Here is a 72,089-nt window from a genome sequence, read left to right as displayed (position 1 = left end):
GTACTAGGTCGGCATCCACCGAAAATCTAGATCAACTAGCCGGGAGCAGCGTGGCTCTGGCAGCAATTGCAGAGAAGACTGCACAACAGCCATCCATGGAGGTACCCATAGCAGAAAATCCATCGGAGCCTTAGCCCACCAGTAGTCAGACAACAGTCCCTGAGCAGGAGGTCGAGGGAAGAGCCGAGCCAAACACAAATGCTCCGAGCACCAACCCTGCGGGGGGCGATACCTCAGCACCAAGGGTAATGGGTCAGACCGAGGAGCAGCAGAATGAGGCGAGAGCATAGAGCACGTTTGTCAATGCTATAGCCCGTGGGAAGGCCATAGTGATCGCAGAAGTTGCTAACTCCGGACCAGCACCGATACCCGAAGAAGAGGCCAAAGAGGATGAAGTAGAAGAGGTCCTGGGCCGTCCACAGGATAGACGACAACATGTATATGTGTCGCGCTGGCAGAACGACCAATGGGTTGTTCATGAGGAAATCCCAGAGGTCGAAGAGACCATGAAAGTTGAACAGGCGACGAAATGACTGGTGACGGAAGTCCAGGTATGCTTTGCTTGACCACCTGATCTTGCCATCTAGTCATACTGTCTTACTTAGCTTTTTGCATGCAGGACTTAATGAAGACCGCAAGGTACCACAAGAAATGCTTCGACTAGATTGAGGGGATCACAGCAAGCAATAAAGAACTAGTGACCGAAGTGGAACGCTTGCGCCACCAACTTGAAGCTGCCAACCATGAGAGGATGGAGTAAGAGGCGCAGAACCAGAACCTAGTCATCCAACTCAGTAACAAAGAGTAGGAAAGAACAAGTAGTTACTTAATCATGACGATTGCATGACAAGTGTTGTTGCGTTGTTGGTAGTAACAGCCGTAGTGTAGGCTTAGAAGCCAAAGTAGTCCGTCTCCGAGAGGAGAATAGTCGTGCGGTCGTATAGTGTGATCGTCTGAAGGAGAACAATAGGAAACTGGCACATGACCAGTCGTAGCTCCGGGACCACACGACCAAGATGAAAGAGGAACTAAAAAGTAAGTGTTCCAGACCCCTTTGCTCACTTTTGTTGCCCACCTTATCTTGTCGTGGTATGACGTTTTAATGTCTTGTGGGGTTTGCAGTTTTAAATGTCAATGCCAAGAAGCATCTGGAGGCCATGATAAAAGATCATGACGGCTGGAAGGCGCAGTGCCAAGAGATCACCGAGGATCGGGACACATGGAAAAACCAGTGCCATGAAGTGGCAATGGGCATTTTGCCGGTCCTCAACCTTATCGATCCGGCGCTTACAGAGGACGTGCCAAGGACGCCACAACTCGGACTGGTCGATAGATGCCGAAAGGCATGGGGATGGTTCTAAGAGTTCGTGAAGGAGGCGGGTGAGTACATAGGCGCACATGTGCTAAGCATGGTGCGTGCTCACTACCCCTTGATCGATATCAAATGCCTAGAGGCTAGATACCCGAAGGAGGTAGATCCAGACAAGGCTGAGGAGCTTCGGATGACCCAGCTGGACTTGTCGGCAAAAATAATTGGTGACATTAACCTATGTGGAGGCGGGACAGCACCTGTACAGGGTACGCCATCAACAAGTCAGCTGGAAACGCCTTAGTTTTAAGCCAACCGACGAAGCCTGCGGTCTCGACCAGCCAGGCATCGGCAGGGCCATCTTCTTCAGCTCGACCAGTACAAGAGTCCCCTGAGACTCGAGCACGATGTCAGGACTAGCGAGCAGCAGGTGCCGCATGCCCCGACCAGCCAATAGGATAGGCTATAGCTGTAGAAGAAGATGTAGTTGTGTTATTGTAAACTTAGACCTTTTCAAGCAAGATTGTAATAACGTAACTGTATATCATCATAAGCTTGTTTGTTTTGTAGAAAATGTATTTAAGCTTGGATCTCTTGTTGGTGTAACTAAGTGAGAACATGTTAGCGTTCTGTTTAGTTGTACCAGTTTAGTCGACACATCATCCTGACAGGTTTGTATGGCCCTGGTTTGTCCTGTGGTCAGAGTGTGAGGAGCGTAGCCTGTGCACACAGTAGACGCAGACAAGTCAAACCAGAGGGGACCTGCCGATCACCCATAGCGTAGAGAGCAGATCCCATGCACGCGTTGGGAGGAACCGGAGACAGGGCCTGCTCCGAAAACTCGAGAAGGAATGGTGGTCGGTTTTGACTGGTTGAGTTAGAATAACCATAGACTTCGAAGTGACACATTAGAGTGGTCGGAGAAATCATAATAGCTTTATTCAATTAAATCGAAAGTACAAGAGGAGTACATATCTTAGTAGTTAAGCATAGAAACGCCTAAGCTTGTCGATGTGCCATGAATTGGGTACGTCCGTACCAGTCCAGGTGAGCTAACCTGTAAGACGTTGGTCGTGTGACTTCCTTGATCATGAAGGGCCCTTCCCATGGAGTTCCGAGTTTGTGGACACTAGCCTGATTCATCTTCCACTTCAGGACCAGGTCCCCAACCACGAAGAACCGCTCCTTGACGTTCTTGTTGTAGTACCTGCACAAAATAGCAAGGTATTTGGCTGTATGCACGCAGGAATCGAGCCGCTTCTCTTCTGCACTATTTACTTCCAGCTCCCATACTTCATTGGCCTTGTCTTTGTCGAAGTTCTCTACCCATGCTGATCTGAAGGCTATATCTGCTGGGAGCACTACCTCAGCACCGTAAACCATAAAGTATGGTGATACGCCGGTATTGCGACTTGGCTGGGTTCTGAGGCCCTAGACCATGGCTGGTAACTCTTTGAGCCATCTTCCAGGAGCCTTGTCATTTTCTCTATACATCCTCTTCTTAAGTGCGTCCAAGATCATACCATTTGCCCGCTCGACCTGTCCATTAGCTCTAGGGTGTGCCACCGAGACGTATTTTACTACTATGCTCCTTTCATCGCAGAAGTCCCAAAAAGCGTTCCCGGTGAACTGAGTACCCAGCTCAGTGATGATGCTGTTGGGTATGCCGAAGCGGTGGATGACCTGGTCGATGAACGTGATAGCCTTTTCTAAAGATGCCTGTACCAGAGGCATGTACTCTATCCACTTAGAAAATTTGTCGATCAGCACAAAGACACATGTAAATTTCCCAGGAGCCAGTTTGAAGGGCCCGATCATATCTAGTCCCTAGCATGCGAAGGGCCAAGAGGCCGGTATTGTCTAAATCTCGTGTGCTGGTACGTGGATTCTCTTGGCGAAGAACTGACAACCCTCACAATGGCGGACTAGCTTCTCTGCATCGGCTACGACGGACGGCCAATAGAACCCTGCTCGGAAAGCCTTGCCAACCAGCGTTCTCGAGGCCGTGTGGTTGCCACAGGAACCAGAGTGGATTTGGTCCAGGAGATGTTCGCCATCCTCCTTGGTTATACACTTCATCAAGATTTCCTCCTTTGCGTTCTTGCGCCATAATTTGCCATCGACGAGCAGATACTGCTTACTGCGATGCATCAGGCGTTCATTTTCTGTCCGATTAGTGTAACCGCTGCCATCTATCAGGTACTTGATGAAAGGTACTCTCCAGTCGGGCTCATTGGTGGTCGGAGGTGGCTCGGTGGTGCTTGACGCCGGAACCATAGCCACCAATAGCTGGTCTGGAGGCTTGTCGACCGTGTGATCTTCCTCTTCGATGGAAGGCGTGAGCAGGTCTTGAATGAATACGCCATGTGGGACTTTGGCTTGGGATGATCCTAACTTTGACAGCGCATCTGTTGCTTGGTTTTTGTCCCAGACCATGTGTGCGTACTCGATGCCGTAGAACTTGCCTTCTAGCTTTCTGATCGATTTGCAGTATGCATCCATCTTTTCGCTGGTCGTGTCCCAGTCCTTAGTTGAGTTGGTTGATGACCAGAGCCGAGTCTCCATAGACATAGAGACGTTTGACACTGAGCTCGACCGCAATGAGCTAAACCATGTAGGCATGCTTCGTACTCGGCGGCGTTATTCGATGCTGGGAAATAAATCCTGAGGACATACCGGAGCTGCTCCTTGGATGGTGACACAAAAAGGACTCCTGCTCCTACACTATCGATGTTGAGAGAGCCATCGAAGTACATCTTCCAATACTCATCGGGCCCCTGAGAGGCAGGCGTGCTTAAGTCTGTCCACTCGATGATGAAATCGACGAGTGCCTGAGACTTGATTGTAGTACGGCTTGCAAATTCCAAAGAGAAAGGGCATAGCTCCATTGCCCATTTGACGATGCGCCCATTCGCATCCTTGTTACGAATGATGTGTCCTAGAGGGTACTCGGTCATGACCACCACACGATATCCGTCGAAGTAATGTTTCAACTTTCGGGATGTTATTAGTATGGCGTAGATCAGTTTCTGAATCTATGGGTACCTGGTCTTGGATTCATTGAGTACCTCACTGATGAAATAGATTGGTCGCTGTATCTTGTAGGCGTGGCCAGGCTCATCGCGCTCGACCACCATGGCAGTGGAGACCACCCTGATTAGTTGCTGCAATGTAAAGTAGGAGAGTTTCATCTTCTCTGGGAGCAGTGAGGACCAGGAGGTGATGTAAGGTATTGTTTCAGCTGTGTGAAGGCAGCGTCTGCTTCCTCCGACCACTCAAACTTCTTGGATGCTTTAAGCAGCTTGAAAAATGGTAGTCCTTTTTCTCCTAATCTTGATATGAAACGACTGAGAGCAGCCATGCATCCGGTAAGCTTCTGAACATCCTTCACCTTTTTGGGCGGCTTCATGTCCAAGACAACTTTGACTTTCTCTGGGTTAGGGCGTATGCCGTCGTGACTGACGACGTTGCCGAGCAGTATACCAGAAGGAACACCAAAGATGCACTTCTTTGGGTTTAATTTCCATCGGAATGTATTAAGGGCTGCAAAGGTGCGTTCCAGGTTGTCAACAAGGGTATGTGCTTCCTTGGTTTTGACAACTACATCATCAACATAAGCCTCGACAAGGTCGTCTTTTATCTCATCTTTGAGGCAAGCCTATATGGCGTGTTGGTAGGTAGCCTCGGCGTTCTTGAGCCCTGAACGACATGGTCATGTAGCAGTAGGCGATGAAAGGCGTGATAAAAGATGTCTTGATCTGGTCGTCCTTTTTGAGAGCGATCTGGTGATAACCAGAGTAGCAATCGAGAAAGGAAAGCAGCTCGAAACCGGCGGTTGAATCTACTGACCTCGTCTATGCGAGGTAAGCCGAAGGGGTCCTTAGGGCAGTGTTTGTTGAGATCAGTGTAATCAACGCACATTCTCCATTCATTATTCTTTTTGCGTATAAGAACCGGGTTGGCTAACCACTCCAGATGATACACTTCTTTGATAAATCTGGCTACCAAAAGCCATGTAACTTCTACCCTAATCGCCTCCTTCTTGTCGTGAGCAAACCGTCATAGCTTCTGCTTGATAGGTTTGGCCTTGCCGTTGACATTCAAGGAGTGCTCGATCAAGTTCTAAGGTACACCGGGCATATCAGCAGGTTTCCATGCGAACACATCCACGTTGCTCCTCAAGAACCCGACGAGCGCAGTCTTCCTATTTGGGATCTAGGTTGGCCTCCAATGATGGTGTGCACGCGATCGGTTGGCTTGATGTACTTGTGACGAGGATCTGCGTCTTCATCGTCATTGTCCTCGTTGCGCTGTTCCCCTACGTCGTTAGGCTTGTCGGATGTATCCGGAGCCTGTTGATGCATGTAGATAGACTTGAGAACGCGGCAATTCTCCATGGTATGGTTTGACTTGGGATGGAGCTGGCAGGGCCCTTTCAATGCTTTGGCATAGTCTTCTTTGTAGTTACGATGTCCGCCACCTTTTTTAACGGTGTTGACCTCACCAGTCGTCTTCCTGAGCACGCTTGCCCCTGTAATCGTCATGGCGGTTATGCCGCTGATTACGTTGGTCGTGGTGGTCGCGGGAGTCATTGCGCTGGTTGCGGCAGGTCAAAATTGTCGTTCCGACCACTGATTGCCGCGGTAGTCGTCGCGGTGTGGGGGGTGGTCGGAGCGTGGAACCCTTGCTGCTTCTTCGATAATTATCTTTTTAGCAGTCATCAGCGTCCGCATATTTCTTAGCAGTGGCCAGGAGCACTGTGACTGATTCAGGTCTCTTGCGGAGGAGCTTGTCCCTTAGGGCGTCGTGGAAGCAGAGGCCAGTGATGAAAGCCGCGATTGCCTCGTTGTCGGAAATTGACTGGGACCTTGATGCGCATCTCCGAGAAACACCAGACGTACTCAGCGTAGTGGCTCATCTTTTTCAATCTCGAATCCAGCTGCAGATCATATTTGTTGCCCGGTTGCTCGCAAGTAGCAATGAAGTTGTCGATGAAAGCTTGCTTGAGCTCCTACCAAGAATTGAAGTAGTTTGCCTGGCAAGCTGACCAGCCATTGGTGGCCTGCATGGCCGACGGCGACTAGGGAAGTAATTAGACATGATGTGCTCGTCAGCCATGACTGATCTGCACGCAGGTTTCGTAGAGCATAACCCATAATTTGGGGTTCTCCTTGCCGTCGTACTTCTGAAGTTTCTTGAGCTTGAAGTTCTTGGGCCATATGACTTGGCGAAGGTGAGAAGTAAACTAGCTTCAAACCCAGGAGGGCCGTGGGTAGTATCGTATTCCATACGGCGATGGCTTTCATGGGATGCACGATCGTGGGCTCTCTGGTTGATGCGATCGCGCTAGATCGCGTTCTCCGAGGTAATGGCAGAGATTGTTATTGCCATCGTGGCGATCCCGGTTGCCACCCTAGTTAACCCTGCAACCGCGAATATCACGGCGATTGTCACGGTTGTCTCGGCGGTTGTCGTCCCGGTAGTTGTGGCGGTTGTCATCCTGACCACCATCATGGCCACCGTTTCTGCCTTGACGGTTGTCTGAGGGGTCATCGTTGCGTGAGCCACGTTGGTTGGGTGGCTGTGAGCGACTTGAGTACTGGCGGCTGTGGCTTGACTCAACTGAGACGGATGGAGCCCGGGCTTGATTTACAATCTCTATGGTCTAAGCCATAGTAGCCGTCAGATAAGCTTGTATATCATTGCAAACTGCTTGGGTTTCCAGGGTATTGGGTAGTCATTGCATTGTCGCCATAGCAATAGCTACATTGGCGCTTGGAGTCCTGAAGACCTGTTTGTCCCCCACCCTGTCGAAGGCATTGTTAAGGTCGCGTGGCTGGACCCTTATGCGTTGTGCCTCCTCTTCTGCCTCGGCCTCGATTTGTCGGCGATTAAACCGGTCAATATTGCGTGCTTCACGTGCAAGCCTTTCTTGTTCTGTTTCGCCAACTGCCGGTGGTTCGTCATTACTGACAACATTTATCAAGTCCCCTCGCCTTGGTGGGAAAGTTGGGAATTGTGGGAACCCCGGGGCATGGTCTGGGATATCCAGATCATATTCAACGCCTTCATCGTCATGATGCTGGAGCTCGGTGTGGACTGAGACATTAGATGCGATGCCAGACGAGGAGCTAGAGCCACCCTCTTGAACTGTGTGGACGGATCCTTCTCGATAATCCTTAATCCGGATCATGTTGACGAAGTTGCGCAGGCCATAGGGCTGGGCCTGGCAGTTCTCTATCGAGGCTTCGTACTTAGAGAGCCAGGAGACCCGTCATGGAGGCTGGCCGGCGACGAGCGGAGCGCCCTTCAGGAGTAGATGTGACCACGAGATCCATACCGAGTCGTGCAGGACGACTGGCCCGAGCTGGTCGGGTAGATCTATTGTGGGTAGCGGTTACCTGTTCATTAGGTTGACTTTGAATTGAACTTACTAGAGCTAGGGTTTCGGCAAGTTTGGTGCCGACCCGATTGATGGAGTCGAGCAAGGTCAGTGTTGTCGATCTGCTTCCCTTTGTAGCGAGGAAGCGGACGATGGGTTGTCGACGTGGCTGAAGATGATGCGGGCGTGGTCGGAGCCAGATCCACCGTGGTCGGAGCCATAGCCGATGCAGGTGAAGCAGTGGTCGACGTGGATTGAATCCGCGCCTCCTCCGTGGTCATGGCGATGAAGTCATCGGAGCCTAGTGGTCCAGGTGATCTGGCCGACGGTGATCGTGAGGCCGTTCGGCGTAGCCATGGAGCCAGGAGATGATGACCATCTTGTTCGCTTGGAGAGCAGTACGCACACCCCCTACCTGGCGCGCCACTGTTGACGAAATATGGTCGGCAGTCTACCTAGGGGTATGCCCAAGGTAGTAGATTGTCGGCAGACAGATGCGCAAGTCACAAACAAGATGGTGACGCAAGACAAACACGAGGTTTTATCCAGGTTCGGCCGCCGCGAAGGCGTAATACCTACGTCCTGCGTCTGATTGTATTGTTGTATGTCAATGAGAGATGTTTTTAGAGGGGTCCTCTGCCTACCTTATATAGTCCAGGGAGCAGGGTTATAGATCTGGAAACTAATCCTAGCCAGTTACAATTGCCATAGGTGGCCGGATAAGGATTCCTATTCTAACCGACCAGGATCTTGCTTGATCTCCAAATCAACCTTGATTCCTTGTGCGGGATTCCGAATAGGTTGGCTGGGCCGCACGTCGTCTTCTAGTGGACCGGCCCCCCTGATCCGGGCCGGCCCAAGCCTAGCCGTAAGGTTATAAGGGTTAATACCCCTATAGCCACCTATAGCTCCACAAATTTATCTACAACATCACAGGTTTACATTTGCTACCACAATTGTTGTTGTTCTTGCCGACTGACAACACCTCCAGCAAGTGTGGTAAGAACAAGTAAGAACTTGGTTAAGCAAGTTTGAGAGGAATGGAATCAGCCATTACTTAGTTTTCTTTTGTTATTCAAGCACCTTCTTGTGTTATTGCTGCTGTTCACTAACCATGTCAGGAAATGGTGAGGACGAGCAGGGGCAACATGCACACTCACCACGCACAAGGGGCATCATACGTGACTTCGAGCGCCGTATGAGGTTACAGCGCTGAAGGCCTTGAAGAGGACATTCGTGTTACCAATGAGCGCCTTGGGCAATTAGAGGCAACTCAAATTGGCACCAACCAAAGGCTTGCTGCGATGGAGGTTTCCATTGGAGAAGTGAACACTTCTCTTGCTACTATTTTGGCCAGACTTGAGAGAATGCAAGACGAAGGACGTAACCATGCACATCAACACCACCGCCATGATGGTAGTGTGGGTAGTGTTTCAGTCGAGAATGATGATGTCTATGCAGGAGACACCGAGCATGATGATGAGGTGGATGCACAACCCCGTCGTCAACTGCACCGTAATCGCCGTGGAATGGGTGCTAGGCCGCCACGCCGAGAGGTACGTGACAATGATGATTCTTTGGGTAAAATTAAGTTCACCATGCCATCTTTTGATGGGAAATATGATCCTGATGCATACCTTACATGGGAACTAGCTGCTGATCAGAAGTTTGCTTGTCATGATTTCCTTGGAAATAAACGTGTTAGGGATGCAACTAGTGAGTTTACTGATTTTGCTTCTATTTGGTGGAGTGAGTATTGCCGCACTAATCCAAACAATACTCCTCAGACCTGGGATGCTTTGAAAAGGGTCATGAGAGCAAGATTTGTTCCTTCATATCATGCACATGATTTGTTACATAGGTTGCAGCAATTTAGGCAAGGGAATAAATCTGTAGAAGAATATTATCAGGAATTGCAAACTGGTATGCTTCATTGTGGTTTGGTAGAAACCGAGGATGCAGCAATGGCTAGATTTGTAGGTGGTTTGAACTGAGAAATTCAGGACATTTTAGCTTACAAGGAATATAATTCAATCGGTCAGTTTATTTCATCTTGCTTGTAAGGCTGAACGGGAAGTGCAGGGACGTCGAGCTAGCATGAGGACTAACTTTTCTATAGGTCGTGCTAACTCTTGGACACCAAAACCTGCTACTGCACTATCGACACAAGTAGTTGATCCATCTCCTTCAAACAACAAACAACGCCCTTCTCCATCAAATTCATCAGCGTGCCCGGCTGAACCAACAAATGGAATAGCAGCTCCAACAACCAAGAGTTCTTCTTCCATTGCTTCTATGAGAAGAATAAGAGATATTCAATGCTTGCAATGCAAGGGTTATGGACATGTGAGATAGGACTGCCCAAGCAAGCGCATTCTGATTGTGCGACATGATGGTGAATATTCCTCTGCTAGTGATTTGGATGATGAAACATATGCTTTGCTTGCCGCTGACCATGTAGGTGGAGATGAGAATCCAGTTGAAGAACACATTGGAGCTGAACATGCAGATCATTATGAGTGCCTCATTGTGCAACGAGTGTTGAGTGCACAAATGGAGAAGGCTGAACAGAATCAGCGCCACACCTTGTTCCAAACAAAGTGTGTGGTACAGGAGCATTCATGTCATGTGATCATTGATGGAGGGAGCTAGCAACAACTTGGCAAGCTTAGAGATGGTGGAGAAGCTGGCTTTGGATACCCGACCGCACCCCAACCTTACAACATTCAGTGGTTCAACAACAACGGCAATGTAAAGGTAACACGGTTGGTATGAGTCAATTTTGCAATCGGCTCTTATCATGATTCCATTGACTGCGATGTTGTACCTATGCAAGCATGTTCTATGTTGTTAGGTAGACCATGGCAGTTTGATATAGACTCTATGCATCATGGTAGAACCAATCAATATTCTTTTGTGCATAATGGAAAGAAGCTTGTGTTACATCCTATGTCTCCTCAGGATATTATGAAAGATGAAATTGCTAGAGCTAGAAAGTTGAACACTAAGGAGCATGTTAAGAGTGAAAATCAAATTGTGGCTAAGGAACTTGAGCAACATAAAAAGAGAAACACTAAATCTGTTCATGATAAGGAAAATGAGATTAAGTTGAAGGGTTCCTGTTTTCTTGCTACCTAATCTGATCTGGAAGAGATTGATACTTGCACTACTATATGCTATGCTTTGGTTTGCAAAGAAGCTTTGTTTTCACTTGAGGATACTCCTATTTCTTTGCGTCCTGCTGTCACTAACCTTTTGTAGGAGTACGCCGAAAGTTTTCCCAAAGGAGGTACCATCGGGACTGCCACCAATTCGTGGAATTGAGCACCAGATTGACCTCATTCTTGGGGCCTCCTTGCCAAATCGTGCTCCTTATAGGACCAACCCTGGAGGAAACTAAAGAGATACAGTGCCAAGTGCAAGAATTGCTTGACAAAGGTTATGTGCATGAGTCTCTTAGCCCTTGCGCCATTTCCGTACTTTTAGTTCCTAAGAAAGATGGATCCTGGCGCATGTGTGGATTGTAGAGCGATTAATAATATCACAATTAGATATCGTCATCCGATTCCTAGACTAGATGATATGCTTGATGAATTGAGCGGCTCAATTGTGTTCTCTAAATTGATTTGCGTAGTGGTTACCACCAGATTCGCATGAAGTTAGGAGATGAATGGAAAACAACATTTAAAACCAAGTTCGGTCTATATGAGTGGTTAGTCATGCCTTTTGGCCTCACTAATGCACCCAACACTTTCATGAGATTAATGAATGAAGTTTTACGTGCTTTCATCGATAGATTTGTGGTGGTATACTTTGATGACATTATGATATATAGCAAAACTTTGGAGGAACATCTTGATCATTTACGTGTTGTTTTTTATGCTTTACGTAATGCTCAATTATTTGGTAATCTTGAGAAGTGCACGTTCTGCATAGATTGAGTCTCTATCCTTGGCTATGTTGTGACCCCACAGGGTATTGAAGTTGATCAAGCCAAGGTCGAGGCAATTCATAGCTAGCCAGTTCCCACTACTGATCACACAAATAAGAAGTTTTCTAGGACTTGCTGGTTTCTATCGCCGCTTTGTGAGGGACTTTAGCACCATTGCAGCCCCGCTACATGAGCTCACCAAGAAGGGTGTGGCATTCACTTGGGCTGCAGCACATAGGAATGCATTCAACACGCTAAAAGATAAGTTAACATACGCACCTTTACTCCAACTTCCTGATTTCAACAAAACCTTTGAGCTTGAATGTGATGCTAGTGGAATTGGGTTGGGCGGTGTGCTAGTTACAAGAGGGAAAACCTATGGCGTATTTCAGTGAAAAGTTGAGTGGCCCTAGTTTGAACTATTCTACTTATGATAAGGAATTGCTTGCTCTAGTTCAGACTTTGAAAACATGGCAGCATTATTTATGGCCCAAAGAGTTTGTCATACATTATGATTATGAATCTTTGAAACACATCCATAGTCAAGCAAAACTGAACCGTAGACATGCCAAGTGGGTTGAATTCATCGATTCCTTTCCTTATGTCATCAAACACAAAAAGGGGAAGGAAAATATAATTGCTAATGCTTTGTCTAGACGTTACACCATGCTTTCACAACTTGACTTTAAAATCTTTGGTTTGGAAACTATTAAGGAACAATATGCACATGACAATGATTTCAAAGATGTATTGCTGAATTGCCAAGAGGGGAAAACATGGAATAGATTCATCCTCACCGACGGGTTTGTCTTTAGAGCTAACAAGCTATGCATTCTAGCTAAGCTCTGTGCATTTGTTATTGTTGTAGGAAGCGCATGGAGGAGGGCTGATGGGACATTTTGGTGTGAAGAAAACAGAGGACATCCTTGCTGATCACTTCTTTTGGCCCAAGATGAGGAGAGATGTGGAAAGGTTCATTGCTCGCTACACAACATGCCAAAAAGCTAAGTCACGCCTTAATCCTCATGGTTTGTATATGCCTCTACCTATTCCTAGTGCGCCTTGGGATGATATTTCTATGGACTTTGTTTTAGGGCTATCTAGAACAAAGAAGGGGAGAGATAGTGTCTTTGTTGTGGTGGATACATTTTCTAAGATGGCTCATTTCATACCATGCCATAAGAGTGATGATGCTACACATGTGGCTGACTTGTTCTTTTGTGAGATTGTCCGCTTGCATGGTGTACCAAACACCATTGTTTCTGATCATGATGCAAAGTTTCTTAACCATTTTTGGAGGACTTTGTGGGCTAAGTTGGGGACTAACCTTTTATTTTCCACCACTTGTCATCCCCAAACGGATAGGCAAACTGAGGTTGTAAATAGAACTTTATCAACCATGCTTAGGGCTATTTTGAAGAAGAACATAAAATTGTGGGAAGAGTGCTTACCTCATGTTGAGTTTGCTTATAATCGTTCACAACATTCTACTACTAAGAAATGCCCTTTTGAGATTGTTTATGGGTTTTTGCCTCGTGCTTCTATTGATCTTTTACCCCTTCCAACCTCAGAGAGGGTCAATGTTGATGCAAATAAACGTGCTGAACTCATTTTAAGACTACATGAGACCACTAAGGAGAATATAGAGTGCATGAATGCAAAATATAAACTTGCTGGTAGTAAAGGAAAGAAACATGTCACTTTTGAACCTGGTGATCTAGTTTGGTTACATTTGAGAAAAGATAGGTTCCCTAATTTGAGGAAGTCTAAGTTGCTACCTAGAGCAGGTAGTCCTTTCAAAGTGTTAGAATGGATTAATGATAATGCATACAAACTTGAGTTACCTATAGATTTCGGGGTTAGCCCCACGTTTAACATTGCAGATTTGAAGCTATACTTGGGAGAAGAGAATGAATGTGAGTCGAGGATGACTCAAATGCAAGAAGGGGAGGATGATGAGGACATCGCTTCCTTGGATACAACCATACCTATTGCACAGCAAGGGCCAATGACTCGAGCTAAAGCACGAGAACTTAATTATCAGGTAAAGTCAGTTCCTCGCTGTCCAAACAATTTCTTCTCCGGATGGGGTACTACTAAATCCTTGTGATGATTTCCTTATGCTTAGGAACATGGAAGAAACTAGCTGGGTGCAAGGTCATCAAGATAACCATCAAGCGGATGCTGGTGTAAACAACAAGAAGACCATACTAAACATTCGAAGTGCACGTTTGGACATCGTAGTAGCACTAGATTGATTTGATCATAACTCTCAACTCTGGATGTTGTTGAAGGCCCATGAGTACTCATTGGAAAGATCTTGATGTCTATTTTCATATGGATCCAACCTCATGGCCAGACTCCACCGGAGACGAGCAGAATCAATGAAAACACGTTCGGACCTCCAGTCATGGGCTGAGAACCACTTATCAAGTAAAGCCCACTAGGGGCCATTCTAATTTATGGTTTCCACCCTCCCACGCCTCCAGGCTGTTTCCCACTATAAAAGACATGTAGCAGCCACCATTTGAGGGTGGGTTTTGTTCAGATGCAAGTTTAGCTTCAGCTAGTTCCTTGTAAACGCGTGTGTCGGCTAGACCACCCGATTTACTTGATTCAGAACCCCAAATTCGTGTCCTGATTCAGATCCGTGAGTTGTTTCTTGTTTATCTTGTTCTTGCTTATTCTCGATTGCTTGCAGGTTCAGGGTTGTTCTTGGCATGGCAAGAACAACAACAAATCGGAGTCGATGTACCTAGTTGCTAAGGCGCAGCAACCCTGCTGGATGTTGTAGTCAGGACAGCCAACGTTGAATCCTTCCCCAAATCAGAGTTACCCCATCCTCTCATCGAAAGATCAGGATCAGCCCCTGCCATATCAGTTATGACGAGCTATCTAGAAGTAGTGCCGAGCACTGCAACCAGGGTGCCGAGCACTCCAGGTGCTGTGCCGAGCACTCCAGTGGAACAGGGAACTCCGTCAACACTGATTGAGTTCGCCTCACCCCCAAGTGACATCACTGAGTTCATGGATGCCTTCCACAAAGGTGAGGAGGTGCGGTTCTGTAGGCTGGACAACATCGTCGATGGCACAGGGCCCTCAAGACTGGCTGGTCAACTGCTGAAATGACGCAGAGCTACTGCTCGTCAGTGTAGAGGAACCACCCACGTTCGCGCTGGCTGAGCGGGACAGAAACTGGCGATGGGTGATGCTGGAGGAGATGAAGGCGATCGAGGAAAATGAGACATGGCAGCTCGTCGATCCACCTCCAGGATACCGTCCGATCAGCCTGAAGTGGGTATACAAGGTCAAGCGGGACGAGCTCAGTGCCATTGTCAAGCACAAGGCAGCGCCTCGTTGCCTGAGGCTTTGTTCAGCGTGAGGGCATAGACTTTGAGGAGGTCTTTGCACCAGTAGCGCACATAGAGTCGGTCCGTTTACTACTAGCCTTGGCAGTAGCAAAGGACTGGCGCATCCATCACTTGGATGTTAAATAGGCCTTCCTCAACGGCGAGCTGGCAGGAGACGGTCTTCGTTAGGCAACCTCTAGGTTTTGCCATCAAGGGAGAGGAGCACAGGGTGCTCCGACCATGCAAGGCGCTCTACGGGCTACGATAGGCCCCACGAGCATGGAACGCCAAGCTTGACACCACGCTGGGCTGAGCTTAGGTTTCAACGGTGCGCAACCGAGCATGTGCTCTACACATGTCGACGAGGGAAGGGGGCTCTGTCACTACAAGAGGTATGACCTTCTGCGACATTCCATTTATGTCGCAGAAAGTGAAAATTATGTCGTATTTCACAATTTACGATGAATGCACGACGAAAATGCATTTGTCGCTTATTCCTCGTAGCTAAAGGTGTTATGCGACAAAACTAATATTATCGTCGTAATTTTGCGACGATCATACATGCGTCGTTGATTTACGACGTTCAATTTTTGTCGTTATCATGTAGAGAAAACATCACAAAAAATTGACCTTAGATGACTATACATGTACCACGTAGGACAAAAAAATCTTTGTAAAATGTTGTTGTCATATGATGCGGCAGGTTTTGACATGGCACATTGCAGCTCACAATACACATTGAAGTCCATTGAACAATATACAACCCATCACAACATTGCAGACATAAATCAATAGACAACCATCAAGCAAATTTAAAGTGCTCACATCCATTACATCGTAGATCCATTCAGAGTTACATGTTCAAATAATTTGACATGTCAAACTCAACCCAAAATACATTAAACTCATGTCCAAGTCACTACCAGATCCAACCAAGTGGCAAAATCATGAGCCACATATCCAAGGCATTACCAAATACACAACCAGATGCAAACCATTACCAGGTCCAAGCCATGTACCAAAATAAATAAACAGACACATATCCAAGCCATGTTTAGGTCATGCATCATGATCAGTAGGATAAAAGGAAAAGGGTAAGGAGTGACCTAGTCCTTGTTCAAGGTGAACAACCGACAAAGAAGAGCATTGGTTTCCTCTCCTTGTTTCTTCAAATTTTCAATTTGTTCTGCCTGCTTCTCCCTTGCTTCCTCTGATTCCTCAACCTTCTTCTTCAACACTTCCAACTCATCCTGCTGACCATGAAGTTGGTCTCTATGTGCTGCAGCACCTTGTTTCTCTGCCGCAACTTCAGCCTCCAACTCTTGTACACGTGCAGCAGCGGTAGCGCTTCTCTTGGGGACTGTTGTCTCAAGGCCAACATTTCGAAGAAATTTACTTGATGGCAAAACATGAGCAACAACTTCAGCAGGAGTCTTTGGTTGTTCCCCTTCTGGTGTAGGCTGAGCCATCATGGTATCCATTTGGTCCTAACATGTTAAAAAAATAGCTTGCATTATAGTTACTATACAAATATGGAAAAAAATTCAAGCAATTACTGACTGAATAGAAAAACATACTACATTTGATGACAAAACAAGCTAGAACCAGTACGGATAATTTTGTTGTTGCCACTTAAAAGTAGTGAATTCATATTTCAGACTATGCAATTAAAAAGAGTTGTATGTTTCACTCCGGAACATTACTTCAATGACACATTGAAACTACTAGAAGAACATCCATATAGCAACATAGCTAATTATCTGATGCTGCTACAAACCTGCGGACCTGCTGCTAGCTGCTACAAACCTGCAGACCTACTGCTTGAAGGACACTACTAAAAGTATGCAAAGTTTTGTAGGTTGCAGACCTGCTGCTGCTATGAACCTTTGGCCACTTCAGTTACAGTAAATAAATTATACTCTGGTCCTTCAAATAATTAAACTCAGTTACTACCCCCAACTTCCCAATTTCATCATTAACCAAATTTCTAGAGTACGACTCAATTTAGTTTTGGCATGATGATTTGAACTTCTAGAAATAATTCCATCCAAATTTTAGTTTTGCAGATACACATGGTTTGCATATTTCATTGTCATGGATAGACTAAATTCTGGTAGTAGTACTTAATGATACAGATTTTGGCTGCTCTGACTTCCTATATCAGTTAAGTGTGATTTTGTTTAATCCCTTGAATTTCAAAAGGAGGTAGTGCTACTATGTTGTCATTAGGATATATTGCAGCCTTAGAACAGCCATTTAGAACATGTACTTACAATCTTTTCCTTCACGGGCTCACAAAAACCGGTCTTGCTGCTGCAGTGTAATTCCTTGAAAAGATCGATTGCAGTGGGTGGCACATCTTTATATTTGTTTTGTTTCTGAATTAACATGTAAACAATTTATAAATGTTAGTTTAGAATCTACAAAATAGTTCAACACAGAATAAACATTGAACACACACATAATATTTTGTATCTTACCAGGACATGGCGTGCACAATGAAGCATCTAGATCCTGTCCTTTGAGCGATCCAAACTTTTCCATGATTCTCAATGTTTTTGACACACCTTTCCTATAAGATATATCATAGTATGAAAGGATCAGATTATAAAGGTAGTTTCATTTAGACAAACTGTGAGCTATATATCTGTGAAGCTTCATTTAGACAAACTGTGAGCTATATATTTGTTATATGAATGCTGTGTAAATGACTCAGAACAGTAAAGTAAAATAATGCGGTAGACAAGAGTCAATTTACATTATATGACAACTACTGGAAGTTTTTTCATGCAACATACTGGACGTTTCAAAAAAAGAACAATGCACATACATATGTGATTAAATATCTTGATGTACTCCTAGAGAAACCAAGCATGCCCAAGAATGAATGGAAGGAACTCTATACCTTATGCTTAGGGCTTGACCATAGCTCCACGAGTGCAATCCATTGTTCATCGGTCATACTCCTCACCGGAGATGTTGTTCTCACTTCATTTGCAGGTACTCTATCAAAGTAAGCCCTCTTCAGCTTGTGCCTTAATTATCGTTGCCCAGTCTTGAGCAAATCAAAGCATGCAGCTTCAACTTCCTTGTCTTTAGGGTCTATGGTAAATTTGATCTAGTGAAGAGCATGTCAAGAGCACGTAGATTAGAAAAAGAGGCATTCAACCTGCAAAGCCTTGGTACCTTGCTAATAATAAGAAACAATAAAGGACAAACGAACATATGCTTAGAAGACTTGGTACCTTGCTAATAACCTCCTCATCTTCACAGTCCTCACTCTCCTGACCTATATACAGCGATCCAGAAACTTCATGGTCTGCACCCTTTCTCTCCATAGATGTATTATTCACTATGGGCACTAATGTCTTGATACCAAGCCTCTCCAGCTCTCGGTTGTTTTTCATTATTTCTTCATTCCTTGAACGCTCATATTCAGTAATAGGTGCCTCTGTAAAAATCATTTGAGAATAGTTAGAAGGTTGGAATTTAATGAGATTATATGCCTCTGTAAAACCCAAGAGCCTACATAAATGTTGCATGTTTAATTAACTTTTCATATTAGACACTGCAAGTTGTATATCAAGGATGACTTGCTGCATGCACAAAAAGATGTTCTTACAGGAGAAGTTTTGCAAGATTAAACATCCAGCAAATATAAACCCAAACGAAAATTTAGTTAACCTAGCTACCTACTTAATCATTCATCTATTTAAAGGCTATTACATATATGCTGCTGCTGGACAGGCTCTAGAATCTTTGTTGCTGCTGTTGGATTACAGAGATAAGCTAACTGTATGCTGCTGCTGCTGGACAGGCTCTCTAGCATCTTTGTTGGACATCATCTAGTAAGCCAAACTGTAACATATGCTGCTGCTGCTGCAGGTGGCTGCTACAAAATTGCAGCAAACCTTGCACAAACTATGCTGTTGCTGCTGCTGCTGCAAACTATAGGTTCATTGTATTGATGGGATATTGTACATTATCAGGTTCATTGTATTAATCAGTCTAAGGAGATACTATACATTGTAATAACTCATAGAAGGTATTAATCAGCTTAAGATTAACTACACAGCTAGATTAATCAGTCCAATGGATAAATGTGTGAATTATGATGCCTTGTTAATCCTAAATTAGGACAATATTAACATGAGATCTATCTGTTAGATTCAGACTACAAGCCACATAAGTGATATCTGAAAATATGATACAGACCAAGATGCACAAAAAAAGGAATTAACTAGAAATAGAACAAACTGTGATTAAGCACCAGGAACAGAAACATGATTTTTAATCATTGCAAAAATTGATGAATCAGCAGATACTAATCACTTCCATACACTGCTACAAAACATGATTTTTAATCAATGCAAAATTTCGACATGTTTAAAAAGTTGATAACGGGAACATCCAATCCATCAGTGAAGATAGCGAGTTTCTTTCAAACTACACACTACAGTGATCTTCATACTGCTAAGCTTAAAATGCTTGGTGCTAATATAGGTACCAATTTTAAAGGTGATCCATTATATAGATATTAGAAACAAAAAGTTCTAGCCTCCCAATCATACTTTTTTAACACAGCTTAAACAAATAGCCGAGATTGTACAAATAGCACTCACTTGTACCCATACAGATTAAAAAATTACAAATAAAAAGACCACACTCGCAGTTGTATGTACTACATTTACAATTTAACAAGAGGATACATGGGCAAAAGGGGACTATTGAATAACAAAATCATTTGATTTGAAATTTTCTAGCAATTCTTCAGTGATAAGGTCTTAAGACAAATAAAGATGGTAGATGATGAACCTTTCCCATTGTCTTCCTCATACATGGTGAGTAGATTCACTATGCTAAAAAGTAGAGGCAAACCTAGAACTGGGGGATTCACTTAAATCCCATAAAAATCAGAGAAAAAAAATGAAAGGGTACTACCACTACGACACTACACAAGTTCACGCAACAAGCAACTGAAAACCCTAATAGTAACTCAAAATTTTCAACATATTTTTAGGAGTTTGTTTACCTCTTGGTTGCTGGCTGCTTGCTCCAACCTTCCGACCAGGAGCCATGGTGCTCCCACCTTTCGAAGTGGCATGTGGAGTGGGGGGAGGGGGGTCACGACTACTGGAGGGGGAGTGAGGGGGGTCGCACCTTCTGACAGGACGGTGCCTGCTACTTGAGTCGGTGTGAGGAGTGGGGGGGCGGCGCATGCTGGAGAGCGACGCCCGCTCGGGTCGGGCGGAGTGAGGGGGCAGAGCCCTGCTGCATCGGGGTTAGGCGGGCGGGTGGAGTGAGGGGCGACGATTTAGATTTGGGAGAAATAGGAAGCATGTGGCGTCGACGGGATAGAAATAGACGGCGGCAGGAGAAAATTTTAGGACAGTTTTCACTGGGAGAAAGAGGGAGCGCATGGCGTCGATGGGAGAAGAATGGCTGGCCGGCAGATGAATTTTATGCTCTCGGCGTCAGCGGGAGAAGAAGCTGGTGGCGGCGGATGAATTTTTTGCTCCCGGCGTTGGCGGGAGAAGATGCAAGCGTAGTAGCGGCGGATGGTTTTTTTGCTTTGGGATCCAGAGAGCTAGGGTTTAGTGAGACTGCTGGGCCTAATGGGCTGTTTTTTAGAACATAAAAAATTAAAGGTTTATTGAGACTACTGGGCCTAATAGGGCTTTTTTTAGAACAGAAAAAAATTAAGGATGGAAAAGAAAAAATATTGAAATCTCATAGCCGCGAGTAAGTCGCCCTATTTTTCGCGCGAAAAATACACGCGTATGGCTGATGGGATTTGAACCTCCAACTTGCAACCTCACGTGTAGCACCCCTAATCACTCCACCTCAAAGTCATTTGAGACTAAATAGATGATATTTTTCTTTAGTAGTCTAGATATTGTTGATCTCATCGAGATATAGAACATTTGGTTTTAGTCATTTCTCCATCCAATGTTGTTTGGACAATTCAAGAAAATTGTAATTCAAAATATTATATGTGAAGTTGAGCTTATCATGTTAAAATTCAAATCATAAGTTGCGACGATCGTCTATTAGCATGTCATGACAAATTGCAACTCGTCTAATATCGAAATCCTTCAGTTTACGATGATTGCTTCTAGATCTTAGTGACGGACATATAATTTTTGTCGTAAAGTCATACTCCCACCAAATAACGTCATAAAACAAAATGACTTAGTGACAAATTTAGCTGTCGTCACGAGAAAATCGTTGTAGAAGGGCATACTTCTTGTAGTGCGTCGTCGGCGTGTATGTGGATGACTTAATCGTCACCGGCGTACGCACGGTGGACATCAACGGCTTCAAGCGCGAGATGGCGGCTCATTTTTGAATGAGCGATCTCGGCTGCACTCTCCTACTACCTCAGCATCGAGGTGAGACAGGGGAAGGAGGAACTCACGCTCGGTCAGAGCAGCGTATGACTCCAAGTTGTTGGAGCGGAGCGGCATGGCTGAGTGCAAGCTATGCGTGACTCCGATGGAGGAGCGGCTAAAACTGACGAAGGCCAGCACCGCGGCTAAGGTGAATGCAACACTCTACCGGAGCATCGTCGGCGGTCTGCGCTACCTAGTCCACACAAGGCCAGGACATTGCGTTCGCCGTGGGCTACGTCAGTCGCTTCATGGAGGATCCTAGAGAGGATCACTGGGCTGCAGTGAAGCGGCTACTGTGCTACGTCAAGGGGACGGTAGATCAGGGGATCATCTTCCCAAAGATCGGCAGGAGTAGGCTGCAGCTCACTGTGTTCAGCGATGCAGACATGGTGGGGGACATCGACGGACGATGGAGCACCTTTGGCGTGCTCGTCTTCCTCGGATCGGCCCCCAATTTCATGGCTGTCGCTAAAACAAAAGGTAGTGGTGCTATCTACGTGCGAGGCAGAGTACGTAGCGGTGGCCACAGCGGCGTGCCAAGTTGTGTGGCTGCGCCGGCTGCTGGGGTGGCTGCGCCGGCTGCTGGGCGAGCTGACCGGCGTGGAAGCTCACCCACTAGCACTGATGGTGGACAACCAGCCCGCCATCACCCTCGCGAAGAATCCAGGTTCTACACGACCGGAGCAAACACATCGACGTGAAGTTCCACTTCCTCAGGGACTGTGTTGATGGAGGGCAGATCATCATCGAGTTCATCGAAACTGGTTGGCAACTTGCGGGCGTCCTCACAAAGCCGCTTGGACGTCTTCGACTCATGGAGCTGAAGGAGATGATCGGCATGGAGGGGGTACAAGGGATAACAGTAGGATTAAGAGAAGAATTGTTAGAATAATCTACTGCTTTCTTGTGTGAGCACACAACAATGGGAAGACGACGCCTGAAAAGGCTCCCTGCTGTGATACTGTAGGCCGCTACAGGTGCAGGCGTCGAATGGCTCACCTGCAGCACTGTAGCCATATGCAGAGGCCGGCGCAGAGTCAGCCATGTATGTTATCTAGTTACTGTTACAGTATGTGCGATATACTAGGACTAGATAGATAGAGTTATATAAATATATTACCATGACAACTCAGTAAAGAGAGTTCGGATTTGTCATATTCCATACAGGGCTTCGGCCAACGTTGGTGTCTTGTATTGTATGTATATGCTCTGTTCTCCCTCTTCTTCAACCTCGATCCATAGTGTGTGGGGACGGACGTACGCTTGTTCGTGGTCAGCTTAGCTAGCGGGTGCTCGACAATACTAGCGGATGCTCGATAAGACTAGTGAGTGGTCGACTCATCTGAACCGGTGATCCTGTGGGCTAACAAAGTAGCCGTTGTAGAAATATATGCCTCGCCAAACGACACGGTACGTTGTTTTGCCCTTTTGCCAAACCGTCCGGTGCACTGATATGCATCGTGGCCAAGCTTCTATATATACACCATCGGGTGATCCGCTGATGGCTTTCTTCATGTCACTGGATCATTCGGTGAGTGGTTTCATATAGTGCCATGTCTGTGGACATTGCCGGACAATCCGCCGTGTCATCTACTATCAGTTTCTGTCCGAGGAATGATCTAGTGAGAAATATTTCCTCAGACACCTCTACTGTCAATTTCTCTGGTCCAGATGAACTGCCCGACATTTTCAACTACACAGTACCACAAACCGTCTAGTGAGTGCATCTGCATAGTGCCACAGACTGATTTAGGATGCTCGTCTCGGTAAATGATTAACAGACGAGCGTTTGTTTGGAGGTCACCTGAACTATTTAAAAAGACAGTCTCTAGGCCTTTGTTAATCAGAGGGGTTATCTTCTAAAATTGTTTTTCGATCATGTATAGGGCACATGATCAATACAATATTGTTTTACCATATCTATCAAATTCTATAACAACACATTATGGTGTCCACTACTGTGAGTTGTTGGCTCAATTTTCCATATTATTTGTCTTTAGTTCATCAAATGGGTAAGTTATTATTATATATACATGTTGAACCTCATTCTCATTTTGCTACCAATTCCATTAAGGGGGCATTTGGTTAGCCCATTCCCGGCCTGGAACTGCCAGGAATGATTCCCACACTATATAAATTAACGAAGGAACTATGTGGCTGGGAATTATTCTCAGGTAACCGAACAAAGTCTAACTCAGATCAAAACCATGCACACCTTCAGCCATCCAAAGTCATGGTCATATTATGATGATTTAATATTTAGTGTTGGTCTACAGAAAACATACGAACATATATTTATAACTAGATAATCAAAATAAAAGCAAAATAGGAAAAAAAGCAAGACATATTGTAAGTACTTATTAATCTCCTTTATATATAGTGTTCCAGCTGGGTACCCAATTGCACACATCTCTTCCTAGTCCTAGTTATAATTGGGAGAGATGTCTTTCTCTCTCCCCTGAAACTGAATACCCTTGTACATCATGGAAAATATTGCAAAGAAAATGAAGTCTATGACTGAGAGCACAACGAGGAGGAGGAAGAACCGTTCAAGGTGGCCATAATTAAGATTTTTTGTGATCCACCCATTCTTGTTTCGCCGATTGGTGATGCTAGTGACTGCACTGACCATCAGCATGCTGGCATAGTTCCCTAGTGATATGGAAGCCATGCACAGAGAGCTCCCAAAGCATTTCATGCTGTCCGGGGTCTGCTCGTTGAAGAAATCCAGCTGTCCTATGTACATGAAGACTTCTGAAGCACCAATAAGCATATATTGTGGAGCTTGCCAAAGGACACTCATGGGGCTCGGCTGGTCCTTTGCCTCAACACGACGCAGTCGGTAGACCTCAACAATAGCTGCAGCAAGCATGCCAATTAGCGCGATGACCAGACCAGTCCCCATGCGCTGGAGCTCAGTGATTCCGGCGGGATTCTTTGTGAACCTTGATGCCATGGGCACAAAGAAGAAGTTGTAGGCAAAGACGGAGAGGATCACGCTGGCGATGTCAAACATCGACATGCTTGCTGCAGGCATGTGGAAATTGCCAAAGAGATTGGTGTCCATGGCTGTGCCTTGCTCCACGAATGTGGACGCCATTTGTGTGAACTCCACCGAGAAGATGATGGTGCACATCCATATGGGGATCAAGCTCAGGATGCACTTCACCTCCTCCACTTGCGTCACGGTGCACAACCTCCACGGGTTATTGGCTTTACCAGCGTGGTAGTCCTCCTCGGTAACTATGGCCGCCTTATCAAGACACCTACAAATAATGCCATGTACATACAAGTATATATGAACATGCTAGACAAGTAGACATTGTTCAACCGTTCAAAACTATAATTCTTATTGCAAAGCTTAATTACATAGTTCATATATACATACCTGAGTTGATCGCTGTGAAGGAGTTTGCGGATGCCCGCCTGAGTCTCTGAATCCTCACCTTCAACCTCATGGAGGTCCTCGCCAGGTGGTGGCTGCAAGTGGCGCTTGCAGAACGCAGCGACGAACACCTGCGCCATGCGTGTCAGCGGGTTGCCAGATGGTTTGCAATGGCGGTAGTACGGTGTGCCAAGCAGAAAGAGCAGAAGCCCGAGCGCGACAGCGACGGTGGAGACCCAGAAGCCCATGACCCACATGCCCTTGTCCTCGTAGAACGCCAAGAAGGAGTCGGAGAAGAGGGAGCCGATGTTGAGCGCCAGGTAGAAGTAGCTGAAGAAGGCGAGTTTGGAGCGTCGCTCCATGGTGTTCGAGTCATCAAACTGGTCCGCTCCCAACGTCGCTACCGATGGCTGATACCCGCCGATCCCAAATGCAGTCGTGAACTGTTGAGATATAGAACATCACAACGCCGAGCTGCGATGGCGGCTGGCATGGCCTCTGCCGTTGGTTGTCGCCACATCTTGAGGGCTCCACCAACCAGAATAACGAGGAAAACGATAGCAGTACCAGCCCCTACATGACACAGGACAGAGTGATTATTATCAGTGTTCACCAAGTGTTAATCAGTGCAATTAGAATATATGAGTGTACATTCTTACGATGAGAAAGATGATCTGAAACATGACGCAGGTGAGGTAACGGCCCATGTAGGCGTCGCTGAGGAAAGCACCAAACAGAGAGAAGATGTAGACCGTGCCGGTCCACATACTGATGAAGCTGGCAGCTATGGCATTCTCTTGATGGAGCACCCTTCGCATGAAAACAACCAGGTCCACGGCCACCCCATAGAATGCTAAGTTCATAAGCGCGTAGCTCACTGAATCAAAAAGAAACAAACCAGTTCCTTTGTTAGTGAGGTATGGAAACCAAGCTTTGTTACATGTAGTAAAGCATATATAAGGAAAGAGAGTATTGTTGCTCCATCTGTACCAAAAAATTTGACATTTTATATTGTTATAGGCAACCAAACTTTGTTACATATAGTAATAAGCATGTGTTTATTTATTTTCATGTGATTCAAGCTAGTAAAAGATAGCATGCCTTGGCAAGCTGTAGCTGTTCAGAGAAAACTAAGATAATGCAAGGAGAAGGCTGAATAAAAACGGTTTACCAAGCAGTATGGCGGCGGTTTTCCTTCCCCCTGTGGTGGCTCTAACTGCAGGGTTTCCCCTGAAGTCAAGGGTTCCATCTTCTGTGTATACTGACGGTGTTGTGTTCTCAGTCTCACTCAACGCAGGACTTGAGCTGGAGAATTCCCCTTGCAGAGGCTTTAAACATAGTTCGGGAAGTCAGTGAGACAATATGTTACATTTAAAAATATACTAAGTAACGTTTCAATAATGGTTTGAAGGCTATATTGCATCTGAAGTTAATGGTTCTTAGAACTATTCTGCAAAGTTCTAGTGTCCTCAACCTGTGCATTTATGTATAGTAAGATATGAACGTAAACAAACAAAAGTAGAACATCATGAAGGAAATAATGTGTGTGTTCACTTTCTCAAAGAAAAGCACTAGTAGATGTCGGTTAAGAGAGTGTTCGGCTGGACTAAATCTGGCACTGTTCATACTGGTTTTCTGTGAGAGCAAAATACTGTTCCGGCTAGAAAAAAAAAGGGGCCAGCCAGCCATATATGGCCAGCCGAACACGCTCTAAAACTTAACAAAATATGAAAACACAGAAGACCAGAATATTCCTTATATATGCATGCATGACTATTCTTTCCTACAATTGCTCCATCAACCCAGCACTCTACTCTGGTACTGGAAAAAAAAACATATTTAGTTCATCAGTTGCAGGTAGTCCTTTCCCATGCTGCCATTTGTGGAGCGCGTAAACAAATCAACGGTGGCCCGTTTTGCAGGCAAGTGTCATTAGCCTAGGAAGTGCAACAATCATTAGTCAGCAAACACACCAGTCAGCGTCGGCTATACAAGATCAACGTGGAGCTATGCCTGGACTGGCAGTGTTTGCTTGTTGGCGATGTGAGCCTGTGTGGTAGTTGGCTAGCACAGAGCCACATTGGCTATGGGGAGAAGTCATAGTCTAAGAATTGTTAACCTCTTTGGAAGATATTGCTACGTTATTTTCTTATCAATCTATGTGTTCAGTTATGCACACCACCGTCACGGTACCCTAGATCCTTCTCCATTCCTCAAATCCACCGGTGTCTCTTGCCAGTAAACTAGACCAGGTAGAGACGAGGAAGGTGGTGCCAGGGCAATTCATCTGCTCCTCTATTATGATCTCCTCTCCTCATTTTTCTTTGGCTATGTCACTACTATAGAAACGAATTGTAGCAACGTCTCATTTTTTCAGTAGGGGCGGCTCACTCATCAGCCACCCCTACAGTAGGTGCGTGCTCAGGACCCACCAAACCAACCCCCCTAAAAATGGTTTAGTAGAGGCGGCCCCTACTAATGGGTCAATTTGTAGGGACGTCTGAGGTTTTCAGCCGCCTCTACAAATTAGATTTGCACGAGCGGCTTGGGAACCTGGTTGGGTGCCGAGTGGCCGGCTGTAGTAGTGCATGATCTGGCTAGTGGTAGCTTGCTCTGTGCAATGACGGCCTAGATCATGAATATCCAGGCGAATGCCTCCTCGATCTAGTCTTGGCAGTGCCCCTAATTGTGTTTATTGTCACATGAGTTGGCTGGCCCAATCTACAAGTTGGGCTTGCGGGCGTATAGCTACCTTAGTGTCGAAATGTGTTGTCAATGGACACGGAATTCGAGACCCTAACCTGATCCAGTTCTAGTGGCGACCGCTTCTTTGTCCATGTGGGTGGTGATGTCCATAGTGTCATTGTGGCTAGCTGCTAGAGGTCCATGACTGCAGCTTTGCATGGCAGCGAGCACAACACCAATGTACATGGCCATGCCTGTGCACATCATGGTGGCGATGCCTCTGTGACAATATCTGCACCTCTTAGTGTTTCTCCCTACAATCCTAGAGGCTTGAGTCACCTTGAATTGATTCACGAAATCTCTTACTTTGGTGAAGCATACATTGGGCATATACCAATCAGCTAGCTCGTGACAAGGTCATCGTGGGAGTTGTATTATGATGGTTTGAATGTAGTGGAGTTCGTGCCGAATTGTTGTTAGTCAACGCTGGATGGTAAGGTAATGTTGGCTTGGAAAGAAGAGGAAGTAGCACTAAGGGACTTCAGGTTGGTGCTACTTGTTGGGTATTGAGTCCTCAACTCCAGGGAGGAATCCCTAGATTTTGCCTTAGATGGTTGTACCTACCAATGACCTTGCTCTGGGTATTGTTTAGAGTTTGTCGAATTTTCTCTAAGGTGAAAACCAATGGTATTGTCTTCTTGGAGGCAACAATGGTGTGCGTGCATGTCGTGTCCTTCTTGGAGGCTTGTTTTGCGGAACCTCTCTTGGCCGAAGTGTTTCTACGGTGGCACAAGGGACTGAAGATTAAGTTGTGTGTTGTAGCCTACTATGATTATATATATATATATATATATATATATATATATATATATATATATATATATATATATATATCATGTCTTCCTTTTATTTTCCTTTTGTTTATTGTATGCTATGTGCATCTTAGTACGCAAAAGCTTGTTAAGCATAATGCCTTGCACCAAGGACATGTCTAAATGGGTGTGGAAAAATTTTCATTTGAAGGAGGGATGCCCCTATTTTTTAGTGCTATTACCATTTTTTAATGGATGGCGAAACGATTGAAGGAAGAAGTCGACTAGATTAGTCTTTCGTGTATACCCTTTTATAGGTCCATTTCATGTAAGTTGTCCTTCTTTTGTATTGGCCGCTATTTTTCTTGATAAACATTGTTAACATTATATTGACGGTCTTTTGACTGTCTTTGTAAAAAACTAAAGCTTCTTTCATTGTTGCTTATTTCATCGTTCTCCGCTCGTCACCTTCATTTCTTTGGTTGGCATTAGCTAGGAGACAGAGCATTTTAGCAACATACAAACAAACTATGTATCCACCTCGCTACTATATAGAGAAGCTAGTCTAGACAAAACCTAAGACCAAGGTGTGAGAGGAGCTAACACCCTAACTTTAGTCTAGCAGACCCAACACCTCAATCAAGATAAGATTTTCGATGTGATGTATTTCTTTCCTATGTATCACGCGATCCAAAATCTACTTATGCTTAGGCTCCCACCTGGAACGAACCCCACAAATGTATGCACTTCTCTTATACTTATGTTATTGCTTCGCATAAAAGGGTCCATCCTAACATGCTAAGTTTGGAATGACAAGAATCATAAACTAGCCTAAACCTATTTTGCAACCTAGATTGTCCAATTGCAACACACAACACAACACATGGGCAATAGCGAGACAAAATTAGAACAACAATTGGTCATGGTATTACATTCTCTCGTCATTTCCCTTGGTAGATCACTGCACTCACTCATGCACTGTGGGTAGCTTAGAATGTCATCTGCAATCTAGTCCAAAATACGCTTATAGCCCAACTTCCATATGGAATGAGGAGCATGTATATTTGTAGCAACTCTCCACAATTCCATCTTGGACTCATTTAAAGGGTTAATTTGGAGGTGCTACAATAAATATTATGTTAGTCCAAACATATTTAAACATCCAAGGTGGGAGTACTTCTAGCAGAACACAAAACATGGACCATAACACTGATGAAACCAAAACATGAAACAAGGACCTTTAATCTTTTTATTTGCTAAACAACTCTGATCCCAGAAATCTTTTCACATGAGCCTCGAATTGTTCCTACTAGCCTTTAAAAGGAAGAAGTAGTTTGACCTAGGGTCTAGTGAATGTTTTTGCACATGGTATTATTTGAGAGGTAGAGGCCTTAAGGATCATGAAAAGGTCCTAAAGGCTATATGTATATAGGAGTGAATGAGAAGCACTACCACTAAATTAATCGAAGAATTTCATTCAATTGCACTTGAAGGTGGTCTGGAGGTGAACTCCCTAGTCTCGACCCGCTTTGCACAATGGAAAATATCCACCTCTTTGTGAAGAAAGAAATAAATGGCAGTAGAGAGTTGTTCTATTCATGGATTTTTGAGGCAGTGCACTATCCCTATAGGTGTTGTTTACGTGCTAACGGGGTTTTAGATTCTTTAGATTGAACTCCTAGTCAATTTTTATTTTTCTTGAAAAAATATTGATCCTTAATGAGTGGCGAGCTAGAAACTCTTTTGTGTGATTAGATCAGAACAAAACAAAAGTCCTTCTCTTGGACCAAGGAAGTATAACATTGTTGTAACCTCAATAACTATTGGCTTGACACATGTATGTAAGGACAAACCTTCTCTTGATGGATCCCTTAATCTTAATTGTGCATGACGACCTAACTTTCCTAAATAGATCCCTTAATCTCAATTGTACATGGGGATATAACTTTTCTAGATGGACTCATCAATTAAATTCGAATTGCTTTCTCTAGTTTTTTCCACGAATGATGCAGGAGAACTGTGTGTCATTTCATTAAGATAGAATAAAAGTACAATGAGTTCGTACAAGGACCAACCCGAGTACTAAACCCACACACCAACACCAAAGGAGCTTACAGATGCACCACGAAACACACAAGACCATGACCGGATAAAACCCCAGCCTTGACAGCAGTGGTCAGCAAACTAGCAAGAAGTTCCTGGAGCTTAGAAGCTCTAGCCATGCCCCATAAACTACACTCATCCAGCACATTCCGAAGCAGATTAGAAGTCCAAGGTATAGCATTATAAAAAACACAAGTGTTTCTATGCTTCCAGACTTCCCATGCTACTAAAATGATCAAGGAGTTAAGGCCTTTTTTATCTCCTTTGGCACAGACCTTATAGCTTTTCCCCACCATATGGAGAAACAAACCTCTGAAACTGAGGGTGCGTGGGAGGAAAGATTTAACAACTAAAAGATCAAGTGCCAAACCTACCTGGTAAAAGCACAACCAATCAAAAGGTTCAGAATGGTTTCCTCTTCTTGATCGCAAAAAGGACAGACTGTCCGAGGGAGGCAAGCCCTCTCGTGGCAAGTCGGTCAGCAGTCCAACACCTGTTGTTGATTGATAACCAAATGAAGAACTTGCAACAAAGAGGAGTCCAGCTTTTCTAAATCCTTTTTCCAAGAAGAAAGCTTTATGGTTCCGACCGAGAAGGCGGCATAGGCTAATTTGCTGCTATAAACTCTAGATTGAGTTAATTTCCACCTCACTTGATCAGGCACCTCTTGATTTAGAGCCACACCCTCCATTTGATCCCAAATATAATGGTATTCAACCAGCAGCTAGACAGAAAGTGCCGCTCTGATACCATTCACCCAATACCGATTAAGAAGGGCCTGAGACACCATTCGTCTATTGATCGTTCTCTTAGGAATGGCCTTGATCATATTAGGTGCTAACTCTAAAGTGGTGTGGCCATTTAACCATAGGTCCTTCCAAAAAAGAATGGTTTCACCACTTCCCATAATCAAATCCACTGCCACGTTGAACAAGGCATGAGCATTCTTGGGTACCTAAATATAGAGCCCGACCCAAAGTCTGGTTGGGTCCATCTTCTGAGCACACAATCAGCAAATTCTTAATGCCCAGCCAAATGTTTCCAAATTAAGAATCCCCAGACCTCCGTATTCTTGTGGCCGCTGGACCCTTTCCTCAGAAACAAGGTAGTTACTGCCATTTGCGTGTTCTTGTCCTTCCCAAAGAAAACCCCTTCTTTTGTCAATGGCTTTGAGCACCCACTTAAGCAGATCCATATCCATATCATAGAGTAGATGGGAGTGATCGTCAGCACCACCCGCACCATTACCAAATGATGAGCCCTCTTCATCAGAGAAGCCTTCCATCTAGGTAAGCGGTCTGGCATTTTATCAATTAAAGGTAACAACACTTCCTTGGTGGGTTTATGAATTGAAAGAGGCAAGCCTAGATAGTTGCAAGGGAAATCCTTTACCGTGCAGGACAAAATCTTAGCAGTGAGGAGCGTCTCATCACGTGAACAATGAATGGGAGAAACTAAACTCTTGGACATATTAGTATGAAGACTAGAGGCATGCCCAAATAGATTGAGGATGATCTTGATTATTTGCAGGTCCATCCTTACTGTGGCCTTAGAAAGATCATGACATCATCCGCATAAAAAAGAAGACTATTGTCTAGCCTCACAAATAGCCAACTTTGAAGCAACTATTTACGTGTTACGTGGTCCACCAAAGAGTTCAGAAAATCCATAACGAGAATAAATAACATGGGAGAGGGGGGTCTCCCCGACGAAGGCCTTTATGATGAAGAATTGTATCCCTAGGTACCCCATTCACTAGAGTCTGAGTAAAAGATGTGGATAGCATCAGGCGTACCAAGTCACACCACCATTGTCCAAACCCCAACTACTGCAAAAGACCAAGAAACTGAATCAAAGGCTTCTTGCGCTTGGAGTCGAGCGTGTGGCAGCAAATGGAGTCAACGCCAGGTCCAGGTGCGGAGCTAGGGCTTTCACTGCAACGTCCTGTCGGCTCGGCCATGGCTACCACACTTGCCAGATGAGAGTCTAGGAGCAGAGCCATGGGCATACCGTCCCCTTCAGCCATACAAAATCGTCTCTTGTAGTAGGTTTTCACGTGGGCAGCATCTCCAGTGTTCAACATAGTGCCCTGGACTGCTGGCTGTCGCCGAACGGGTGGGGGCAAACCCTGGCGATGTGCTTCGCGCCGCCAGGATGGGAGCGTGGATTGGGATGTCATCCAGTGATGGGGAAGCAATGAGGCCTCCACCGTTGCTGGCTTCAGCTGCCGTCTTGGAAGATGGGAACATATATAGACAGATAAGCTACATATAGGTATATGAATCATGCATGTATATGGTCTCAAAGTTTGGTACATATATAGATAGATAGTATATGCATGTAATAATCTTATTTATGTACTCCCATAGAAGGAAATTTTTCTTACTAATTTCACTCATATCATAGGCATAAAGAGCATTTTGTGTAGAATATTATTATCTTTTACCATAGATTTTTATAAGGTTTTCTTTCTAATTGTATATAGTTCACTCAGTAGTCTGTATCTAGACATCCAGACTGCATAACAAAATCTAGTAACAGGAGATGACATTCTTATTCATAATTAAGTAGCTTGCGCCTTAGTTAAAAATATATAAAATAATATTTGTAAAGGACCTGGATTTAATGATCCAAATGTAGAAACAAGGAAGATGGATTATTGTTGGAAGTACCAATTTCAAAATATAGTAAGTTTTCGGTGACAAAGTAAAGGGGCCTATCAAAACCTTGATTGTCAGTTACCTGGTGTAAGGGAGAGAGAGAGAGAGAGTCATTGGAAGTATCTTATATCTATGTATTGTTTGATTCTTTTCTATATTTTTAATGGACTTTATAATAGAGCTTAAAATTTAATTATTTTGTAGCGACTTTTTTCATGTCCAAAACTTTAACTTTTTGTGGCTATCGGTTGATGTAGTTCTAACAAACAAATAGAAACAAATGACATTTCAACAAAAGCGTATCATTAGCTGATATTAATGCCTATTAACATGTTAGGTAGTTAAGCTTGGAACTAAAGAAACAAATACACGAAGACAATAAAAAGTTTGATATGTAATTCTTACTGTCATGGGTTTGCTTCTAGTCTCCTCTGGGGAGCCCATCATGATGGGAACCTTCAATAGAATGATGATATAAAACAAAGAAGAAATTAACAACTATCAATTCAATAATTCTTAACTTTGTATTGAAGTTATGGAAAATACATAAATATTTCTAATACTATCATATCTTTTCCCCATCATACTTCTATTACCACTGATTATATATTGTTATGACTCATAAGATTCCAAATAGGTTTTCTCTAAAAGTGAAATAAAGGTTCACAATATGCAGCTTCAGTTGGATGAGAGAAAATTAAATTGGTCATAAACTACATAGCAGTATTTCCTCCTCGTGCTTTTAAACAAATAATTTGAATGTAGCTTTCGGGTGGAAGCAATACATTGAGCACAAATAAGCTAGATAGCTGATTAGATTAATCCATCAGAAACTGCAACATCCTAGTAGATGCATAAAAGAAAAAAGCTTATGACATTGTCTGGAAAAAACAGTAAGTGTTAGATATAAATTTCCATATCCAGTTCTTACAGGCAAAGCAGAGGTAACTATCTCGATCTCTGAAGACTCCATCATGTTGGAAACCTTTAGGACAAAAGATAGCAACAGGAAAACCATTAACATATATCCGATCAACACTATTCAACTATCATATTGAATATATGGAATTAACAAATATTGTAACAATGTCATCTAAATGTATTTAAAAAAATAGTTCAAGATAACCTTAGTATGTATACTTTTTTTTGGATATGGATTCATAGCAAAATGCCCACAGATATGAATATAAATTGGATAATTGGGATTCAAATTCAGTTACCTATAAGTATCCATTCACATTACCATTAATTTTATGAAAAAATCACATAATGATACATCAAACATAAGTATACTACACTCTACACATATAAACAACCAAAAATGTATTATTATCATATTAACTACATAAATTATAATACATCAAAATTCAATAGTCATATTAGTTACGAAGTACATCATTAGTCATCAAAACACTAAATACAACAATGGATCGATTTGTATAGTCATATCGATTGCACCTAAAACTAAATAATTACAAAAGAATTGAATAATATTTAACGTGTTGTTTGGACTGTGCATAGTAAATGCAAACGCCACTACCGGAAACGTCAAATTTGGCGAGTGTTTTTATGTTTGCCGAGTGTATTCTATTAGACACTCAGGCAAACGAGTTCTTTGCCGAGTGCTGCCCTAAAAACACTCGGCAAAAAAACACTCGGTAAAGAAGGAGTTTGCCTAGTGTAAAAAAAACACTTGGCAAAGAGGGGGTTTGTCAAGTGTTTTTTTTGACACTCGGCAAAGAAATAAAATCTTTTTTCTGGAAAAGAAGGAGAAGAAAAAAATGAAAAAAAAAACTTTGCCGAGTACACAGATCTAGGACACTCGGCAAAGGAAAAAAATCTTTTTTCTGGGAAAGAAGGAGAAGAAAAAAAATGAAAAAAAACTTTGCCGAGTGCCCAGATCTAGGACACTCCACAAAGGAATAAAATATCTTTTCAAGGAAAGAAGAAGAAGAAAAAAAATAAAAAAAAACTTTGCCGAGTGCCCAGATCTAGGACACTCGGCAAAGGAATAAAATATATATTTTTGGAAATAAAACACCGCCTCCCACCTCTCTCCCGCACTGCCTCCCTCCTCTTTCCCGCACACCGTGTGCCGCGCCGCCCCCTCCCCTTCTCCCTTCTCCCCACAGGCGCCGCGCCTCCCCTTCTCCCCGCAGGCGCTGCGCCGCCCCCTCCCCTTCTCCCTTCTCCCCGCATGTGCCGCGCCTCCCCTTCTCCCTTCTCCCCGTAGGCGCTGCGCTGCCCCCTCCCCTTCTTCCTTCTCCCCGCACGCGCCGCGCCTCCCCTTCTCCCTTCTCCCCGCAGGCGCTGCGCCGTCCCCTCCCCTTCTCCCTTCTCCCCGCACGCGTCGCGCCTCCCCTTCTCCCTTCTCCCCGCACGCGCCACGCCCCCCCTCCCCTTCTCCCTTCTCCCCGCACGCGCCGCGCGGACCCTCCCCTCCCGACCGGATCTGCCTGGCCGCCCCTCCTTCCCCCGGCCGCCGCCCCCTCCCCTTCTCCCCGGCGCCGCCCCCTCCACTCCTTCCCCAGATCCGTCGGCGGCCCCTCCCCTCCCCAGATCCGATGGCGTCCCGGCGGCCGCCCCTCCCCTCTTCCGGATCCGGCGGGTGGCGTGCGGCTTGGCGGGTGGCGTGCAGCGGGCGTGGTGGCGGGCGGCGTCCAGCGTGGGGCAGCAGCGGGCGTGGCGGCGTGGTGGCCGTGGTGGGTGGCGGCCGATGGCAATTTGTTTTTTTTATTTCTTGCGAAAAATATTTGCCGAGTGTTTTTTGGGCACTCGGCGACGTCTTTGTCGAGTGCTCGACGAAAAACACTCGGCAAAGTGAGTTTGCCGATAAATTTTTACCGTGTGCCCTTTGCCGAGTGTTACACTCGACGAAAGGTTTGCTGAGTATTTTAGTTTATTTGCCGTGTGCCGTAGGCACACGGCAAAACTCCCGTTCCCCGTAGCGCGCAAAAGGAATGAAAAAACAACAGTAATGGTAACAGATGGAGCAGGTTCCTAATTTTGTTTGGTTGAATACTGTAAACGCAATAAATGTTCGGTGGGGAACACTTCTCGCTGCCTGTAAGAGCGTGTTTAGTTGCCCAAACTTTGGAATTTGGGCTACTGTAGCACTTTCGTTTTTATTTGGCAAATAGTATTCAATCATGGACTAATTAGGCTCAAAACGTTCGTCTCGTAATTTCCAACCAAACTGTGTAATTAGTTTTTTTTCGTCTATATTTAATGCTCCATGCACATACCGTAAGATTCGATGTGATGGATACTGTAGCACTTTTTTAGAAGTTAGGGAGGAAACTAAACACGCGCTAAATGTTTTACGGCCGAGGAGCATCGGTATCAGTTTTGAATGGGCTGGTATCCAATAACGGGGCAACCGAATGCGGACTAAGCTGAAACAAACAAATTTAATGCAATCGCTTCCCCTCCGTTATCCATTTATGTTACGAAACCACCAACCAAACACTTTGTAAGTACTTTTAAATGATTATTAGTTTATCGTAAACACATCTTTTAAATTTTAAATGTCAGATATTCAACACAATGCTATATGCGATTATTCATACTATAATGAATATCAGTACAAGTCATTTTAAAATTAATATCATTATTCATCACTTTTGAACACTATCAGTGCCTGCACCGCGACATCAATATAAAACAAATATCTTTAGTTATATAGATAACTTTTTTTTATAAAGGACACTCACAAGAGTGCCCACCTAATATTATATTCTTCATGTATATAGACAATATCTTCGAATGCGGATTAGATACGAATGCATGGACAAAACTAATGAAAAACTAGTTTAGAAATATCTATTTAGTATCTATATTATAAGATATGGATATATCTATACTATAATATGATATGGATACATCACGGATATGTCATATTCAAGTTTTACTAGATAATGTATCCAGATATATAGTTTGGATTTTCTGATACCCATTTTCATCCCTATATTATATATCTTCATAGAAATAGCACGTGGCAGCAAAATATATCTTATATTTTTCTCTAAGAAGTAATAAAAATTAAAAGAAAGAAAGAAATGTCTACAGCGTGAGCATACAAACCTTCATCCAATAAAGGGAACAGAATTTTCTAAAAAAATGAAAGAAAGTAGCTTTGACCATGTTGGCATAAGTACATTAACAATTAACAACAAATAACTTATTAGAGTCAAACCAATTTCTTAGGAAAGAGGGACATCATGAAGGAATAAAAGAAATGTATTGACACATTTCACGACTGGCAGAAAACCATCGAGAGAAGGGAAATAAATTTCTCTTCTCACAAAGGGCTTGTTCGGATGTATTCCAATCCACCCAATCCACATAGGTTGAGAGGGATTTAGGTAGAAAATTAGCTATACTCAAGTCTATCTCAATCCACGTGGAACTGGAGTAAACCCCAATACACCCCCATACGTGAACTGATTTTCTATGTTAATCCTCCTGTTGGATTGGAGTGCAGCTAAGAAAGCCTGGGGATACAAAACTTTTGATAGACAGTTCTTACTGGAATAGCAGTGGCAACGACCTTGACCTCCGAAGACGACTCCATCTTGTTAGCAAGCATCAACAAAAAGAAAATAACCAGTATGACAAATTTCGATGAATATATACCTTCACTTTGGTTCTGAAACTGGAGATAAGGCAATACTATAAAACTTGTACAGTTGCTATGACATTGCCAGGTTAATTAACATGTTAGTTCGGATACGGACGAATAAATTCTCAGTCACCTTTTGCATAGTCGCTATTAACTGATGGTAAGGAAAGCTTTTTCATATACAGGTACAGTTTAAAACATTAAGTGAACCACGCAATTCAGTTAGCATAATTTAACAATTTTTTAAGATATTGGCACAATTTAACGAATTGGAAACAAAAAAAAATCATGTATCAACAAGACAGGTGAAATTCATCAGAAGTGTTGTACAGATAGCTTGGCCAACATATATCAAGGAGTAGCTAAATGCCAAAAGAACTGAAAAGACATTTTACTTTTTCCGTCCAGGGTAATTATCATAGGTTACGGAATCTGGATAGGTGTCTTACAGAGGTATCAACACACTGGATCTCCGGAGAATCCATCTAGCTCACAACCTTCAAGAATAACAGAAACTTAGGTTTTCTTTACATAATGAACAGAAACTTAGTTTTTGAGAATAGCAAACACATTTTGAGCAGAAGTCCCTAATGTTTTTTAACATTTGAGCTGAAGGAAACAATTGCAAAAATACATACTTTTACAATTCTGGTATCTCTCTGGAAAATTCTTATGGCGTTTAAGTTTCATTTTAACTGACCAATAGCTATCCCCAGTGGCGGATATAGGATGGAAGTCTAGGTGGGGCTGAAGCTACGAGTTTATCGCCATCTTCAACATCCAGCCTCCCCCTCCTCAAAGCAGCCATGACAAAAATTCTTAAAAGAGCTATAGGGATACTCTAAGGAATCAGTGGTGGTAGGGGGGCTTGAGCGCCGCCCCCCCCCCCCCCCCCCCCCCCCCAATGCCCCACCCCTACATCCGCCCCTAGGTAGCCCTTGTTCTTCTTAGAGATGAGAGCATGTTAAGGAATCACTGAAACTGAGCCATCGACTGCACATAACATGGGTAGCAGATAGGATCTTCAACTCGTCTACAATTGCACATGCTAGTACATGAGAAATCACAAAAATATATGACATGTTGCCTCAGAAACAAGAGTAGTAGGCTGAATATACCTCGTCCCCTCTCTGTTTAGGAACTTGCTACACTGTTCCAGGTTAGTTGTGGGGGCAGGCTTCAGTGCTTCGAAGATCGCCGGGTGTTAGGGCTTAAAATAGAACTGGAGAATCACTCCTTCGGACAATAAGGAAGTGAAGCTTAAGAATTAAGGAATGAGAGCTCTACCAAAAGAGCCTTTAAACTCTGTTCAAGAATAGCTCTTAGTATTTAATATGTATAAAATAACGGCCACAGACGTGCTACCAAAGGTGACACGTCAGACACACCACGCAGGGCGTGAGTCCCTACAGGAGACGACGAGAGAGTGACAGCCAAAAAGGCGACCATGCCTGCTGCAAGACACGCAACAAGAACCCGCCGCACGAAAAGGTACAGTGCCCACCGTTTTATGTTGGCGCCACACCACCATCATGCAGACGCCGATCAGGGGCTCCGCCGGCGACGCGGCAACATATACGGCATGTTGTGAGCCTTTTTCCTGATGTCTTTGCGTCCTGCGAGCAGCAAAGGGAACCAAGACAATGCGCTTGGCCGCTCATGCAGACTTTGGAAGCTAGCTAACGTCCCCGCGACGATCTCTGTGATTTCCGACGCCGGGCAGCGTATAGTGTGAGTGACAAGTGTTAAATGATTACTTGTACGTCTATATCTGGGTATGCGCAGTGAGATCCACTGGATATCAATAATGTTACTGCCACATAGAGGTGCCCCTCGTTTTCTAACAGTGGATGGATCACGAACCACCCTAAAAATGATTTTAGAGACAAACCACTCTCTATAAATTGATTTCTAAAGACGATTTCTACTGTTATCAAACATATATATAATCTATACATCTTATATCTTATATATATATTTTCAAACCCCACTAGAAGTTCTATCTTAACATACAAGCTATCCACGTCATTTCTCACCATCTATCCACACCATCTCCCACTAATGCCAAGTCAGCCCACTAACTTTCAACCTATTAATGCAAGCCATCCATGTCACCTCTACAACATCTTGTAGTTTGATCTATTTCTTTTATTTTTGTATTGTTATGTCCAATCTATATCTATATCTATATTTATATCTATATATCTTATATTTTCAAACCTCACTAGAAGTTCTATCTTAATATGCAAGGCATCCGCTTCATTTCTTACCACTATCCACATCATCTTCCACTAATGCCTACAGTCGGCCCACTACCTTTCAACCTATTAATGCAAGCCATCCACATCACCTCTACATCATCTTATAGTTTGATCTATTTCTTTTATTTTTTTGTCAACATGCCCAATTTTGAATCAATGCAAGAACATGTAGTTCTAACTCATGCATGCAATGATTTATTTGTAAGAAAGTCCTGCAACACGCGGGCATGCTTCTAGTTCTTTTTATTTTTAGGGGCGATTGGTGTCATGGATCATCCTAAAAAGAGAGACATTTCTAGGGATAGTCAAAGACACCAATCATGGTTGAAAAATTCAACAAGGCTTGTAACGTGACTTGGCTCTAAAAATAGGTGCAATACAATGAAATCGTAAATTTTCCAGATGAAGTTGTGTAGGATAGTTTGACACTAAGATAGGCAATCATATGCAGGGAATGATTGCGGAAGAAAAAAATAAATTTTAAAATTAATTAAGTCCATTTCTGGCCTCCCAACTCTTGTATTTGTCTAATTTTAAACCCCAACTATGAAACCGTCTAACTTTGGCACCTCAACTATCAAAACATCTAATTTTTACCATAGAGCCCTCCCAAAACCACTCAAACGGCCTTGATAGTTAGGGTGCTAAATATAAACAAAAACAAAAGTTGAGGGACCGAAAATAGACTTAATCATGTACTTTAGTTTTTAAGATATTTATGAAAAATTTTAAACATTAATTTTATATATTGATAAATATTTATTCGTATTAAATTTTTTATCTACATTTTTTTATTTTATATATTGGAGTTTTTCTGAATATGAATCCAAAATTATTAAAAATATAATATATATGTTTGAAGTTCTTATATTTTTCAAATTCATTTTTTTCAAATTGTTCGAATGAACTTGAGCCAACAACTCCCTGATCTGTGTCGGGAGGGAGCAGAGTCGATCGTGAAGGCTCGTCCCTACCGACAATACCATCATGACGGCGGCAACCACCGCGTCTTGGAGCACCGAATAGCGCTCACCACTGGACTATGCCAGGGCGGCAGAGGAACGCGCCCAGCCTACCGACTCGTTCCGCCCATAGGCCGCCAGCCAGGTCTTTGCTGGCCTGGCGTAGCCCCATCACCTCAGCTTGAGCGGCAACTAATTGCCCTTGGATGCCTGGGAAGGGAACGAGAACTCATAACCATCAGTATCAAGGTGTAGGTCGAACGGATCTTGACGAAGACAAAGTTCAACTCACTAGTAAGCTCCGCCTAGGCCGCCGCCGCCGTGGCCTTGGCTTCAACGGTCTCCCCATTTGCGGCGTCAAGAACCACTTCCGCGGTCGAGATATACTCTCTCAGCCGCCTCGCCTCCCGATTCATGTCATGAAGGGCTTCACGCGTCACATCGGCCTCCTACACAACCGCAAGGACGCCCTTCCCGCCGCAACCTGCCCTATTACCAGGCAAGGGGGCATCGGATGTCATCATGCCTCGATTTGCCAGAGGCTGTGACGGCGACGGAGCGCCTCCACCAACGACGGGCCTTAGAGCAGGACATGCCATCAAGATAGCCATGCACCAAGCAACCTATCATGGCCTCCTTCCTCAAAGCAAGGTTGAAGAACAGACTCCCACTTACCCAAGTCTCACCAACTCCCCGCAAAGAAGAGTAGGGCCCTGAAACATACGCTTCTCGACGGGCCCCTCCTCTGGCTCTTCCCCCGAGCGCTTGACTCCGGCCATGGACGACGATCAAGAGCTCAGAGGAAACAACGACTAACAATGAAAGGTGAGAATACAGAAGCTAAAGCACAGGCTTACTAACTCTCCTTTTCATCCTCTGTTTTTATAGGCAGGGGACGCGCACGGCCAATGGAATCCCTACAATCTCTCCGAGCGACAGCGCCGATTAAGGCTAGGCCACGTCCCCACGATCTCTAGGAAGGATGCCTTCTGATAAAAGTGCATGGGGAAACAAGCCACCAAAAGCGATGCCATAGCTTCGCTGAGAATGAATCCAACCGCACAATCGAGGAAGCCGTGGGACCCTATGGTCCACATCCGACGCACCATCACCCGAGCTGGTGCAGGCGAGTGATCTGACACTTAGATCAGGTACTCGGCCCATCTCACCCCTTCAGCAGGTGTAAGCAGTAGTGATCCATTCACTACCGACCCTGCCATTCTAGAGTCAGGGGGTGTTCGAGAGGGTCACCAGTATGATCCTAAAACCTCTGACACACTGTGTGTCGGATTATTTTGCTCTGGCAATATCCAGCAATGTAATCACTTAGACAGAATTGGATGGTAGCACATGTGACACAGAGATTTATATTGGTTCGAGGCATGGTACACGCTAATCCCTACTCTAGTGGTGTGGCTACTCTTGTATTCATATGCTCAATTAAAGGGGTTGTTGCTCCAAGCTACGAGTAGATTGGAATGGTGAAGGTTGGATCTCGAGATAACAGATTGTGTTCGTAGTTTGTTACAATAGATTGATCCTAGCTATTGTCCAGATATGCCCGCCTCGGTTTGTCTTGATCTCCACACTGGTTGACTGCATCAACCCTTGCGGGCCTCCTCTTGACGGCTGCTGGGTCGATAGCTAGGTGGTGGTCATGTATACGGGCGGTGCAGGTACCCTTGGCCCATATTTCTAACGGTAGCCCCTGTAGGACTTAATGATAAGCTAGTACATAGCTTCAAGCTCTTGGGACATCGTTGTCTCCTCGGTAAGTTCTACATAGAGTGAGTACACAGTGAGGATCTTCGGGTGTCGAAGCCTCGAGCAGTGCAAGTAGATATTCCCAAGTATTGGTGAGCCAGTATGTTGCCATTCGAGTACTAAGGGCATTTCTTGGGTAGCAAAAATCTTCTTCAAGCATTGAGTGTGGCGGTGGTACACCATACATCAAAGGATGTTGCCCCTAGCAGATGTAAGTGCCTGGCTCAGGTGGTTCACCCATATCAGGAAACATAGTTTCCTGGGTGTTGTCCTCGGGGCGTTGTCAACGCCGCGTTCAAGTGGTGTACCCGATAACCGGAAGCGTAGCTTCCTGGACATCGTGGATGCTAGGTTAGGGTAGAAATACCGCTGTACTCGAGAAGTTGGTTCTCGACGTATTCCGGCGTGTAAATAGTGGTTGCGCATCATTAAGTCTTAGTCGTAAAACAATAATGAGGATGGGGTAGGTGCGCCTCCATCGCCTGCGCATCACTAAGCCAGTTGATTTTTAGGGTGACCTGTTGAAGGTCATTTTGTGATCAAGCACTAAGGACGTCATGTTTTTCTTTGAGACCCGTCAAGTAACATGGTACAAATTGTCGTGAGCCTCACTTAATGGAAGAATAAGGACATTGTCCTAGATCCCTGAGGCCAATATAATAGTATCCCGATGCGAGCAATACTGTGGGCGAGTAACGAACACGTGAGCAACTGTCGGTAGTTGCGTGTGTTACTCTTCGAGCTGATAATGGGTAGAATGAGTGAACGTCCACTTCACTAAAAGGAAGTGGCAGGACAAAGCCAGACCAGCGAGGGCACACCATAAAACTCTTTTTCTAGATTTCAAGAGCTCGTACTTTGGTTACAGCCATAGGCTAACCAGTTTTCCAGTTTCCCCCAAAGGGGCACACATCCGCTGAAATAAGGTACTTCGAGCTTGTCCGGATATTGGGAGATTTACATGACATTGAGTATCAGAGGTTTTATAGCCAGACTAGTGCCCTTCCCGAAAACCCCCTAACTCTAGAGGGGTAGGGTCGATAGCGAATGAATCGCTACTGCTTACACCTGCTGAGGGGGTGAGCTAGGCTAAAGTACTCGATTTGAGTGTCAGACCACTCGTCTGCACTGGCTTAGGTGAAAGTGTGTTAAAAGCGGACCGCCAGGATCCATGGATGAGTATGCTTATCGAAAGTCGAGGCGTCAGTGTTTGCGGCTCATTTTCCCACACAGTAGCATGTGCGGTTGGGATGCCATCCGTGCGCCGGTTCCTACTTATATAAAGAAGGGGAGGCATAAATGGGCATAATTTTATTTGCCCACTGTTGAGCTTACCTCCCTTTCTTTAATTCTTCGTCATCCTCTGCCTCTATCCCCTTTGATCCAATCTGATGGAGAGTGTGGGGAGCTTGAGAATAGAAGTTCCTAGACGAGCGGTAGGCGAGCGCTATCCGCCCATCCGTCCTGCTTTTGTCGGGTAAGTCCTTGGACCGACCTGAATCAGGTGAACTTGGGGCTTTGTGCTTCTTCTCACTGGGTGTTCCTCTAGGCTTCCTCTGCTTGATGATGTGAGTCCTCCTAAATCGCTGGGCGATGCCGCGGCGGTGGAGGGGGGTAGTTAACAACCATTATAAACCATCAATATAACATGTATAAGGGCATAAATATAATCACCAATGAAGGTCTAGGGGTTTAAACTAACAAATTCCATAAGTTTTGGTGAACCTATATTTTCTGTAGGGTTTATCTAGATAACTGTCAAGGTGGACCTAGATGTCAGATTTAATCGCGTTTATCCACAGCGAAAACAACCCCAAAAAGTTCCAGAAGACTCGAGAGGACACCACACCGAAGTGGAGGGTGAGGCGCCGCCACCTGTAGGCCGGCCAACCCTCGGGGCCACCTATCAGCCCCCCGTTGCTATGTTGGTTCTCCACCGCCTCCTAGACTGCATCTATGCCATTTATTCAAGTCGGTTTGATCCGAGGGCTTAGGATTGACGCTTCGGCCTATATATACCAACCCCTACCCCCTCCCTTGGGCATATTGCATTCAAGTCATTTGAGAATACAAAAACCCTAATTATTCTCAGAGCTCCACCATATTCTAGGGCATAGCTAGTGAGGCTAGGTCTAGAGGGAGGCAAGCAGGTTTCGCTTGGATTTCTGATCGTGTCAAGAGTGTGGTTTGGTATAATCTTTGTACCCCCTCTCTTTTGTATCTCTCATTACTTTTATATGTTTGCTACAATTGTTATGACATTATTATTCATATCATTTATGTTCCTAGTTATCATGTTCATAGTCTACTTTGATTATATACTTAGTATAGCTAGATTATCCTTATATTTATGCATAAGTTCATATAGCACTCACTCTAAGGTACCATGGGTGAGTGGTCGACATTGTGTAAGCGTGGTGTTTATACGTTGTTTACCTATGGATACACCCTATATTCCGGGTCATGTGGTAGATCACAGATGTGACACTCTCGTTGAGTCCTTTGTAGTCCACTCCCTGTATATAGGTATACAAGTAGGATCTAGTTATGAAGGAAGACAAACTCTATTCTTAATCTTCCTTAGTAATATCCCTTATGTGTAGATATGAAGTTGATCTTAGCTATGACTACTAGGTGTAATTGCACTAATCAATGTATGCTTTGACTTGTAATTAAGAATGACTTGGGAATTATTCCTCTAATTTTCTACTTAACCATGCTAATGCCATAGATAGGAGTACTCTAAGTGATCAATGCTTAGTTATTATACGCTATTCATATATACATTTACCTCTTGACTTACCCCTGTTGTGAGTAGAATATTGGTTATGGTTTACTTCTCCATCAATAGCATAAGTTATCAATATATGTCCTTGCCAGACCTTCCCTGTGGTAAAAATATAAATAACGATACCTAGAATACTCCCGGGTGAAGTGCTATAATGGTATATTATCTGTGCGCTTGTAGATTCCTTTCATATATAAATATATTCTTCCTAGTCACATAAAATAATAAAGAGCTACTTAGTATTATTCTAGTAGTAATGCTAAGTAGCACCAACAAGCATCTCTGGCATCATCACTAGGGATGACAACATAGTAAAGTAATGTTAAGAGATGTAGACAAACACTAGATGGCTACTAAAACAAGTGACAAATTAATAAATACCAACAAGCATTTCTGGCGCCATTGCCGAGGAAGGTAGCTAGGCAAAGGAAGTATTGATAAACTTATACTTATTGATGTGATCGAGATAACCATTGACCTCTACTCAAATAGGCTTACCCTTGTTTTGTCTACTTTTATATCCCATGCAGGGTAATGTATGACCGGTTTTGACCTTCCGACAAACTACGTTGATGATCCAGAAGCATTACATAGGAGAACTAAGGCTAAACTTAAGAAAGTTTCAGCTTTAGAGTCGAAAGACAACCAGATAAGGTAAAGCTTAACACCCAAATTTGAAGCTATGGCTAACAAGATTCTCCGTGAATTCTCTACTCTAACTACAACCAACATCCGTACTGGACCAACAGTCAATGTTGGAGATAATGGATTCAAGCTCAAGCCAGCTCTCATCAATATGGTGCATGCATGCCAGTTTTGTGGGAAGGCACATTATCGGCATGAAAATGCGTCGACACACGGCAAGCCATAAGGATCTGCTTGATGGAGCTGGAGATCTGCTTGGCTTCAACGCAGGGATAACCGATCCTGCGTATTCCTCCCGAGATGTGCCAGTTAATTTGACCCTGCAATTGACAAGGAGAGAAAGTTTATCAGTAATTTAAGGTGGAACATGCTGGTCTATACCTAGACAGTTCCAAGTGTGCCGCTTCGGGAGCAGCCAGATGGAAAAATTGACTAAATAGCCGATACACACAGAAATCGGCTGTTACGGACACTAAAGCTCATGGATCGCGATTAATTTTATGTTTATAGGTATAATGCCCGTAGACATAAATGAGATCATCAGCTCGGTGGATATTACCAGTATGAATTGTTGAGTCGACAAATCTAATCAGGAAAAGATATAGCATGCAAACAAATCGACTGTTTAATACCAATGGATCTACAAACGCTCTAAATCTAATCTGTTACCATCAACAGTGAGGTTCGATCGGATCGATGACAACTATGATGATAATAACAAACTAATACCGAAGAATCCATAAAATCATCTATACTTCGACAGGCTTTCCGAAAGACATGCTATACATGAAGGCTCAGATGAATCGGCTGAAAAAGCTGATTTAGGTGAAAAGGGACTACAATGTGTGAACAATCGAGTATTTCACATGGACAAACCTATGGACTCCTTAGACTTAACCTACTATCTCTAATAGTAGGGTTCGACTGGATCGATGCAGCCATGATAGAGACAACAAATCAAACCCTTAAAGTACATAGATCTATTCACGCTTAACAGAATCATGGACATACACTGTAGGTGTTAATGCACAGGCGATCGGTTATTTAGTCGATGCAGTCATAGCAAACAGCTGAGGTCATGCCTAATCAGGAACAAATCTACTAACCAATATTCTCCAATCTACAGTGCCATCAGTGGGGATCGACCAGATCGTTACAGCCATAATGGTGAACTATAAACTAGATTTAACTAGCCAACAAACCTCTTCAAGATTATACATGCCTTAACCGCGTACTATGAACGATCAAGATCGAAGTAGAATGGCCGATGAAACATAACCCGTCGCTCAAAGTAAGAAACATCATGTTGTAATAAAGCAAACGATGGACTGAAAGGATATAAGGCCGATCTAACTCAATCTTGACTGGGCGGATTGATGCTGCTGCAACTAATAATAATGAAAACATCAGCAAGATCGGTAACTTAATGAATCTACCTGAAGGACGCCACCCTTATATTGAGCCGATAACTTGACCTTAATCTAGTTTGAATAGTGGAGGTTGACCGAATTGATGCAACCGTACTTGAACTAGACAAGAGTCGATAACTAGCTTTTACTAAAGTTCGTAGTGGAGGTCGACCGAATCGATGCAGCCGTTCAAACCAAAGTATAAACCATGATAGTACTTACAAACAAACTGGAGGTCGATTGGACCGATGTAGCCCTGCTTGCTGAAGAACTCGCCGAGATCTACTCTACTCCTACTCCTATAGGTTGGCCAGAGCCGAAAAAGGTAAATTGTATTTGATTGATTGGATGTCCTTCTACAATAGCCAGGGTCCAATATTTATACCCGGATCCCAAGCATGAATGCTACTTAAGTACCACTCATTACAATCTTTGGTATAGAATAATACATTCCTAATTTAAGATAACTTGGACCCTAATCTTTCCCTTTTTGTAGAGTCCAACATATTTCTCCCGACGCCAATCGTAGCTTCCTATCGTTATCTACTGGCGCTATCTGAAGAGAGCCAATTCCGACACTGCAATTGAATCAGCTGATATCGTCTTTATGCAATCGATTCCTTGATGACACAATCTTGGGAGCTTCGAGTTCCTGCAATTCTTCTTTCCAAATTTTGGTGTAAACACACATGAAGATGCGAGTGCTCATCTCCAACACTTTCTAGAAATTTGCAGCACTTTCACCATCAAAGGAGTGACCCAACATGCCATACTACATTGCCTCTTCCCATTCTCGCTTTTGGGGAAGGCAAAGCAGTGGTTCTATGCCAACAAAGATAGAAATACTACATGGGATAACTGCTCTACTGCCTTCCTAGCCAAGTTCTTTCTCATAGACAAGACCAATGCTCTACGTGGGAGAATCTCAAGTTTTTAGCAACAACATGATGAATCTGTCCCTGAAGCATGGGAACGCTTTCAAGATTACATATCAGAATGTCCTCATCATGGGATGGAGAATTGGCTACTCATGCAGACTTTCTACCACGGTTGACCAACAGTACCTGTGAGACTATGGATGCTGCTACTGGAGGTGTTTTCCTGTCACTCACACTCCCAGCTACAATAGCTATCATGGAGAAGATGGCCTCCAACCAAGGCTGGAATGAAGAACGAGTTCAGACCCACAAGAGAAGTAGAGGTATGCATCAACACAAGGAAGTAGACATGCTATCTACCAAGATGGACCTGCTATGAAGAATTTTGAAGACCAAGCCAATGAAAAGCAAGAAGTCATGCACATTCATGATTCTCGCATGACGTGTGAAGAGTGTGGAAACACCATCATTCAGGGAATAGCTGCCCTGAAACCCATGAGGATGTGAACTTCATCAACAACAACTACTTTTGTCCTCAACAAAATCAATGATGAAATCAGCAATAGAGGCCAAACTACCAAGGTAATTACCAAGGTAATCCTCAAGGTAATAATTTCAATCAACCACCCTTGAGAGAATTAATTTCTGGCCAAGCTAAAATTATGGAGGGTTTATCTATAAAATTAGCTTCCAATGATAGAGTTTTAGAAAATATAAATAATAGAATGGATAACCTCTCCTCTATCATTAAAAACTAGTATAGCTTTAATAAAATGATAGAATCACAAATAGCTCAGCTGGCTGCTGCTGTTCCTCTAACCGATAAAGGTAAGATTCCGGGGCAATCGGAAGATCTAGAAACTACAAATCTTGTATATATTCATAATGCAGCATATTATTGTATACAACCATTGACATGAAGGTGGATACATTATACCTTGCCAGAAAAGAAGAGCAATCCAGGGAGACCTATCATCCCCATCGCCATTGGACCTCACATTTTCCAAGAAGCTATATGTGGCTTCGGAGCAAGTGTCAACATCATGCCTAAGGTAATTTATGATCAAATTAATGGAGATACTTTGTTGTACACAAATATATGTTTACAGCTTGCAGATCAGTCACTCTGCTACCCCAAGCGAGTTCTTGAAGATGCCATTGTTTGAGTGGGACAATCATATGTTCCCATAGATTTTGTGGTTTTGGAAATAGGTAGAGATTTAAGGGCACCCATTATCTTGGGCCAACCTTTCCTAAGCACCACAAAAGCCATCATCTACGTGGACTGTGGGGGGTACGACCCTGGATACCCATGGTAGACCACATGGGCTATGCCCTCTAGGGCGGCCCAGCCCACAAGACGAAGCCTTGCGGGGCACGACTCTGGTCGGCGCCTTCCGCAAGACATCTGGAAGATATCCCAAAGATACTATGAGATCTGTTAGGATATGTATGATCCCAAGATTCCTATAATCAGTTATTACTTTCCAGTCATCTCTCAGATCTAACCGACTTGTAACCCTGCTCCCCGGACTATATAAGGCGGGCAGGGACCCCCTCCAAACACATGCAATATCAGACAATAGCTAATACAAACCAACAGACCACAGGAGTAGGGTATTATGTCATACTGACAGCCTAAACCTATCTAACTCGTGTGTCTCTGTTGCCTTCTTGTTCTTGATCTCATGCTCCTCTGCTGATGAATCTACCTTCATGGGATACCCCTCGGAGGACTACCGATGATATTCTATCGATAGTTGGCACGCTAGGTAGGGGCTGTGTGTGTTGTTTCCTTATCGAACAAGATGACTTTTTCCATAGGCTCTTCGTTCCTTTCGTAGCCCGGCTAGATCTTCATGGTCGGATCCATCTCGTGGGTCATCAACGCTGACGGAGTCGGAGAGCTCCTCGAGCCGGTGTAGATCGTTTCTACGCCGACCACCCCCACGCCTACAACTGCAGATCTGATCTTGGAACCACTTCCGAGGTCACCTTCATCAATGACCCGCCGCCCGCTTCCTCGCTACCAGAGGAGGTAGATCAGCAATGATGATCTGATCAAATCCATCGATCGGGTCGGTCTGAAGCTCGCCGATTGCCTCTCCATCGCCGAGTCAGCCCTAGATACTTTGGTTCAGCACCGACCACCCTCCGATCTAGATCTATCAGAGGCTGCTTGGAAAACTCCAGGAGTTGTGGCTCTGCCCTTCAGGCTCACCAACGTCGCCATTACTTACCAAGATGCCCTGAGGGGGAAATTCGCCGACCAGGTGGGAGATGCCCATCCACTCGCCGACCAGCTCGCCGTTTAGCCTCCGTCAGCCATCAACATGCTACACATAGGCCGGTGCCCCTAGAGCGTCCCTCCAGACCATCCTAGAGGAAAATCTGAGCTCCGAGTCTTAGGGCTCTACGGAGACCCTCGCCGAAACCTTCACCGAGAAGCTCCTTTTCGCACCCTTCCGGGGTGGCACGATCTTCAACGTCAGCGTCGATAGCCCTCCTCGGAATGGCGAAACCGAGGAGGAACACATTGCTCATGAGAACCGAAACGTCAACCGCGCGTAGCACCAAGAAAATGAGGCAGCTATTGCGCGGGTCGAGGCTGCTCGAAATAATTGGCTCGACTCATAAGGAAGGCCACTTCCACTCCACCGCGACCTCGACGAAGAGTTTCTCCGTGTTGACGGCCACGACGTCTTCAAGACTCCAAGCGCCAATCTGGCAGTGGCCACCAACAAGCTCGCCCGCCTCCCATAGATGCCCAAGCTCGCTAAGGTCGCTGCCATGCTTAAAGCGGCACACTATTAGGTTAATGAGATTCACAAGGATCAGAGACCTTCATGCTCCACGAGCACGATTCGCCGATCAGCTACGCTGAGATCCAATTGCCGCCCTAGTCAAAACCGTTTCACCGACCAATCACTGCCTCTATAGGGGGGAGCTGGGGGCCATCGCGCCAAACACCATCGCCAACACGACCAGGAGGTCGAACAGGATGCTCGAGTGCACCTTAGCAACCTCTGGGATGCACGACAGCGTATCGAGCAACGTCGCTTCGGTCGCCATGAAGACGGAGTGCGCCACCGCTAGGAGTACGAGCAGGAGTACAGAAACCCGGACTCAGCTCTCGAGTAGATCGAGGCCGGCAACGCTATAGCCAACACCGACCACAACCCCGAAGGGCCTCCAACATTTATGAGGGCACTTCGAACACTCCAATGGCCCCATGGTTTCAAAATCACTGGGGTCGAGCCCTACGAGGGAAGGATGAACCCAACACAGTGGCTATAGGCTTACGCCACCGCTGTTCCGCGCCACCAGAGGAGACACCAGTGTCATGGAAAACTATCTCCCCGTCATGCCTCACGCCACCCGCCATGAGCTAGTTTACTAGCCTTGCCCCAGACTCCATCGGATCCTAGGAAGAGCTAAAAAGTCTTCACCGACAATTATATGGCTACGTGTACTCGGCCAGGCACCAAGCATGATCTCAACCGCATCAACCAGAAGCCATCCGAGCTCCTCCGCAGCTACATTCGACACTTTTTCGAGATGAGGAATTCTATTCCCAACATCACATAAGCTAAGGTCCATCACCGCCTTCACCCGAGGACTCCACCATCGCGAGCTTCGCTCCAAGTTCAACCGCAAGCCACCCACAGGCATTGGTGAGATGATCACTACCTACCAACTAGTATGCCGATGACCGAGGAAGCCGAGGTGCGCTTCAATGAGGATGCGGGTCACCCATCGCCAACCTCGCCGGCACGACGACCACCCGACAACCGAAGCCACAACGACCGCCGCTTCGACGACCATAGTTACCATCGTGACAGCGGCCGTGATCGAACAGAAGGACCCAAGCCTGGCCAAAATCATCGCCGCCGGCCAGACCACATTGTCGCCGCCTGTCAATCAACCTCACGCCAAGTGCAACTACGACGAGCAAGTACCAAAAGATCCTCGATGGCCCATGCCCTCTTCACAAGAACGCCAAACCAAGATGAAGAACTGCCTTGGCTTGGCTAAGGAATTTCAGGACAAAAAGCTAGAAGACGACGCCTAACGACGGAGCTAGAGATAGCCGACCACCTGGGGTAACAACAATGCCTTCCAGAACCACGACAAGGTGGTCGCCACCATCTTTGGGGGCCTCACCACCACCAAAAGTAGAAGAGAATGGAAGCTTGCCGCACGGCGGGTGCTCTCCATCACTACGGAAGACGACACCGCCAACCCCAGTTATCGGCCCATGGTTCGAGGTACCCATCACCTTCAGCAGGGCCGACCAGTGGGCGGACATCTCCTACACAGGGCATTTCCCCCTCGTCCTCGACGCAACCATCTAGAAGGTGCTTTTAGAAAGGTGCTCGTGGACGGTGGGAGCACCCTGAATCTCCTCTTCGCTGGAGCCTTGAAGGAGCTAGGCCATGGGTTATCAGATCTCACACCCTCTGACTCCTCCTTTTGGGGTGTGGTACCTGGTAGGGCCTCCAAACCACTTGGGGAGATCACCCTACCAGTATAGTTCGGCACAGCAAGCAACTACCGCATTGAACACATCAACTTCTACATCGCCGACTTCAACACCGCCTACCATGCCATACTTGGTTGGCCAGCTCTGGCCAAGTTCATGGCTGTACCACACTATGCTTATCTGGTGCTGAAGATGCCTTTGCCTATAGGAGTTCCTGGCCCTACGGGCCAACCTCTCCATCGCCTACGCCTGCGAGACAGAGAGTCTCGCTCTCACCGAAGCCACCGACCTCTCCATCTAGATGGCCAGCGTGGTCACCGAAGCCAAGACGTTGCCTGCCGATGACATGGAGATCCCAGAGCTGGAGCCTCCCCGTGACTCCGCCAAGTCCAAGGAAATGAAAGGAGGTCGGCCTCAGCCTCGACGACCCTTCCAAGACTGTGAAGATTGGGGCTCACCTTGACCCCAAATAGGAAGGCGCGCTCGTCTCCTTCCTACGTGCCAATGCCGATGTGTATTGCTTGGAAACCTACAGACATGTCGGGGGTACCACGAGAGAAGATCTAGCACTCCTTAAATGTCTCGCCGACCACCAAACCGATCAAGCAGAAACTCCGCCGATTCACGCCAGACAAGAAGGAGGCTATTAGGGTAGAAATAAAATGGCTATTAGCTGCCGGATTTATAAAAGAAGTGTATCATCCTGAGTGGTTAGCAAACCCTATTCTCATTCGAAAAAATAAGGAATGGACAATGTGCGTTGATTACACTGATCTTAACAAACACTGCCCTAAAGACCCCTTCGGTTTGCCTCGGATAGACAAGGTTGTAGACTCCACCGACGGCTGTGAACTGCTCTCCTTCCTTGACTGTTACTCTGGCTATCACTAGATCTCCCTCAAGGAAGAAGACCAGATCAAGACGTCGTTCATCACGCCCTTTAGTGTATACTGCTACACCACCATGTCCTTCGGACATAAGAACGCCGGGGCAACCTATCAAAGGGCCATTTAGATGTGCCTCGATCAACAGATCGGCCGCAACGTCGAGGCTTACATCGATGATGTGGTCATCAAGTCTAGGACCGCCGACAATCTTATTGCCGACCTCGAAGAAATGTTCGCCAACCTGAAAAAGTACCAATGGAAGTTGAACCCTTCAAAGTGCATCTTCAAAGTTCCATCTGGTATACTAGCTGGGCTACATTGTCAGCGCTCGTGGCATCGAACCCAACCCTAACAAGGTCTCCGCCATCACCAACATGAAATGGCCAACATGCGTCAAGGATATATAGAAACTTATAGGCTGCATGGCTGCTTTAAGCCGCTTCATATCGCGCCTCGGCGAAAAAGGGCTACCATTCTTCAAACTCCTCAAGGCCTCCGAGCGCTTTTACTGGTTCGAAGAGGCCGATACAACTTTCGAGCAGCTCAAGGTGTTCCTAACAAAGCCTCCGATCATGACGGCGCCACGGCCAGACAAAACTCTCCTGATCTACATCGCCGCTACTTCCCGCGTCATCAGCACAGCCATCGTGGTCGAACACGAGGAGGCTGGGCACGCCTATAAGGTGCAACATCTGGTATACTTCATCAGCGAGGTCCTTAATGAGCCCAAAACTTGTTATCCTTAGGTCCAAAAGCTGCTATACGCCATCTTGATTACATCGCGTAAGCTCCGCCACTACTCGAGTATTACAAGGTCGTCGTGGTCTCCTGAATTCCCTCTAGGGGACATCCTCCTATAACAAAGAGGCTAACGACCTGTATCATCAAGTGGGTTATCGAGCTCGGCACTTACTCCATTGAATTCAGAAGCAGGCCTATGATCAAGTCTTAGGCGCTCGCTGATTTCATCGTTGAGTGGACCGAGATCCAAGAGCCCATCACCGCCACTTGCCCCGAGCACTGGGTGATGTACTTCGACGGCGCCCTTAACATCAATGGTGCTGGTGCGGGCATTCTGTTCATTACACCCACAAAGGATAAGCTCCAATACGTTCTTCGGATACACTTTTCGGCCTCCAACACCACCACCGAATATGAAGCATGTCTCCACGGACTCCGTATAGCCATTGAGCTCGGCGTCAAATGCCTCATGGTATACGGGGACTCTGCGCTGGTCATCAACCAGCTTAACAAAGACTGGTCTTGCTCCAGCGAGAAGATGGATGCATATTGCGCCGAAGTCAGGAAACTTGAAGGAAAATTCTACGGCATCGAATACCACCACGTGGTACGCGACCAAAATCAGCTCGCCGACCATTTATCCAAGTTGGGCTCTTCTCACGCCGTGAGTCGCCGGGGGTCTTCATTCAAGATCTCCTGGAGCCATCCATTAAGGAAGATAAGGAAGTACAGGAAGTTCCCCCCGCCGAGCAGTTGGTACTATCGGTACCTTCGCCGGCCACCGATTGGAAGGAACAATTCATCAAGTACCTCACCAGCGCCGAAAGTACCCGCCAACAAGACTAAAACTGAATGCCTAATTCGATGAAGCAAGCATTACGTGCTGGTATATGACAACTTGATGAGGAAAAGTGCCAAGGAAGGGATCCTGCAGAAATGCATCACCCAAGAAGAGGGAGTGAAGCTACTTCTTGAAATTCACTCTGGTTCCTGCGGCAATCACGCGGCCTCGAGAACACTGGTTGGCAAGGCTTTCCGAGCGGGTTTCTACTGGCCCATAGCCATCTCCGATGCAGAAGACCTTGTACGACGTTGTGAAGGATGTCAATTTTTTGCCAAGCAAATACACGTGCCGGCACAAGAGCTGCAAACCATCCTAGCTTCCTGGCCCTTCGCATGCTGGGGACTAGATATGATTGGGCCTTTCAAGCCAGCGCCAGGTGGCTTCCAGAACGTATATGTCGCCATTGATAAGTTCTCCAAGTGGATTGAGTATAAACCGCTCGTCTCGACTACTACAAAGAAAGCAGTCGAGCTCTTCGAAGACATCATCCACAGATTCGGTCTCCCGAATAGCATCGTCACCGACCTCGAAACTATATTTACTGGCCATCACTTCTGGGACTTCTGCAAAGACCATTGCGTCTCCATCAAATACGTCTCCGTTGCTCATCCTAGAGCCAATGGACAGGTCGAACGGGCGAACGACATGATCCTTGATGCCCTAAAAAAGAGACTATATAAGAAAGAAGAAAAGCACCCGGGCAGATGGCTCAAGGAGCTACCAGCTGTAGTCTGGGGACTGCGTACTCAAGCTAGTCACAGCACCGGTGTGTCTCCATACTTCTTGGTCTATGGCTCAGAAGCCATCCTACCAACAGACATTGCCTTCAGAGCACCTAGGGTGGAAAACTTTGATGAAGAGCAGGCTACAGCTGTTCGGACAGAGGACATCGATAGGGCCGAGGAGGAACGCCTAATCACCTGTGTCGCACAGCCAAATATCTGGAAGGCTTGCGGAGGTACTACAACCGCAACAGTCAAAGGTCGTTCATTTGCTGTCGGCGACCTCGTTCTCCGCAGAAAACAAAAAACCAAAGGGATGCACAAGCTCTCTTCCCCTTGGGAAGGGCCTTACGTCGTCAAAGAGGTCACCCGACCTAGGGTCTTATCGCCTATGTGACTTAGAAGAATTGATGTTCCCAACTCGTGGCACATCGAGCACCTTATATGTTTCTATCCTTGAAACGCTCCAGATATGTACTCTCCACTTTATGTTGAATAAAGTTTTGGTCTCCATAACCTGTCTCCACTTTTTCTGCATTGTGGTTTAACCCCCACTGACAGTCGCCGAGCTCTATGCTACTCCATAATGATCTCCAATATGAAATAGACATAACTGCGCCGACCATGTTTCTCCAAATCTCCAACGTTATCGCCGAACGGTTCTCTCCAATATCGCCAAACGGTTCTCTCCAATGTCGCTGAACGATTTCTCCAAAACGCCGACACATTTTCACCAAAAATCACCAAATAAGTCTTCTCCAAATCATCGAACACTTTGCTCCAAATCTCCAAGATATTTCACCGAATAGCGAGCAACAAACTTTCTTTTCTGTTCTCTTTGAAGAAGACCCAGTCTCCGATCTCTCCCTACACATGCCATGGGCTCTGCGCTCTACGTTATGGGTGGTCGACTGTGGTTCCTTGGTCATGCCTGTTCATCCTACACATCCATGGGCTCCGCGCTCGACGTTATGGACTTTGGGCTAGCCAAGGCCGAGAGTTCAGCATAGAACTAATTGCTCGAACGCCGCTTATACTACATATATCTCCTAAGTTATTTCAACAATCACCGAGCAGCACATGTTTCACTCTATTCTCTATGGAGAAGACCCAGTCTCCGATCTCTCCATACATGTGCTACGGGCTCCGCGCTCTGCGTTATGGGTGGTCGGCTGCGGTTCCTTGGTCACGCCTGTTCCTCCTACACATGCACGGGCTCCATGCTCGACGTTATGGACTATGGGCTAGCTGAGGCCATAGGGGTCAGTATCGAACTAACTTCTCGGACTCTACTTATACTCCATATAAATACGTCATGGTCAACACTATGAGGATTTTCTTTCATCAAAACTACAAGCAAACTGCATACACATGCACCATGTAACATTCCTCACATACATAATTGTTTTTGCGCTCTCACGTGTTCTAACTACACTGTCAAGATATTATAGATGGACAATCTCTAAATAGATCACCGAGCTCCACCATCACCATCTGTCTCACCGAACAGGTCTATATCGCCAGCCAACTTTTTCGCTGCGTCCTCCACCTGATATTCCAACTGCTGGGTCTCCGCATTGCTAAGTCCTTCAGCGAACCCACCCCGTATCACCTGAAGGTCGACGGTTGGGTAATGGGACCAAACCACCGCAAGGACATGAGTAGTGACGAACACAACGGTGTCATGATAGAAGCTCTTGAAGTTCTCCCATGCTGCTTTGCACCTCTGGATGATTATGTCTTAACATTGCCGCCTGCTGTCGAGCTGAATACCCAGTTCTAGGTCGACACAGTCAAGCACCAGTTTAATTGCAGCGACTACAACGTCAAAGTTGTCCCTTTGGGTCCTGGCCTCCTACACCAGCACATCAAACTATGCCTTGGCTTTATGATGGTAGCCTACAAGCGTTACAATGATCCATCACACAAAGAAACTACTTCGACGGTAATTCTGACTAGGAGGTATTCACCTTTCAGCTCCTTGGCCAGTTTATCTGCTCGCTCAGACTCCTTCGCCTTCTCCTGTCAAAGTTGTTTGATGGCCTGGCGCAGTTGCCGAGCTCCACATCTTGCTCTACAAGCGCAACAGTTAGCACAAAAAATATGGCTATTCAGCAATACCAAGTGCATTCGTCGATATACTCTACCTACTTTCTGCTCGGATACACTTCTGAGCTCTTTGGATTTTTGTTCCAACTGCTCGAAGACACTCCATAGTTGTCTGGATACAACAGCCAGTTGCTCAGACTGGCTATGTAGCTGTTAGACTGGCTCCGTAGCTGCTCGACGCAGCCGCCAGCCGCTCGGATAGGACCCCCTTCTGGTATTCCAGGTCCCGTGTGTTGGACTCTGTAAGGTCTCATTCGCGCCGGGCCCTCTAGATGTTTCTCTCCGAGACGTTCACCGCCTCTTTGAGTTTTTCGTTCTCCTCGGTGAGGGGCTCCATCCTCTTTATCAGCTGGCGCGCTGCTCGGCAGTCCGCATTATCTCCTGCAAATGCATAATGACAATGTCGAAATCCGGTTATAAAAGTCAAAGAGGAGCATTTCTGATGCAGTACTAACCTTGATTTGCTTTGTCACCTGGCAAGGGTGGTTTCTAGTCTCCTTAACTCCCTGGTGGTGTCCTCCTCTTCGACAATTACTATGTCATCCCGCGCTTTTGGAGGATTCGAACAGCTTAGGGTCGAGGTTCCTCATGCTCGATCTCCTCCACCTCGTGCTCCTCTGCTGCCACCGGAGGCACCACCTTGGGGCTCGGTGGACGGATAGCGGGTCCGACTATGCCCTCCAACGACTCAGGGAGCGCTGTCTGCTCCTTCGACACTGCAATATTCTCCACTCCATATTCCGGTGTGATGCTAGTAGCTACAGTTTCTACTCCAGAGGACATAGTGGTGCCTCCCATCACCGAGGGTACAGTCGTCGACTCGTTCGTCGTCGACGATAGCTCGTCAGTCATCATCGGCATAGTCGACCAACGGCGGTAATTGGCTCCACCGTGTGCGGATGAGCACCTAGGGACTATAGGATGGGGTCCACCGGCATTCCCTCCGTCCCAAAGCTAGCCTTCGGCTGCTTGTTAGTCTGGATGGGCAGGACTAGATCCGTCGTATGCCTTGCTCTACATCAAGTCAGCTCGTCAGTCATCACAAAAGTTAAGAACCTATAGCAAATTAACTCCAAGGCAAGAATACTTACGGTTTAGTCTGCCAGTTCAATTTCTTGAACCGGCGGTGCCTGCCCGAGCCCCCAGGCGCAGCCATGGGATCGACTCCCGTACTCTATGGAGGTGGTCTTCGCTCCTCCATAGTCGACCTTTGTTCTACCTGATGCTCTGGGGCCCCCTCCGCCTGCTGCTCTAGTTTTCCCTCCGCTTGTTGCTCGGGGACTCCCGTCGTTTGCCCCGTAGGGACTCCCATTGTCTGCTGTGCAGGAACTTGCCTCTCCCACTGCTCGGGGACTTCCCTCGTCTGTGGCTCAGGGACTTCTTCGCCTCCCCTTGATTGATTCCCCATGGGAGTGCTGTGTGGAGGCTCTTTCGTGCTCTATGGAGGATCCTTTGAAACTTTGTCACCATCCGACCAGTCGAACACAGCGGTCCTTCGCGTTCAACTGGTCTGATCATTGCCAAGCGAGATGCCGCCTAGTTTGATGGAAGTAGAACCCGTCATCTTCCTCCTCTTCTGGGCCGGCTCATCTACCGCTGCCCTCTTCCCCCGGGCTTTCTCCGACACCGGGGGAGAACTTTCTGTCCGACCAACATCTGTGCCTCCGGAGTCCGACAAGATGTCGATGGCACTTCCTTCAGGTTGAGTTGGTGGTCGTGCATCCACAGCTGGTGGCCAATTGCCCTTCGGCACACTTGAAAAGTACACCGCCCTATCCTGTGAATGGATCTTCGCATAGGTAAATCAGTCTACTGCTCGGCAATGAAGAAGGATACAAAGCATCAGGAATACACAACTGAGATATTTACCTAAGGAGGCAGATTTTTGCAGTTGAAGGGCCTCATATACCCTGACATGTTGAAAGAGGAAAATGGAGCAAATAGCTCTGTAGCCCGCTCTTCACAAACGTTCCTCGACAGCATCTCCGGCCTCTCCTGGGTACCGTCGGTTTCCCCCTTGAACTCGAAGGCTAGATGTGCCCTCTCTTTACAGGGCTGCACGCGGCGTACTATAAAGCTTGCCGCTACCAATCCGCTATTGGTTCTGATGCCCCTTATTAAGGCAAGAAGCTCCCTCACTTGCTCCATGTCAGCGTTGTTCGGCGTCTCCGACCAGCTCTTCTGACTCTCTGGGATGTGGTCGGCGTCGCAGCAGACGATTGGGTGGCTCTATTTTATGTAGAACTACCTGGCGTTCCACCCCTTCAATGATGTGTTCAACGGCACAATAAGGTACTCACCCACCATTCCATTGCGCAGCTGAAGGTACACCCCGCCGACCACTTTGGAACCATCGCCGCCTCTCTTTTTTAGCCAGAACAGGTAACGTAAGAGGTTGAAATGGGGGAGGATTCTGAGATATGCCTCACAGAAATGGATGAAGATTGAGATGTGCAGAATGGTATTGGGATGGAGGTTGCACATACTAACTACTCAAAGCTCCAACAGATCCCTCAGGAATGGATGAATAGGAAATCCCAACCCGCGCCAGAAATAATCATCGAATACCACCACTTCATCGGTATGAGGTGTTGGGAAGGACTCACCGAGGGCTGGCCACCATCTAGCGGTAGCACGGTCAGGAAGAACGCCAGCCTCCACCAATCTGTTAAGCTCCGCCTCTCCTGTTCATGATGGCACCCACTCTTCGTCCCGCCGGGCGCCGGTGCGCGCCTTCTTGGGGCTTGTTTTCTTTGATTTGGCAACTCCTTTCTTCGGCGCCATCTCTATGATGTGATTGGGGTTTGGCGGTAGAAGCAAATGTGGAAGCGAATCTGGAAACATGAGGATTGAGGATGAAGATAGAATGGCAGAGTGGCAAAGGTATGAACGCGGGATGCAACGACATAGTTATAAAGCACTTTCCCCACCCTCTCGCATTCGAGTGTTTTTGGGAAACCGTGCCCGCAATTTGTGCCCCTCCAATTTCTTCGATGCGGATTAATGGGCCGCAGCCTGGGCTTTCGCGTAACTGTAGCCCATGTAGCTCATTTATCGCCGCTGTTGGTTATTGCTCGTCGAATAATCGCCGCCTTCTCCGCCATTTATTGAGGCTCAGTAACGGTTACTGTACAGCCATTACTCCAGTTTTTTTCCATGGTGGAGTTTTTCAGATATCTCTGTACACGACTCGAGGACTGGCTGCCTGCTCGGTCGGTTTTTTTAATATTTTTCTGTTTCTGACCCTGGCACCACGTGACTACGTCACCTACTATCAGGCTCGGGGACTAAGTGGGCACACTTCACCTTGCGGTGAATGTGCTCTCTCTCATTTCAGGGCTATGCTCGAGGACTGGCTGCCTGCTCGGCTGGTCTTTTGCTATTCTTCTACTTTGGACCCTGGCACCATACGACTACGTCACCTACTGTCAGGTTCAGGGACTAAGTGGGCACACTTCACCTTGCGGTGAATGTGCTCTCTTTCATTTCAGGGCTGCGCTCGAGGACTGGCTGCCTACTCGGCTGGCCTTTTGTTATTCTTCTGCTTTGGACCCTGGCACCATATGACTACGTCATCTACTGTCAGGCTCGGGGACTAAGTGGGAACACTTCACTTCACGGTGATTGTGCTTGATTTATTCTGGAAGACTTTGCGCCTCTTGAAGATGAGGAAGATTATCTCCTTTTCTCGTGGACGGACTCTACGTGGGCACACTTCATCCACTATGAAGAAATTTTTGATTCTAAACTTGAGCTCCTTACACCTTTATGGCAAGCCATGCTTGGGTTATGCTACTAGGCTATGGTTCATGCTGCTCAGCTATGGTTTGTGCTGCTCAGAAATAGTACACGCTGCTTAGCAACTGCTCATAATTGCTCGGCAACTCATCACAGTGGTCGGACCATGAGTTCAACTGCTCGGCTTTGTTCACACCTGCTCAGACAAGCTCAAGACGGCGTTGCACAATGGGTACAAGGTGCTCGAGGACTAGCTGTGGGGGGTATGACCCCGGATACCCATGACAGACCACATGGGCTACGCCCTCAGGGGTGACCCAGCCCACAAGACGAAGCCTTGCAGGGCACAACTCTGGTTGGCGCCTTCCACAAGACATTTGGAAGATATCCCAAAGATACTACGAGATCTATTAGGATATGTATGATCCCAAGATTCTTGAAATCAGTTATTACTTTCCGGTTATCTCTCAGATCTAACTGACTTGTAACCCTGCTCCCCGGACTATATAAGGCGGGTAGGGACCCCCTCCAAACACACACAATATCAGACGATAGCTAATACAAACCAACAGACCATAGGAGCAGGGTATTACGTCATACTGATGGCCTGAACCTGTCTAACTCGTGTGTCTCTGTTGCCTTCTTGTTCTTGATCTCATGCTCCTCTGCCGATCAATCTACCTTCGTGGGATACCCCTCGGAGGACTACCGACGATATTCTGTCGACACGGACTGTGCCAAGATCTATTTCACAATCGAGGATAAAATGGAGAAGTCTTCTTTCAAGAATCATATCTTGCAATCTCTTGGACATCCACAAACGCCATATCGACCCAAAGAGACAACAGTGACCAAGAAGAAAAACAACCGGAGAAGGAGGATGAACAAGGTTAGGCATCCACAAGAAGAATTAGTCAATATGATCAACACACTCAGATCATAGTACGACCACCTCCTCGTTTTACCATTCCTTGCTAAGAAGGATGGTCCTAGCGTACCCATGATTGAGTGTATCATTGGACAAAGAATCTTTCACAAGACCTTTTGCGACATTGGGTCAGGTGTTAACATAATGTCCAAGGTAATATATGAATATTTATTTCATGACAAAACTTTGTTCCCTACATATATGCAATTGCAGCTGGTAGACCAATGAATCTGATTTCCGAAGGAAATAGCGAAAGATGTCATGGTAAGAATACATGATCAATATGCCCCTGCCGACTTCATGGTTCTAGACAAGGGTGAAGAAGAAGATGATACACCCATCGTCCTTGGAAGACCATTCCTTAACACTACCAACCCAATGATCTACGTTGGATCTAGACAAGTCCACTTCCAATTCCCTAGAGAGAAGGTACGCTGCTATTTCAATAGTTATACCACTTATGAATAGCCAAAGAAGTCCCGCTTCAGGAGGAGACGTCGATCATCCCAACGCTAAAGGAATCAACTCCCCAAGAATGAATGGGAGGAAGATGAAGAACCTACAAAAGATGAACGCACTCTAACTAAGACCAGTCCATAGATGAAGTAGGTGTGGAAGGAAAAGGTGACATCATCCGAGTCACCATCACTAGAGGTGCAATCATCAAGGTCTGCATCCCCGGGACTGATAGATGCACCAAAAGAATGAACAAGATAGGAGAAGAGTCCTGTCCGGAGGACTTAAAATCCAAACTCTTACCGTGAGGTAATAACGATAGTTATCCATATTTACTTTCTAGCATTGCATGAATTCTTTTCACTTTAGCATATTTAATTTTTTGCATTTTATCATTACATTATAAATCTTAAGCCCCATGTGAATAAATCTACGCTGTAAATACCTATGGGAATATTCATTGTGGTGGCATAAAAATTAAAAAATACCATGCATACATATTTTTCTGTTCTACATATCATAAATAAGAAAACCCAAAAAATACTAGACATACATCCTGCTTAAAATTCTACCAAATCAGACATATTTTTAAACCTCAAGAATAATTAATCTCTGGACGGCTGACCGCTAACCCATTATCTTAATCCTTTCCACAAGTTTTGGTATTTGTTGGAAAGCTTGATTTCTAGTAGTCGAGACCAAGAAAGACAACGATGGCCTTCGCTCGGTCTTGAGCCCTGGACGAAGGTGATAGTAGTGAAAGATGGGCTCAAACTTGACTAGGGTTTCATTAATGTCACCTCCTCTCTTTGTACAGAGTTTTACTCCCTCTTTTATAGGGCACTGTTTGCTAGAACTACTCTACATTTCCTACCCCTTGTTGGTTACAGTACATTCTTGGAATATTCCTATGCTAATACAAGCCCCCTGGGGCAGTTTGGGTATCTTCTTTTCTTTATCGCCTTTACCTATTGGGCCATCGTCGATGACCCATCATCGGCCCATGGCCCAGTAATGCCACTTGAGTGGGGGCTTTCCCTAGTTCTGGGGCCTCCTCCCATGAAGCCTTCGCTGGAGCTTCCCGACCTTCGCTTCCAACGTCCGAGCCATGGCCTTCGCTCGTGCTGTGAGAGCCTCCGCCTCACGTGATCTCCCTGAGCGAAGGCCTATGCCTCCTTTCCCTACACACTGTTCGTAAAACTCATTAGATGTTAGTTCTTATAGCTATGATAGAACTGCCCAATTTATACAAGATCAAGTACGGCTATCCCCGTTTAGCATATTGACGTGCACATACTTTCACTTATATAAAACCGATAGTCCACCGAGTGTCATGAAGGACCTCGGTAAATCAACATCACAACCAAGGTCGCGTGATTAAGCAAATACCCATCACATACATAGAGTTGCAGCGGAAATAATATTACAAGTTTGGGTTTGAAAACCGGTTAAGGGAAACAACATAGCTTTTAATGATTACATTAATATAAGTTCCAAATACATTGCTAGCATAAGTGACATCCTCTGACAAAAGCATATAGATGATAAATAAATATAGAGTCACCTGAGCCCACCGGTGGTTAGCCACCATCTTCCTCAGGCCAAAAATTTCACCTGCAGCATGGCGGGATAAACCCTGAGTACTCGAATGTACTTAGCTAGACTTACCCTATCATAAACCAAAAATAAAGTGACACCAAGGATCATGCAAGGCTTTATAAGTGGAGCTAGCTTGACAACATTTTGCATTGCATAAAAAGCCACTAATTCAGCTATACATTTTATAATTCGGTCATCAAGTTAATTATAGCTATTCATCTATAGATTAGCAACTAACCTATGCCAAACATGTGGTATATCATTTAGTAGCATAACAATAGTAACCATAGCTGGTGTAATAATTCTATGTTCATCATAACCATCATATTCCATAATTTAATTACTACGATATTGGTGTGAGTCAGAGTTTATCACTATTCAGGAGAGACGGTGATTCAAATCAATTTCAACTAGCTAGGAATTTATTCCTAACCTAAACCCAGACATACCTGCGCCAAGGTAGTCTTAGGTCACCTTTGGTACAACTCAAGTCAACATTTCACGGGTTTGATCAGCGCCGCACAATTAGGGATGACCAGCTGCCAGTACGTTCAGGACTACCCTGCCTTTGGGCTCACGTCTGGCCATCAAGTGGTTTCAATCAACTCTTATAATCTAATGCATCAAACATAAAAGGACTCAAGTTGATATTTGTAAAACATAGGAGGCTTAGAATGCTCCAGGGATTGCCTAGGATCCAATACTAGGTCAGTGTTTGTTAGATGACACTCGCTTGGCGAGCATCTCCCATCTCGGCACTTGCTTAGTCCTTCCATCTTCTGGATGGATTCACCAAACTCCATCTTCGGGTTCGGCTGCAACATCATGTCCTTTATGTGGTGCATCTAGCGTACCTAGATGAGATGAAAAATGCAGATGTATGAATGCATAGAAAACAACTCATGATGCATTCCAACAGGCATACAAAGGCAAGGATAAGGTAACATCATATTGACTTAAGCATTAGAGAGCAAGTCATTTAACTAATTATTACACAGGCCTATCATGCTAAGGTAGCAAGAAAATAACATAAAGCATTCACCAGTGGGGCACTCAAATTAAGCTACTTTAAGGAATCATCTAGCATAAGCTAATCCTAGTAATCATACAATCAAGATCAAGCATAAGCAATCAACTCTAAGTATATGCACAAAATCTGGACAACAACATAACAACCACTCAATTTAACCATAACTGGAGTTATAGGCCTCCAACAAGGGTGATCCTAGACTTTTTTGGATAGATAATGAGATTATCTAAAATTTGTTATTATCATCTAAGGGTGACTTCATATCTAAAAGGGTTAAACAACACAATGAAGACATCTCTATCTAGATTTGGACAGAACCTGTCATTCCACTTTGAATAGCAATAACTAGAGTTCTAGACCACCAAAAGTAGTGATCTAAGGCATTTTAGAAAGCTTAGGAAAAGCACTACAACTCTCCTATTATTACCAATATATGATTCTAGGTTGAAATGAGCCAAACAATACAATCATTCAGATCTGTCTAGAGGACATGAAAAAACTTGACAGCAAACTTCTAAAATCTATAACTCCTAAACCATCAGGCCTAAAATCATGAAATTTTAGGACAAGAAATATAAGGAAATTATCTACAACTTTTGTATTCACCATATTTACAGAAAACATCATTTGATCCATGAAGTTATCATTACAACAAAAAATGCACATGCAGCCATTTCAGAATGTTACAATTTGATGTTTCATTTGTTTTGCTAACAAAGAGCATGCACACATGAGCCATTCAAGAACTTCAACCATCACTAACATACTTAGCAATACTTTATTGAACCCCAATCACTCAAAGCATCACCAAATACAATTACAAGCTTTATCTAAAATTATGCTTTTATTAATCCTTTCTCCTAATAAACATATATATAATTTTAGTGATATATGAGAACAACTAGTTTGGGGCTAAATTTTTATGAGTGGTAGATGTTGTCTAAACATGGCTACTACATGAATTTCACATGCTTAGGTTTTAAAATTTAATTTCTATGAAAAAACAAATTGCTATTGCAAGAAAACATGTAAAAGCAAGATAAATCTAAAGATCATTATTTTCTATAAACACATAGCTATATTATGGTTTCTTAGGTCACAATATCACCATGCAAGAGCAAATGAACCACATTTCACATTTTTGCATATATAAATTATTTATAAACCATTTAAAACCGTTTATCAAGCATTAATCAAGTTAAATTCATAACTCAGGCATAAATGCACCAAAAAATTATGCAATTTTAACCGGAGCTCCCATATGCCATAAGTATACTAGCATAAAATTTTTAGGTCATTTGGAGTAGTACAACAGTATATATGATGATAGCAAGCAAAGAAGCTAGAATTAACCATTAACCATGATTAAATCAAAACTTCATAAAAACAATGATCAAACAACATGTTTAATATTTTTGTTAGCTAGCACATGCCAAAACAAGACTCACAAAACTATAATCACATTTTTAGGACATTCCTACCTCGAGATATGCATCTGATGAACTTAAAAGGATTTCTAAAAGCACTTTATAAGAATAAATAAAAATATCAGAAACTTTCTACTAACACATATCATATTATGACCCCACTGCATAGATATACTCTCAAGGATTTGAAAAAGTCATCATTTGCTATTTTATGATTTTTCTACGATTTATTATGATTTTTTCAAAGTTTCGGCCAAATAAATGCAATAAAGGAAAACACATTTGCACCTGTCCTTATAGGTACTATTCAACTGAGTCTAGAGTTCATAGTTAGGCCCTTCCCTTTCTTCCTATTTGAGCGCGAGGCCCCTCGTCTTCCTCTTCACGAGCAGAGCAGAGGGGGATGGTGGTGAGGACGGCTCGGGGTCAGCCGGCCTTGGCCAGTAGGGGCCAGCAGCGGCGAGGAGCATCCAGGGGCCTGAGCACACCCGTGGGGCTACCTGCCTCGGCCCGAGGTGGGCTAGGATGGCCTGGCCGCTCGGCACCAATGGCACAGCTTCGGCGGTGGCTGCTGCTCGGCGACAAATGGTGGAGGAGGGGCAGTGTGGATGGAGGATGGTGAGGTGGGGTGCAAGGGGGCTAGAGCCACACTTGGCTAAGGATGGGAAGGCTTGACGAGCGGCAGCCATGGAGCATGGTTTGCCAGCAATGGTGGGCATGTCTGTGCTCTGGCATAGAGCGAGGAAGGGAGCGAGCAGAGGCGAGGGTGAGCGAGTAAGGGAGAGGGGGAGCTCGGCCATCCACTTTTGGAGGGCAAAGAGGCGTGATAGGGACACAGGCGCATGTGGCAGCAGTGCTCGGGAATGGTGGGGGCGCGGTCGGCGCATGGAGGGCACGTGGACATTACACCGAATAGGTGGCGAGGACTAGAGTATGCGCTTTGGATCCCCTTTTTCAACAGCTTCGAAGCATATTTGGTCCTAGGAGCAATTATGGAAGTTGTTGACCTCAGACCACTCTCCCACTTCTATTAAGAGTGCATAGACATTAGAGATTTTGATTAATGGATAATGCAACTCCAATGAGGCAGTATCAGCGACTTTACAGGGATTAAAGGCAAAGATCAAAACTCAGTCCAACTTGAGTCAAACTTGCTCTAAACTTTTCCAAGCTCTACTCCATAGTAAAACTACTTTTATTTTTGGGTCAACTCAAGTTGCTTAACGAAAACACAAAAATGTGAGATGCCAATCATCATCAACATTGTAATCTCAGACTTACCAAACTTTTGAGATCCAAAACAGCACAGGGTTCAGTTTGGAGGCCTCAGTTTGACTAAGTTAGGGATCCAACTAGCTCTTGACTCTTAAACAAAGTTTGTTGTACACATCTTGCTCTTCAACTTTGGTTAAAGGATCATGAGATGGTTCAGCTTGGTTTGCAAGCTACAAAGCTCCAAAGATGAGTACCCAAAACTGAAATTTAGGGTTCAAACATTCAGTCAAAACAGGGACCGAACAGTGCAAGGTTCTATTTTTTGAAATTCAATTTGAGTATCCAAACGAGCTCCAAAAGTGATGAGACTTGTTTAGTTGTTTCCTCCACACAGTGTACTCCAACTCATAGTAAGGAATCCAATCGAGCTATCACACAAATTTAGAAGATAAAAATTAACAAACATGTCAACCCGCTGTTGTCAATCAGGGACAAAAATATTTCAGAGGGGCCAAAACAGCACTGCATTCAAACTTGAGACCACTATTTAAGCCACTTAGGAGTTGAAATAGGTCTCGATCCAAAAATAAAATTTGTTCTACTCCACTCAAGCTCCAACTTTTATTTAAGGTCCAACTCCATGCAAGCATTCCAAATAGTTGGTCAACATAGGTCAAAACCATACCATGAAAAAGACAATTTTCGCCATTCCCACACTTAGAAGCATTTTTTGACATTTGCTCAACACGAACTCTTCATGACTTTTATTCATGAGTTGAATTAGAGTTGTTTGATAAAGTTTGCAAGGTTTGGTCGACATCCCATGTTTCCATTTGTTAAATGAAGTAATTTAAGAAAAAATGTAACTTATCATTTCATGTGACTTTTTAGCTCTAATCTTCATGAAACTTTTCCACTATTCAAGATGGATGCATGTTGATGTAATGTACATGAAATAAGCATGTTTAACATTACTCTTGTGAAATCTTAACAAGGGTCCACATGTAAGCAAAGGTGTGTTGTCCAAGTTCAAGTTGGGACTCAATTTCAAAGATTGGACCACAACACCTTCATCATCACTTCAAAATTATGAACTAGAGATCATGATCATTGCTTGACATATCCTACTTAAGTCCAAATCCACTGCTTAACTTGTGACTAACACCCGGAGTGTTACAATAGCTGTTGCAAACTTTGTCCTCCATGACTCATAACCATGTTCCAATAGTTCCCCCCTTGAGGGCTTGGTCTAATGCTGGTGGGCCGTGCCCTCAAAACATAGTCCTTAGACTCTGAGGCATGGTGGCTTTCCCCTTGGCAGGCCTTGCCCTTTAAACCTAGCCCTCAGGCTTAAGGCACGGAGGCTCTTACGCATGCAGAGGCTTTTCCCCCTTTCCCCCCTGGGACGGCTGGATCAAACCACTATGTTGGTGATGTGTCACTATTTGATTCGCCATGGTGGCTGTGGAACCGATGTGTTTTTGAATGGATGTGACCGTTGGCCCCGAAAGTCGAAGCGACATGGCAGGGGCTATATAAGGGTCGGTAGGTGAAGGCTCCCCTGTCCCTATCTGAGCCATCGCTTTCGCTGCTACTGCTTTCTACACTGTCCCTTTATGCCTAGTTTTTGCTTAGTTGGTGTTTGCCTTCGCTCCCTTTTAGGCTGTCGTTGAGTCTTAGAAGTGGCTATGCCTGTCAGTCCTCCTCCATGTCGGGCTTCCTTTTTTGGGCCGTACCGTCACCTTCTCGGTGTTAGGTCTAGTGGGTGGTCTGTGTGGTTTGAGGAGTGTATGATTGTCAGCGTGGAGGCATTAGGGTTGGAGGAAGATCTTTCTAGAGTTGAGGCCTCCATCGCTGGCTCTTCCAGGACATGGGATTTTGGACCTTCGCTTATGATGAAGGACATGATCAAGGAGCTACGATAGTTGGGCTACTTTGGCGATGCAAAGGTGAAGCCTCCAAAGGGGGAGATGATTCGTAAGCCGAAAGCCATTGATGCCATGGTTTTTAGGGATTTTTCCTTTGCGGCCTTCGCTTCCTAGCAGCGCACTTCCTTCACCAAGTCTTGGAAGCGTTCGAGGTACAACTACATCATCTTAACCCTAATGGTATTATTACTCTGAGTAAGTTCTGCTGGGCCTGCTTATCTTATGGCATGGAGCCCAATGTTGGTACTTTCTACGAGTACTACAAGCTCCAGCGCTAGCCTAAGCGAGTTGGCGAAGGCCAAATGGTGGCATAGTATGGAAGCTGCGCTTTTATGCCATGGAGGAACTAGAAAGGTGAGAAATTTGGAGATCTCCTTCGCTCAGAAGAACAAGTGGTCGAAGGATTGGATGTAATACTAGTTCTACATGAGGACTGATGGTATGCTATCTACTGGCAGAGTCAGGAAGAAGAATACCCGGTATTCGTTGGCTTCAGTGATGACTCTAATGAGGCCTCTGACTCATGGGACCCTGGGTCCGAGGACTAATGAGGTTCATGAAGCCTGTGACAAGGCTTTTGCTCTGGCCTGCAGGTACTCTAGAGGTCGTGATTTGGTTAAGGAGATGGTGGTGGCTAACTGCTAGCCCCTTGGTAGGAACAGGCCTGCCATGACCATTGAGATGGTCAATCTGCCTGTTTTTGGCAAAGGTGTTGGGGTTTTGTTTCCTCACTTTGGCTTTGAGAAGAAGGAGGGTCGGCCTGCTGAGAAGTTGGCGAAGTCCACCAAGGCAGGGGCGCACGAGATACTCGACGAAATGTCTGACACAGAGTATCTGGCGCACTGAGCCATCGCTGGTACAATGCCCTGGCTCAACAGAGTTTTTGAGGAGTTCAGGATCCACCATGAGGAACATGACATTCCTATGAAGGTGCACAAGTCCATATAGGACAAGGCAAAGAAAGCCGCCGCTAAGAATGTGACTGTTGCGGTAGAGGCAAAGAAAAGAAAAGGGGTTGCTGAGCCCAAGGTCATCACCAAAAGGTGGAAGACTATGACTGCTTCTGCTGCCACCTCTGCCGATACATCCGCGGCTGCCTCCACCAATGATGATGATGAGGATGCTAAAAATGTTGGTGGGGCTCTGGCTCCATTGCTGCCAGAACAGGGGTGAACGCTGTGCTGCCTCTTTGGATCTTGGAGGCAATGATTTAGTGGACACTACCCTCCAAGGAATGGGTGGTGGCCTTACTGCTAAACCCCCCTTCGTGGCGCCTATGCCTGGCATTTTGGGTGACGAGTCTTTCGACTCCAAGGGCAAAGGTGCTGGTAGTGGTGATGCTTCTCCATCGAGAGAAGGGGAGGCCTCTAGTACTGGCCTTCGCTGTCCTATGTCCGGTCTCGTAGAGGTGTCCAAGGATGAGGCGAAGGCCAGTTCTCTGGTGGCTCCATTCCAAAGCGTGAGGTTTCAGGCCATAGGTCATCGCGCTGAGGATGTTGGTGGCTCAAATGCTTCCCTAAGCCCTTTGCATCTAGGTGAGTTGCCGTTTAGCTTTGTTTTTCCTTGCTATTTGTGATTTTCTATTTTATTGGAACTTATTTTGATTTTTCCAAGTGGTTTGATGAAGGCCCTCGGGAAGACTAAT

General features: G+C 45.2%; 1 non-coding gene and 2 pseudogenes across 1 annotated transcript; all 3 read right to left on the bottom strand.

Moving 5' to 3' along the window:
• Positions 1 to 16,078: 16,078 nt before the first annotated feature.
• LOC136523965 (uncharacterized) lies at positions 16,079 to 20,050 on the bottom strand (annotated as a pseudogene).
• A 3,736-nt stretch (positions 20,051 to 23,786) lies between these two features.
• On the bottom strand, positions 23,787 to 59,531 carry LOC136523964 (protein NRT1/ PTR FAMILY 7.2-like; annotated as a pseudogene).
• Positions 48,365 to 48,473, bottom strand: LOC136525102 (small nucleolar RNA R71). Its single transcript, XR_010776426.1, has one exon. It is a non-coding gene; the product is annotated as a small nucleolar RNA R71 (small nucleolar RNA).
• Positions 59,532 to 72,089: the final 12,558 nt, after the last annotated feature.

This window comes from Miscanthus floridulus, chromosome 18, assembly GCF_019320115.1.
Source record: "Miscanthus floridulus cultivar M001 chromosome 18, ASM1932011v1, whole genome shotgun sequence".
NCBI classification, from domain to species: domain Eukaryota; kingdom Viridiplantae; phylum Streptophyta; class Magnoliopsida; order Poales; family Poaceae; genus Miscanthus; species Miscanthus floridulus.
The sequence above is the reverse complement of the archived record's forward strand: the minus strand, read 5'-3'. Positions and strand labels throughout refer to the sequence as shown.